The 70067-nt window shown below is 47.2% G+C and overlaps 12 protein-coding genes across 12 annotated transcripts; 4 read left to right on the top strand and 8 right to left on the bottom strand.

Annotated features, from left to right (window-relative positions):
- Window positions 1-18985: 18985 nt before the first annotated feature.
- On the bottom strand, window positions 18986-19808 carry HRG_06497 (reverse transcriptase (RNA-dependent DNA polymerase) domain-containing protein; the record flags this gene model as incomplete). Its single annotated transcript, XM_044864968.1, has 2 exons — window positions 18986-19669; window positions 19761-19808. The coding sequence occupies 2 exons, from the start codon at window positions 19806-19808 to the stop codon at window positions 18986-18988; spliced, it is 732 nt and encodes a 243-aa protein (XP_044719908.1).
- Window positions 19809-26248: 6440 nt separating this feature from the next.
- Window positions 26249-26687, bottom strand: HRG_06496 (NYN domain-containing protein; the record flags this gene model as incomplete). The annotated part of the gene is made up of 2 exons (XM_044864967.1): window positions 26249-26369; window positions 26398-26687. The coding sequence occupies 2 exons, from the start codon at window positions 26685-26687 to the stop codon at window positions 26249-26251; spliced, it is 411 nt and encodes a 136-aa protein (XP_044719907.1).
- A 4330-nt stretch (window positions 26688-31017) lies between these two features.
- HRG_06495 (uncharacterized protein) lies at window positions 31018-31743 on the bottom strand (the record flags this gene model as incomplete). Its single annotated transcript, XM_044864966.1, has 2 exons — window positions 31018-31262; window positions 31308-31743. The coding sequence occupies 2 exons, from the start codon at window positions 31741-31743 to the stop codon at window positions 31018-31020; spliced, it is 681 nt and encodes a 226-aa protein (XP_044719906.1).
- Window positions 31744-35596: 3853 nt separating this feature from the next.
- On the bottom strand, window positions 35597-36949 carry HRG_06494 (GLEYA domain-containing protein; the record flags this gene model as incomplete). Its single annotated transcript, XM_044864965.1, has 3 exons — window positions 35597-36463; window positions 36529-36578; window positions 36667-36949. 3 exons carry the CDS (start codon window positions 36947-36949, stop codon window positions 35597-35599), a joined length of 1200 nt encoding a protein of 399 aa, XP_044719905.1.
- A 1549-nt stretch (window positions 36950-38498) lies between these two features.
- On the bottom strand, window positions 38499-38750 carry HRG_06493 (uncharacterized protein; the record flags this gene model as incomplete). Its single annotated transcript, XM_044864964.1, has 1 exon — window positions 38499-38750. The coding sequence occupies one exon, from the start codon at window positions 38748-38750 to the stop codon at window positions 38499-38501; it is 252 nt and encodes an 83-aa protein (XP_044719904.1).
- A 1357-nt stretch (window positions 38751-40107) lies between these two features.
- Window positions 40108-40350, top strand: HRG_06492 (uncharacterized protein; the record flags this gene model as incomplete). Its single annotated transcript, XM_044864963.1, has 1 exon — window positions 40108-40350. The coding sequence occupies one exon, from the start codon at window positions 40108-40110 to the stop codon at window positions 40348-40350; it is 243 nt and encodes an 80-aa protein (XP_044719903.1).
- Window positions 40351-41046: 696 nt separating this feature from the next.
- On the bottom strand, window positions 41047-43067 carry HRG_06491 (clr5 domain-containing protein; the record flags this gene model as incomplete). The annotated part of the gene is made up of 2 exons (XM_044864962.1): window positions 41047-42799; window positions 42952-43067. The coding sequence occupies 2 exons, from the start codon at window positions 43065-43067 to the stop codon at window positions 41047-41049; spliced, it is 1869 nt and encodes a 622-aa protein (XP_044719902.1).
- A 359-nt stretch (window positions 43068-43426) lies between these two features.
- Window positions 43427-44494, bottom strand: HRG_06490 (glycosyltransferase sugar-binding domain-containing protein; the record flags this gene model as incomplete). Its single annotated transcript, XM_044864961.1, has 1 exon — window positions 43427-44494. The coding sequence occupies one exon, from the start codon at window positions 44492-44494 to the stop codon at window positions 43427-43429; it is 1068 nt and encodes a 355-aa protein (XP_044719901.1).
- A 2273-nt stretch (window positions 44495-46767) lies between these two features.
- On the top strand, window positions 46768-47682 carry HRG_06489 (enoyl-CoA hydratase/isomerase domain-containing protein; the record flags this gene model as incomplete). The annotated part of the gene is made up of 1 exon (XM_044864960.1): window positions 46768-47682. The coding sequence occupies one exon, from the start codon at window positions 46768-46770 to the stop codon at window positions 47680-47682; it is 915 nt and encodes a 304-aa protein (XP_044719900.1).
- A 907-nt stretch (window positions 47683-48589) lies between these two features.
- On the bottom strand, window positions 48590-50014 carry HRG_06488 (uncharacterized protein; the record flags this gene model as incomplete). Its single annotated transcript, XM_044864959.1, has 2 exons — window positions 48590-49668; window positions 49714-50014. The coding sequence occupies 2 exons, from the start codon at window positions 50012-50014 to the stop codon at window positions 48590-48592; spliced, it is 1380 nt and encodes a 459-aa protein (XP_044719899.1).
- A 6062-nt stretch (window positions 50015-56076) lies between these two features.
- Window positions 56077-57594, top strand: HRG_06487 (uncharacterized protein; the record flags this gene model as incomplete). Its single annotated transcript, XM_044864958.1, has 1 exon — window positions 56077-57594. One exon carries the CDS (start codon window positions 56077-56079, stop codon window positions 57592-57594), a length of 1518 nt encoding a protein of 505 aa, XP_044719898.1.
- An 8958-nt stretch (window positions 57595-66552) lies between these two features.
- Window positions 66553-68324, top strand: HRG_06486 (glycosyltransferase like family 2 domain-containing protein; the record flags this gene model as incomplete). Its single annotated transcript, XM_044864957.1, has 4 exons — window positions 66553-66665; window positions 66767-67621; window positions 67677-67971; window positions 68034-68324. 4 exons carry the CDS (start codon window positions 66553-66555, stop codon window positions 68322-68324), a joined length of 1554 nt encoding a protein of 517 aa, XP_044719897.1.
- Between the last annotated feature and the right edge of the window lie 1743 nt (window positions 68325-70067).

Raw genomic sequence — 70067 nt, 5'->3', positions numbered from 1 at the left:
ATAGGTACTAAGCGCGCTATATACTATAAAAGCTAAGGAGAAAGATAGACCGCTAGAGCTAAATAAATAAAGCGAGCTTTAAAGGAAGCTAGTTTAGCTCGTTTATAACTTTAGTATTATAGGCTACTTAGGTCGGTAAGGTATAGTAGTAAGCCTTATAAGGAATTTTTACTAGCCCCTCTTATAATACTATATTTGCCGCTTCCTTTATAACTATAATATCTATAGCTATACTAAGATTTAAAGGGTATAGCTTAAAGGGCTACTTAAGTAGCTTTTAGTACTTAACTAGTTTTATATATATATATAGATAGACTTTATAATAGACCTTCTACCTATAAAAAGTAGTAACCGCTATATATAGGTAATTAAGAACTAGCTTAGTAAATTAATAGTATTAAAGCTAATACTATTTATAAATATAAAGGCTTATATAAAGCGCTTTTTATAATACTAAGCCCGCTTATATAGCTAGCTAACCTTTATTATAAAGGATCGAACTAAACTAGCTACTTTTAATAGTACTTATATTAGCTACTTTAAAGTATATAGCTACTTAGTTCTTAAGGTATATAAGTAAAAAGCGGAATTTTAGGAAATTAAGGAATTACGTAAGACTACGTAATAGAGGGGAAGAAGGAGTATAAGGTAGGATTTTCAACGGAATTTATTAGTAGTGTATTAGTATATAGAAGAGGTGTTTAAGTTAATAATTCTCTCTCTATCTACTAGCGGACATACTGTCTTATATAGATAATTATAGCTAAACGGAAGAACCTTTCGGGACCAGATTTAGGCTGCCGTATAGCCCTAAGACTAGGAAATTCCGTGATACCTTAAGTAAATCTAGAAGTGTCTTGGTTCCTTTAATATTCGTGTTTAAAGGAGGTTAGTCGTGCCGGTATTCTTAAGAGGTCTTAGCTAGCATTCTAAGCTAGCTCTATTCCTTCGATTCCCGATTATATAATAACCGGTAACCCGTTTAATATATAATAATATATAAAATAACGAGCGATTCTTACTCTATAAGATAAGGTTTTATCTATAATTAATATACTACTTATTAGCTTATATAATTAGGAGAGTATATTATAGCTACTTTATTTATAGTAGGAACACCGTTCCTTATAGCCTCCCTTAAAGAGTAGATTTATATACTCTTTACTAATTTATTTATAGTAATATATATATAGGGTAAAAACCTAATATAGGAAAACTATTCTTATACCTTAATAGGATATATAAAAACCTATTCTTTCTTAGGAAAAAAAAAATCCTTAGGTATATACTAATAGAAAAACCTATAGTAGGAAAAATCTATAGTTATAATAATTATTTATAGGATAACCTTATATAAGGTAAAACCTATTATTACTAGGAAAATCTTAATAGATAAAAACCTAGTAAATATTTCTCTAGGAAACCTAAAAAGGAAAAACCTAATAGGGGAAAGATATAGAAAGTATAAGAAATATCTAAAACCCTTTTAATTGCTTAGAACTTATATTAAGGATAGACCGTCTTTAAATTTATAGAGTAATCTAGGTCTTAATTCCTTCGTAAAATATTAGCTATATTATCTTCTAATTTAATATAAAAACTCTAATTTCCCTTCTCTTATACTAGTTCTAGTATAGTAATAGGCTAATCTTATATACTTAGACCTTTTATAAAATTCCGGATTTTCTACTAATTTAATAGTAGTAGTATTATCCGTTAAAATAGGAGGTATAGTATTAGGAATCTTACTAAATAGATCCTTAGTAATATTTTTAAAAAGTATATTTAAATAAATAGCTTCTTTATTTGCCTCCCTAAGGTTAATATACTCTACTTTATAAGTAGAAAGGGCAACGGCTTTCTACTTAGAGTAAGCCTAGCTTATTATATTATTATATATATAAAAATAGTAACTAGAAAAGGATTTTCCGTCCGTTAAATCCGACGCCTAGCTAGAGTCGGTAAAACCCTTTATATATAGATAGGTAAAGGGATATTATAATTATATTTAATCTTTAGGCTAGGGAATTTATTTAAATATTTCTAAATTATATTTAAAGCCCTAAAGTACATTTAGTTAGGCTTAGCCGCGAATCTAGCGTAGGAAATTATAGAATATAAGATATCTAGCCTAGTAAATAAGGCTAAGTATAATAGAGATCCTATTTCTTTCTAAAATTATAATATATCTTCCTTAGAAGGTAATTCCTTTGCTTTTATAAGCTTAAAGCCTATTATAGGTAAATTTAAAGTTCCTAAACCTTCTTTATTAAATTCCTTTAATTTATTTAAGGTATAATTTTCTTAGGATATATATAGCTCTTTATTTTCTCAGTTTATTATAATATTTAGACCTAAGAAGTCTTTTATATCTCCTAAGATAGTAAAATCTAGGAATTTAGATAATTCTTTAAATAATCTTTTTTATTATAGATTTAAAGGCCCTACTATAAGAAAGTCGTTAACGTAAATTACTAAGGCTATACTATAGTCCTTATTTATAAATACTCCTTTATCTATTAAAAGAGGAAGAAATCCGAGATTATTTAGTATAATTTTTAAATAATTATACTAGAGCTTAGGACTTTATTTTAGGCTATATAATGCTTTCTTTAGCTTTGCTTTAATTTGACTGGTTTTATATAGGTCTAGGGATTTAGTTAATTTAATTCCTTTAGCTCTATAAGCTAATCTATATTTTAAATAATATTCTTTAAGAGCGTATTCTTTATAGCCTATAGGAAGATCGATATATACTTCGCTATCTATATCGGTATATACGGTATAGACCTAGCGGCCTCCTATAGCCTCCCTATCCCTAAGGAGGTAGGAAAATTCCTAAGTTTTATATTTAATTAGCTAGATAATTTCCTTAATTATAGTATCTTTCTAAAATACTATTTTAGGGCTATTTATTGCCTATTTATAGGTCTTTAGAATTTTTAGATCCTGATTTTCTATACTAGCTAGAATTAACTCTATAAAATCGCAGTTTAGAAATAAATTAACGTTAGGGTATTCGATATAGTTAGAATCAGACCCTTCCAGCTTCTTAGGTAATTCTACTATTTTGACTAGTAGTAGGAATAGGATCGTTATTTAAAGACTCTTCTTCATAAAGGGCAAGGACTTTTATCTCTAGGTTCTTTAGTAGCTTCCTCTATAGGGATATTGCTTTCTAGCTTATCTTTATTTAGAAAATGCATATAAAATCAAAGGTATTATTACTACTAGAGATTTCTAGATTTTTTATAAATTTATTTTCTAGTATAGTAATATCTCTAGAGATAGTAATCTTTCTCTTAGAAAAATCCTAGATTTTATATGCATTTTCTAAATAGCCTACTATTATTCCCTTAAAAGCTCTATTATCTAGCTTATCTTTAGGGTCTTTATTCTTATAATATATAAGGCTTCGAAGGTCTTAATTTTATTTAAGGTCTCGAAGGGTAGTATTATATTATCCTCTTTCTATAGGACTTTTAAATCCTATCGTAGAATACGGTAATCTATTATATAAATAGGTAGCTATTAAAACAGCTTCTCCCTATAGATATTTAGGAAGCCTAGTAGTAAATAAAAGAGCTCGTACTTTTTCTAATATAGTACGATTTATTCTTTCTATTCTACCGTTAGATTCCGGCGTCCTAGGAGGACTAGAATTAAAGGTAATTCCTTTTTTTTTGCAATAAAGCTTTATTTTATATATAAATTCTTTAGTATTATTAGAAAATGCTTCTCTAATCCTAGTATTTTTAGGGTTATTTTCTACCTTATTTTTAAATTCTAGGAACCTATCTAGAGCTTCTCCCTTTTTTCTAATACTATTTTTCTAAATAAGAATAAGACTTATATAAAGGTTATTTATTAACCTTATTCGTTGCTTTAGCTCTAATATATATTTCGTATTGCCTTATTTTATTTTCCTCTTTTAAAGGCATTTTTATATCCTTATTATATCTTTTTAATATTTCTAAAATAGCCCTACTATTTATATGCCCTAAGCGTAAGTGCTAAGTATAAAAATCTATATCCTTTGCTTTTAAAGATATAATAAGGATCGATTAGCTTTCTAATAAAGGTTCTATAAGAATATAATATAATTTATTTCTAAGAAATCCTTTAGTAAGGACCTTAGCCTTATTATCTAATAAAAGGACTTTATTTCCTCCTATTAAGGCATAGGTATTATTAAAATAAGATTAGGATAGTATATTTACCCCTAATTCGGGTATATAAAAGTAGTCTCGAAGGATATACCTTTTTCTACTATATAAGAACTTAAATACTAAGTCCCCCTTTCCTTTTACTAATATAAAGGAAGCTTTTCCCTAGTAAACTTTAAACTTAATTTCTTTATTATTAATAAGGAAATTCTTATTAGATACTATATGCCTAGTAGCTCCGGTATTATAGATAAAATCAAAGATCTTTTTATTCTTATAACTAGGAAATCCTCCTTTTCTTACCTTTAAGACTAATTCCTTTATTCTAGGAATCGAAGCTTTTAAAGGTCCTAAAAGAGAGTCTTTATTAGCTTCTACTATAGGGGTATTTATAGAGGTTAAAATTACCTCTAAATCCTTAGACGTTTATATAGGGGTCGGGGCCCTAGAGAAGTCTATAAGGTCGATATCTAAGTCTATATTTTCTTCTTATAAAGCTATATTTAAGACCTTATTACTATCTTCCGAATCGGACTTTAGCTTAGTAATTCGAGCCTTCCTTCTTTTATTAGTAGTAGAAATACTACTAGAAGGGGATTTCTTCCTAGAAGAAGAAGAAGATTTTCTCTTCTTAGAAATTCGAGTCCTATTATCCTTTTTTCCTTTATTTAATACCTAATAAGCAGGAGCCTTATTCGGGTATAATTTATAGCAATTTACTATAAAATGCCCTGGTTTTTTGCACTCCTTATAATAAGGAGTATCCGTAGAATTTCTATAGGATTTCTAAGGCTTCTTTCGTATTAAGAAGGCTTTCTCTAAAGATTTGTCTATATCCTCTATTCTTCTAGCTTCGTCTAAAAGACTAGCTATAAGGGTTTTAAGGGTAAACGCTATAGAATTATGCCTAAGGCTCTACGTAATATTTATAATATAGCTTCTAAATTCCTTATTAAGGCAATTAAGAATCTATGCTATAAGAATAACTTCTAGAATTTCTATATTATAGGATTTTAAATCCTTATAGATTTCCTTTACCTTATAAAGGTATTTCTTTAAATTAGAGTCCGAGGGACTAAGATTAAAGAGCTGCTTAATAAGTAGATAATTCGACGAAAAGTTCGACGGATTATTTAGCTTTTTAAGCTTATCCTACGCTTCTTTAGCATTTTTTAGATGCCGAATTTATATTAAGGGACTATCTTTAACTTAAAGGAATATTATAGATAAAGCCTCCGTAGTCTATATATAATTTGCTTGCTCTAGAGCAGCAATAAGCTTTTCTTTTATAAGGATAGCTTCTATCCTCGTAGTCTATAAGGTATAATTTAAATTTCCCTTAAGTCTAGTAAATTCGTATTCTTTCTATCTACCTATTTTATATAAATTCGGTATTTTTTTATTTATAGGGATCGAGAAGTTTAAACGGGAGTTTAAGAGCGTAGGAAGGTAAAAGAAGTTAGGGGGAATTTTAAAAGGAATTTTAATTAAATATTTCGACGAGGAATTTCAAAGGTATAAGTAGTTAATTTCCCGGCTTAAAAGGAGTAAGCCGGGCTTATAACCTCTAAAGGTATATAAGCAAAAAGCGGAATTTTAGGAAATCAAAGAATTATATAAGACTTCGTAATAGAGGGGAAGAAGGAGTATAAGGTAGGATTTTCAACGGAATTTATTAGTAGTATATTAGTGTATAGAAGAGGTGTTAAAGTTAATAATTCTCTCTCTATCTACTAGCGGACATACTATCTTATATAGATAATTATAGCTAAACGGAAGAACCTTTCGGGACTAGATTTAGGCTGCCGTATAGCCCTAAGACTAGGAAATTCCGTGATACCTCGAGTAAATCTAGAAGTGTCTTAGTTCCTCTAATATTCGTGTTTAAAGGAGGTTAGTCGTGCCGGTGTTCTTAAGAGGTCTTAGCTAGCATTCTAAGCTAGCTCTGTTCCTTCGATTCCCGATTATACGATAACCGGCAACCCGTTTAATATATAATAATATATAAAATAACGAGCGATTCTTACTCTATAAGATAAGGTTTTATCTATAATTAATATACTACTTATTAGCTTATATAATCGGGAGAGTATATTATAGCTACTTTATTTATAGTAGGAACACCGTTCCTTATATTAGTATAGCTTATTACTTATAGGCTAATAAGGGACTTAAGAAGGTTAACTAAGAAGTATAAGTATATTTATAGGTAATAGTAGCCTATAAGTAAATAAACTAAGACCGCTAGCTCCTTATAGCCTAGCTTACGTTTAATAGTAAACTATAGGTCTTTATTAAAATAGCCCCCTTCTTTATTATATATAGCTTTAAGCTGCCTTTCTTAATCTTATTTACTATAAATATAGTAGTAAAGTAATATAGTAGTTTATTATTAAGGAGCTATACCTTTATATTTATATAGAAGCTATAGGAAACTATAAAATACTATTAATCTATAATAGCCGCCTTAGTATAGGTTTAAAAATAGTATACTAATAAGACTAAGGCCCTAGTAAATAGGTTTATAGTAAGAGATAAAGTATAGCTTAACCTCTATAACTATAGGTTAGTATAGCTAAAGAAAAGGCTAAACTAGCTATATATAAAGTTTATAATATAAAGGGTTATTAGTCTATAAGTAATAAAGCTTAATAGTCTTTTAATAAAGGTCTATAATAAGATTAACGTTAACTTTTTTTACTAAGCCTCCTTTAACCTACTACCTAAATAAAAAGTAGCGGACGCTTAACCGCTTATTATTAAGGTAAAAAGGGATAAAAGATTTAAGGTTAAAGGGATATAGGCTATATACTTCTTAAGGTATATAAGTAAAAGCGGAATTTTAGGAAATTAAGGAATTATATAAGACTATATAATAAAGGAGAAGAAGGAGTATAAGGTAGGATTTTTAATAGAATTTATTAGTAGTATATTAGTATATAAAAGAGGTATTAAAGTTAATAATTCTATCTTTATTTACTAGTAGATATACTATCTTATATAGATAATTATAGCTAAATAAAAGAACCTTTTAAGACTAGATTTAAGCTGCTATATAGCCCTAAGACTAAGGAATTCCGTAATACCTTAAGTATATCTAGAAGTATCTTAATTCTATTAATATTCGTATTTAAAGGAGGTTAGTTATACCGGTATTCTTAATAGGTTTTAAGAGGTCTAAGCTAGTATTCTAAGCTAGCTCTATTCCTTCGATTCTTAATTATATAGTAACTAGTAACCTATTTAATATATAATAATATATAAAATAACGAGCGATTCTTACTTTATATAATAGGATTTTATCTATAATTAATATACTACTTATTAGCTTATATAATTAAGAGAGTATATTATAGCTGCTTTATTTATAATAAGAAAACACCGTTCCTTATAGCCTCCCTTAAAGAGTAGATTTATATACTCTTTACTAATTTATTTATAGTAGTATATATATAGAGTAAAAACTTAATTTAGTAAAACTATTCTTATACCTTAATAGGATATATAAAAACCTATTCTTTCTTAGGAAAAAAAATCCTTAGGTATATATTAATAGAAAAACCTATAATAAGAAAAATCTATAGTTATAATAATTATTTATAGGATAACCTTATATAAGGTAAAACCTATTATTACTAGGAAAATCTTAATAGATAAAAACCTAGTAAATATTTCTCTAGGAAACCTAAAAGGAAAAACCTAGTAAGGGAAAGATATAGAAAGTATAAGAAATATCTAAAAACCCCTTTTAATTACTTAGGAACTTATATTAAGGATAGACTATCTTTAAATTTATAGAGTAATCTAGGTCTTAATTCTATTATAAAAATATTAGCTATATTATCTTTTAATTTAATATAAAAAACTTTAATTTCCCCTTTTCTTATACTAGTTTTTATTATAACTATAGCTACTAGGCCGCTAACGGTCGACCGCGTTAAGTATATAATATAGTCTAATAGATAAATAGTTAGTATAACTATCTAATAAATATAGGATCGAGGGGATTATAGAGATCTAAGTAATCTAAGATTAATAGGATTACTACGCTTTATACGATCTAACGTTAAGGATTATAGCTAGGCCTATAATCTAAGGATAGTCTTTATAGGTATATATAGCTACCTACTCTTACTCCTTTAAATAGATAGCTCTCTAGCTTTTAATATAGATCTTTATTATAATTCTATCTTTAATTTTAATTACTTAGTTATAGTCTATAGTTTATAACCTCTAACTTATTACTAACGTAATATACTTATAATTACTTAAACTACGCTTTATTATATCTATTAATATAAACCCCTTAATAGGTTTATCCTTTAAGAATAATAATAGTTATTATATATTAAAAGCTCTTATTTAGTATAATACCGCGTTACTTTAAGTAATATTATAACTATTAATATACCTATATAGTAAGCTAGATTAACTAACTCTAGAGCTACTATATCGCCTTAGGATATAATACGCGAGATTATTACCCTTTAATATAAGGTATAGTTACTTAGGAATAAAAGAGGTAATAAATAAGTTAAGGACCTTAAAAAAGTAGTTAAACTAAAATAACTAAGACTATTTAACGGTACTTATAGTACGCTTTAAGACTTTCTTACTTAACTTAAGGCCTACTATTAGTTTTACCTTACTAAACTCTTAGACTTAGTCGAAAAGGTACTTTATATAGGAAATTATTTATCTAGAATAGTACTCGCTTAGTTTAGACCTATTATAAGGGATTTTCTTAATAACTAACTAGTATAATAAGATAATAAGATAGACGAAGTCTTTACTAGTTTCTAAGGATTTAAAGAAGCTATTATAAAGGTATTTAGAATAATTAATAAGGAATAAAAAGCTAAATAAAGACTTTAAGAACTTTAATAAAGGATCTTAGTATTAGATTATACTATAAAGTTCTATTAAGTTACCTTAAAGCTTAATTAGGATAATAAACCCCTTATATTATAATTCTACGATAGGCTTAAAAAAGAAATTAAGGATAAGCTCTATAAGGAAAATCGACCTAATAGCCTCTTAGACTAGATTACTATAGTAGTACGAATTAATAATAGATAGTATATATAATACTAAGAAAAGAAATAAAGAAGAGGAAACTAAAACCCTTTTTATAGGAATAACTTTAACTAACGCGCTAATTATAAAAAAAGCGCGAAACTTTTATTACTTATACCTATATAACTAACCTAGGTAAGATAGACCTAAATATAATATAAAAAAGTAAAAGAAAGTATTTTAACTATAGGAAACTTAGATATTACCTTAAAGAATATAGATAACCTTATAAGGAGAAGAAAACCTACTAGGTACTAGCCTTAGAAGGTAAGAAATACTTAAACGCTATTAATAGATAGGAACTAAAGTATAAACTCCTTAGTTAAACTATATATTATAACGACGAATATATAATATACTTAAGCGATAAGAACGGTACTAGATAGTTCTTAAAGCTACTAAAGAAGACCCTTATAATAATATAATAAAGGGACCTTAAAATATAGAAATAAGTTAAATTTATAGAACTAAAATACCCTTATCTTAAAGGAGTCTTTTAAGACTAGATTAAGAAAAATAGTAAATAATTCTAAGAAGATATATAAAATAAAAATCGATAATAATAATAGGTAGTCTATAAATAATATAATAAAGAAGATATAGATATAGCCCTTATACTTACGAAACTTAGATAATAACTTAAGGAGGAATAATAAAGTATTAACGATATAAGCTTTAAAGAATAAGAAATACTTAAAGAAATAAAAGATAAGAATAAACTTATACTACTACCTTTACTATTAAAGGAAAATACTATAATTAAAAAATACGCTTTATACTTTAAAGAATTTAAAGAAATACTTAAAATTAAAACCTAATAAATACCTTAAATTCTTATAGAAAACTAATAAGCTATATTAATTCGATATTAACTAGTACTACGCGGAGGAGACTATACTATAGCTATCGCTATAGTCGATACCTTTATAGCTCTATAATAAAAATAGTAACTATAAGGAGAATTTAAAGACAATTTATAAATACTACTTACTTATAAGTACTATAAGTATATTTTATAGATATTATATATCTACCTAGATTATATAATATACTTTTAAATAAAGGCACGATATAACGCCTTCTTAGTTAGGTTTAAAGGATAAGTACTTTCGAAACCTTACCTAAGTATAAAACTAAACTATTAGAAAATCGATTAACGCTACCTAAATAACTAAGTTATATTATTAGAACCTAATTATAGTATACTACTTAAATACCGCGATAATTATAGTTTATTAATAAGATATCTTTTAGAGATATATAAAATCTATAAATACGCTAAAATAAAGGAATAGTATAACGCTACGTACTTTAAGGTATCTAAACCCTTAATCTTTTAAAGACTTATATAATAAGTTAAATATAATAAAGAAAATTATAATAAATATATATACTTAAACTATAGACTTTATAAATATAAAAAGGTATAAGTATAGTATAAATAATATAATAGTATACTAAAAGATTATTAGTAATATATATAAAGGCTATAAGCTATATTTAACTAAGGAAAAATCGATATAGAAATACTATATAAAAAATAAAAAGACGCTAAACGAAAACTTAACCTTTAGTATAAAAATAAATAGAATTATAAAGTATAATATATAATTAACTACGAAGTAGTATAATATAAATAATATAGCGTTAAGAAATAAGAAATCTTCGATTAGCTATAAGAAATTAGTTTCTTAAGCCCTAATATAATACTATATAATAAAAATATAAAGAAATAATATTAATAATAAATTAAAGAAGAATACCTAAATAAAACAAATAAAAACTAAATAAAAAATAAGGTATACTATCTATAAAAGGGCTATAGACTAGCACGATATAATAAGATTTAAGGACCCTATATATAGTAATAGTAAGCTATAGCGACTAAATAGTATTAGATATCTAAATCGCGGGATATTATATATATATACTTTTAGACTATAGCGTAATAGGTAATTACGTTTTACCTAAAGTTATTAATCGTTACTAACTTATATAGAGATATAAGATAGATCTATATAAACTTATAAATATAGAAGGAGAGGCCTTTAACTATAATAATAGAATTATTAATATAGAGAATAATTACCTTAATATTAATATCTAAGGCTATAATAAATAAGTTAACTTCGATATTATAAATATTAAAGAATATAACCTTATACTAAGACTTTTATAGCTATAGGAGAGTAACCTATTAATTAACTAGAAAACTAGCTAGCTATATTAAGATAAAGATATAAGTTTTTAAGACTAATAAATTTAAAAGAAAGTAAAATTTTATAATAATTTAGCTACTAAATAAGATAAAAGGGATAACTATTTAAGTAAATTATTATAGGCTTTAGTAATATAAACGAAAATAGTAACTAAACTAGCGGATATAATAAAATCGATTAATAAGACCTATATACTAACTAATATAGCTATATAACCTAGTATTTAATATAAATAGAATAAAGAATATAATATAAAGATCTAAAGAGTTATTACTACTTTAAGGAAAGACCTTAAATAAATTAATAAAGAGCTTAAGTTAAGAGAAACTAGCTCTTAAAAGAAAGAATAAAGCCTATAAGATAGAATAAAGAATATCCCTTAGGAATACTAGAAATATAATAAACTCTTTAAAGAAGAACTTAAGATAGGGTTACTTAAATATAGCTAATAGGACTATAAAATTTATCTTAAGGATAAAATAACGCCGACGTTCTATAAAATCTATAACCTAAATAAAAAGCAACTATAAATACTACGCGACTACCTTAATAAGAATCTATAAAAGGGATATATACGAATATTAATATCTAAAGTAAGCTACCTAGTTATATTTATTTTAAAGAAAAATAGTAAGCTATAACTAGTTACCGACTATAGACGCTTAAACGATATTATAATAAAGGACTAAATACTATTACCGCTTATATTAAAACTATAAGATCGACTATATAGTAAAAAATAGTTTATAGCCCTTAACCTTAAAGGCGCCTATAACTTAATATATATAAAAAAGGGATATAAATAGATAATAGCCTTTAAAATAAAACTTAGACTATTTAAATATCTAGTAATACTATTTAGACTTATAAATATATTAGCTACCTTTTAACAGATAATTAATAATATCTTATATAAATACTTAGATATCTTTATAGTAGTATACTTAGATAATATCTTAATCTTCTTAGATACCTTAGAAGAATATAAGGAATACGTCTATAAGGTACTCCGCGTACTTTAGAATATAAAGTTACTAGTTAAACTAAAGAAAAGTAAGTTCTATATATAGGAAGTAAACTTCTTTAAATATATAATCCTACTAAGAGAGATATAAATATAATAAGATAAAATTAACTTAGTTAAAGAATAGCTAATACTAAAAAACGTTAAGGATATATAAAGTTTCCTAGGATTTATAAATTACTATTAACGATTTATTAAAGATTTTAAAAAGATTATAGTATTACTATATAACTTAATAAAGAAGGAAAAAGAATTTATATAGGACGATAAAGCTAATAAAGCTTTCGATTATATTAAGACTATAATTATATAAGAACTAGTCTTAACTACCTTTAATTTAAAACGATAAATTAAACTTAAAACTAATATATTAGACTTTACTTTAAGAGTATAAATCGGATAAAAAGATAATAAAGGAAGACTATAACTAATTATATTTTACTCGAAAAAGCTATATAGCGTAGAACTTAATTACCTTATCTATAATAAAGAATTCCTTATAATTATTTAAGCTTTTAAGGAATTTCGATACTACCTTTTTAAAAGTAAATATAAAGTTAAGGTCTATATAGACTATAAGAATATCTTATATTTTATAATAATATAATAGTTAAACGAACGATAGATCTAATAAGCTAAATACTTATTAGAATTCGACTATAAGATAATTTATAGAAAAGGAATAAAAAACGGTCGAGCTAATACCCTTAGTCGATAAAGTAACTATAATAGAAGGGCATCTATAGTAAAAGGATAGCTCCTATAAATTAACGAAAATAGGAACTACTAGTAACGATAGCTAAATATAATATTTAAAGTATAACCTAATAACTTAATATACTAAAAGATCCTAAAATAGATAAAAGAATATAAAGTATTAAACGGATATAATATAGGATATTTAGAAGTTCTAATATATAAAAATAAAATCTAGATACTACTAGAATTATAAGATAAAGTTATATAAGATATATACGAATATTTAATATATAGATACTAAGGAATCTAAAGAATAATAAAACGGATTAAACGATAATATAACTTCTTATAGCTTAAAGAAGTAATATAATAAATTATTAAAGAATATAAACTTTATATATAAAGTAAAGCTAAACGATATAAACTATATAGAGAATTATAACTACTACTAGTACTAGAAAAACCATAGGATTTAATAGCTTTTAACTATATTATAAAGCTACTACTATTAAAAGAACCTATAACTAACGTTAAGTACGATAGTATATTCGTTATTACTAATAGACTAACGAAGTATAAGTACTTCTTACTATATAAAGAAGTAAGTAATATAAAAGAGCTAGTATATATATTCCTATAAATAATTATTAGTAATTATAGACTACTAAATAAGATTATCTTTAATAAAGGAAGTATATTTATAGCTAAGTTTTAGTAAGCTCTTATAGTATAATTAAGAACGAAATATAAGCTTAGTATAGCTTATTACTTATAAATAAATAGATAAATAGAACGACTTAACTAAACGCTTAAATAATATTTACGATATTATATTAGCTACGAATAAAACAATTAAGTTAAATAGCTACTAATAGCGTAACTAGCTTATAATAGCTTAGTTATAGAAATAACTAAGCTCTTACTAGTATACGCTAATTATAGATATAACCTAGAAGTATTTAAGGTTATTTAATAAGGACTATAAGTAAAACGAGCGATACTATAAGTAGATTAGCTATACAAATTATATAAAAAAATATAATAAGAACTTTAATTTATTAAAGAACGAATATCTACTTACTATAATCGGAAAAGATTATAAGGACTAATCTTTTAAGAGGGAGATATAGTCTACCTTATATAATAAAATATTAAAATAAAACAACTAAGTAATAAATTAGATTTTGAGAAACTTAGACTATTTAAGGTTAAGAAAACTATTTTAAAAGTTAACTATAAACTTTTACTATTAATAATAATATAGATATACCTAATATTTTATATCTTATTATTAGAACTAGCGCTATAAAACGCTATACTATAGGGAAAAATTAAAGTCGATAATAATTAAGAATATAAAGTAAAATAAATACTAGATATAAGAAAATAAGGTTAGTAATAAGAGTACCTTATTAAGTAGAAGGGATATAGACTAAAAGAAAATACTTAAGAACTACTTAAGTACTTAACCTACTATAGCTCTTTACTTTAATAATTCTATTAAAAGGTTTAAGAGGGATTAAAGGACTAAGATCTATAAACTCCTTACTAATACTAAATAAAGACTAATTCGCCTTATTAAGAACGCCTAATAATTATAAGTTATTTACTACTTAATACTTATACGTATTAAGCGTAGGTAAAACGCTATCCTTAGTATTTACTTCTTAGATACTACGATAAAATAACTTAGAACTCTTTTCCTTTATATAATTCCGAATCTTTTAGATATAAGCTAAACGATTAACGGCGATAGATATTAACGACTAAAGGTTCGTAAGCTATACTTAAAGCTCTAATAAGGCTTCCTTAGCTTCCTCTTCTTTAAAATATAGCCTACGCTACTCTACTAATAATTTAGTTACTAAAAGAAATATATTAGCTACTACGTATAGAAAGAATTAAAAGATACTTATAAAAAGAGGCTATTAAAATACTATTATAATAAGGATAACTACTAGCAATATAATTATTATAGCGCGAAGAATTTTCAGCTATTTAATAATTTATCTTCTTTACCTTAAAGTATTAAGTATATAGTATATTAATAGGATCTTTACTTAAATCAATATATTTAGTAAGAGTAGCGCGCTTAAAGGCTTTTTAGGAACGATTTTTTAGTATACGACTAGATATACTATTAGTAGTATATCCTAAAAAGATAAAGAAATAAGGAACGATATACTTACGTATAACGTAATAAGGATATATTTATATATAGCGGCTAAGGCAGCTATAGTAGGTCTTATAAATAAGACTAAAAGGAGGGGAGATATCGTATTACGACTATAGCTACTAGGCCGCTAACGGTCGACCGCGTTAAGTATATAATATAGTCTAATAGATAAATAGTTAGTATAACTATTTAATAGATATAGGATCGAGGGGACGTAGAGATCTAAGTAATCTAGGATTAACGAGATTACTACGCTCTATATAATCTAACGTTAGGGATTATAGCTAGGCCTATAATCTAAGGATAGTCTTTATAGGTATATATAGCTACCTACTTTTACTCCTTTAGATAAATAGCTCTCTAGCTTTTAATATAGATCTTTATTACGATTCTATCTTTAATTTTAATTACTTAGTTATAGTTATAGTCTATAGTCTATAACCTCTAACTTATTACTAACGTAATATACTTATTATTACTTAGACCACGCCCTATTATATCTATTAATATAAACCCCTTAATAGGTTTATCTCTTAAGAATAATACTAGTCGTTATACTCCTTTATTCCTAAGTAACTATACCTTATATTAAAGGGTAATAATCTTATATATTATATCCTAAAGCGATATAGTAGCTTTAAAGTTAGTTAATCTAGTTTATTATATAAGTATATTAATAGTTATAATATTACTTAGAGTAACGTAGTATTATACTAAATAAGAGCTTTTAATATATAACGACCGGTATTATTCTTAAGGGATAAACCTATTAAGGGGTTTATATTAATAGATATAATAGGGCGTAGTCTAAGTAATAATATATATATTACGTTAGTAATAAGTTAGAGGTTATAGACTATAGACTATAACTAAGTAATTAAAATTAAAGATAGAATCGTAATAAAGATCTATAATATATAAAAGCTATTAAGCTATTTATTTAAAGGAGTAAAAGTAAGTAGCTATATATACCTATAAAGACTATCCTTAGATTATAGGCCTAGCTATAATCCCTAACGTTAAATCGTATAGAGCGTAGTAATCTCGTTAATCCTAGATTACTTAGATCTTTACGATCCCCTCGATCCTATATCTATTAGATAGTCGTGCCGACTATTTATCCGTTAGACCGTATTACGTGCTTAACGCGGTCGACCGTTAGCGGCCTAGTAGCTATAGTCGTAATACCTATAAAGCTCTATTTAACTAAGGATACTACTTTAAGGTATAAAAGGAAGCTATAGGAATTATACTTCCTAAGTAAAATAAGCTAGACTATACTATCCCTAAGGCCTATAGGGTTATAAGTCTACTTAACTACTTAGGAAAGGTCCTTAAAAAGCTATACGCTACCTGTTACGGCCAGGCACATACGAGCCTTGACGGCTATAAAGATGTATTGGCACTATGAACGAAGACTCAAAGCTAAGGAGCAAGAAAGGAAGACTAGACTACACGACCGAGCGGGCCCTTATATAGACACGAGGTCGCGCGTGGGCACGTGATGCTGCTTGGGCACGTGACACTGGTGAGGTTCTGCGCTGGCGGCTCTACGCTGGCGCCCAGGGTCGTGACACTACCCCGTCTAAGGCCTTGATATGCGTATCAAGGTAGTCAGTCGTGGCGGCGGGTTCTTGGTTTCACGGCTTTCTCTGCTGTGTCGTCATCGTCTCGTTCCTCGCAGCCCTCCTTCGCTGCAGCACATTCGATCCAGTATTGCAGGTTGACGGGTGGGCCTGCTGCGTCCGGATGTTCATCGTGGAAAATCTTCAATGCCATTGGTGCGTTACGGAAATTCCTAGCCGGGTACCAGGTCTCATCAGGGTCACATCCCTTCCATAAGACCTGGTATTCCAGTCGTCGACTCCTACCGGTTACTCGAGACTGCTGGACTTGATCAACCTCCACTCCAGGTTCACCGTTGATCTCCTCGGGTGGCGGAGGTGACTGGATCTGCTGGGGCAAGGGTTATCGGCTGCTTTTCGAAGACGGTCGGCGTGGAATAGGTTCTTCATTTTGTACGACTCGGGCAGCTGCAGTGCGTAGCTATGACCGCGTTCTTCCAGGATTACGAACGGACCTGACCATTGGTTATCTAGCCGAGTAGTCGGAGCGTTCGTGGCGAAGCCTTTCCTGCTGAGAAAAACTCGGTCACCGATGGCAAAGTCGGTTGGTCGTCGTTTCCTATTAGCCTGTTCCTTCTGACGTTCTTGAGCGGCGGTGGCAGCATTCCTGGCGTCTTCCTGGGTTTCCTGGGCGGTCTGCACAAGTTCCTAGCTCTGGCGGCGGGTCCGGTGGCAGCGGTCTTGTCAGTCGGGGCAGTGACAGGGGTTCCGGATATCTCGGCCTAGGGCTACTTTTAACGGTGCCATGTCGATGGAAGAGTGCCAAGACGAGTTATGGGCGAAGTCGAGGGCGGGCAGCAGGAACTCCAGTTGTCTTGATGCTTCGTCACGTAGAATCGTAGCTTTTGATCCAGGTATTGATTTGTGACTTCTACACCCCTTGGGTCTGAGGGTGTAGGAGCTTCCATGACGATGCTTCGTTCCCGTGAGCCGGTTAATCTCTGCGAGGAAGGCGAAATAAACTGTCCAGCGTTGTCAGAAATCCATACGAGGGCATACCGAAGAAACGATAGAGGTAGCGGAAGTAGCGGCTAGCTAAGACTTCTGCTGTATCGTTTTCTTTCCTGGGAGCGTGGCGATAATCCGGCTTAGCTTGCAGACGAAGGTCCAAACATAGTCATATCCGTAACGGTCTTTCGGCATATCCTTCCCGTCACATTCGACGTGCTCCCAAACAGAAGTCGGCACGGGCAGTGGATGGAGCAGTCCAGGGTCTTGTCTCGAGGGTTTTGTTGCGGCGGCAGTCGTGGCAGTTCCGAATATAACGACGGATATCCTCCTTCATCCTTGGCCAGTAGAAGTCTCGTTGGAGCAGCTTGATCACCTTGTTCTGTCCGGCGTGAGCGAAGATCTGGGGCTCGTGGGCTTCGCGAATGAGCGCGGTCTGAAGAAACGTCTGCTTGTCTGAGGTCTGGGCTGGTACGATCAGGTGTGTTCCATGGGTGCCGAGGTCTTGGAGGAGGTTCTCTTGGCGGATCAACGAAACGAGTTCGGCTCCTTCGGGACCGAGTTCGGGTCTAGTTCTGGGCGGTCTTGATCGGGCGTCTGCTGTATCCCTCGGTCTTCTGGGGTCTGTAGGGCACTCGTGGCCCTCAGAACTAATGGTCTAGTAGGCTTAGGTTCGGGACTAAAGTTCTGAGGGCAGGTTGCCGGCGGCCGTAGGGTCTAGAGAGTCGGTCGCGAAGCCTAGCCTTTCCGGAGGATCAGGGTCACCGTGCGTTCCTCGGCCCGGGCCTTTACGGTAGGGAGCTCCGCTGTCTTCCTGGAGAGGGCATCGGCGACTACGTTCAGTCGACCGGGGCGGTAGAGAAACGGATGTCGAACTGGGCGAGAAAGTCGGACCATCTGATCTAGGCGCTTCGTAGAGAAATGGACTAAGGCTTCGTGATCGGTGATCACATCGAACTTCTGGCCTAAGAGCTCTGGGTAGAAGTGCTCTAGACTCTGTACGACGGCGAGGAGCTCTCGATCTTGGATTGGGTAGGCTCGCTCGGCCGGGGTCATGGTCTTAGAGAAGAATCAACGGGCTTCCAGGTCTGATCAGGCTGTTCCTGCCATAGAACACCAGCTGTGGCATTCCGGGAGGCATCGGTCTCCAGTCGGGTCGGCAGTTCTGGTCTAAAGAAGGCGAGGACCGGGGCTTCGATAGCCAGGCGCTTGAGTTGATCAAATGCTTCGCGTTGCTCCGGGCCCATCACAAAGGCAACATCCTTCTTAAGCAACCGGTTCAAGGGTTCTGCCACTCCGGAGGCGTGGTAGCAGAAAACACGGATGAAGTTGCATAGGCCAACGAATGATCGGATCGCGGTGCGGTCTCGGAGGTCTTCAAACTTCCAGTCTTGTATCGATCGAACTTTCCGAGGGTCGACACTAAGGCCCACACCGGCTTCAAGCAGAACGCCGAGGTAGTCAACCTTGGTCACGTTAAATCTAGACTTCTTGATGTCTCCCTGGAGGTTGGCCTGATGGAGTCGCCAGATCACTTCTTGACAGTCTTTCCAGTGGTCTTCTTCTTTATCCGAGTAGATCAGGACGTCATCTGCGTAGGCGCTGGCGCACCGGTCGAGGAGATCGTGAAGCTGCGCGTTGATAAACTGCTGGAACCAGGCGGGACCTACCTTCAGACCGAACGGGAGGACTTTCCAGCGGAAAGTTCCGAAACGGGTGCGAAAGGCGGTCAAATACTCGAGTCAGGGTCCATGCGGAGACGGTGGAAGGCCTGGATCACATCGATCTTCGTAAAGCGTTGAGCTTCACGGCAACCGAAAGCAGTACCTTCGAGGACGGAGCGGGCGTGATGCGACTTTTAAGATGATCGTTCATCCAACGGTAGTCGATGCAGAAGCGGCGGGCGGTCGTGTTCGGTTTCGGAGCGAAGAGGACGGATGCGGCGTGCGGACTCGGATCGGGCTCGATGAAGTCTATCTCCGGAGGTGATCGACAGTCTCTTTCTCTAGAGGCAGATACTTAACGGGCGTGCGGTACGATGGGGTCCTGTCGGCGAAAGAGGCTTCTCAAGCTCTAGGACTACATCGTGACCGGGTCGGCTCGAAGGTAGGGTGTGGGCCTCTTTCTTCGAGAAGAATCCCTCTAGATGGGTGAGCTGGGGCGGTAGACGACTACGGACACAAGCAACATGCTCAGGGTCTTCTCCTGAGGAACGGAATGCTTTGTCCCTGGTAGGTCTTCTGATCCGGGGAGACTTTAGCAATGGTTCGAGCACTAGGGACGGTCTGGTCAAGGCCGGAGCTTGGCTCGAGCTGGACTGGATCCCGGGGCATCAACGGTTCGAGTTCGTTCCACTGTTCGAATCTCTCGTGAGACTCTACTTGGCAGACCAGAGCGTTAATCAGGGCTTGATCTTCGGAGGCTTGGACCGAGGCGACGGAGACGAAGTCGGTAGCAGGGGCGGTCGTGAGCTGAAAACGGACAGACTTCTTGGCAGACGGAGACTTGGACTGAAACGACGGAGACGGAGTCGGTAACGGGTCAGGACAGAGGCCGGAGGAGCTTGATCAGAGCGGCGCCAGTTCTTGTGGAGGATCCGGTAGCGTTTCTCCTCTTTCTCGAGCAGGCGGTTCCGCCTCTCAGCGTCGGCCTGGATCTTAGGGTCGATCCGACCCGAGCGGGGCTTGACGAGAGCTGGATCGTCGGGAGAACTTGGCGAGGCAGGAAGATCATCTGGCCAGATGATCTGTCGGGCGGCGCAGTCAAGCAGGAGGCGCTTCTCCCGCATCCAGAAAAGACCGATAAAGATATCATGGCCACACTCAGCTATATCAAATGTCTCGTTTGCGAACGAACGGCCATCGATGACGAAAGTGGCGACCAGCTGTTTCTGGATATAGCCGGCTGGCTTTCCACGGAAGTCTTGGAGGAATCCGACTCGGAGCTCCTTAATCTGGGCTCCGAGTCTTTGGGCGGCGGACTGGGCGAAGGTTGGGCTAACCAGCAAACGGGTTTCGGCTCCGGTATCACAGAGGGAGCGGGCAGGTAGGCTCACACCATCCACTTGGACTTGACTTGGCTGAGTGAATGACTTGCTAGACCTACTCGCTATCTGTGACACCTTAGGGACCATCAAGGAGACTTGTGATGGTCCTATTCGTTTCGAATCTTGATCAGAGTCGTTGGCAGGGACAGGGACGAAGGCGACACGGGAGACAGCATGGGTGCGGTCGGGACACTCGCGAGAGAGGTGCCCTGTTTTTCCACAAATAAAGCAGGTGCCATTATCCCAATGGGCCCTTTTCTCATCGTCGGTCAAGGCTCTGCCAGCATCACGCGAGGTGATAGGGGTCGAGCCGGTCTTGTTCGGAGTCTTGGCGGTAGTCGGAGCAGTCTTAGTCGGCGCGCGGCGAGATCGGTCGGAAGAGCGGGAGTCCTGTGTCTGCCTCATACTCCTCTTCTGGCAGTGGACAGCGTCCTTAATGAACCCACAGAAAACCTCGTAGGTCACGGACTCGTCACGGGTCTTGGTCAAGAGGCTGTTATCTAGGTTGGCCGGGATGTGCTGCCACAAGGTATGCTTCATCTGGTCCTCGGCACACGACCGGTCGCAGTTAAGTAGTCAAATTCCGCAAGAAAGTCCACAATGTCGGTCTTCCCATTCACGGTAAACTGGAGGCGTTGCAGGCGGTCAAGAGCCTCGGAAAGCTCATTCGGATTGCCATAGGCGGACTCAAGGGCTTGGATCATCTCTGCCACTCCAGAGAAGGGTCGAGTGTCAGAGGAGAAGCGGGTTTCAAGTGCTCGGCGGGCTTTTCCCTCGAGCAGGTTATACAGACAGACCATCCGGCTGTTCTCAGTCCGGAAGGTTCGTACGTCTTCGTCAAATTTGTTCTTTATGCTCAGGATGAAGGAATGGAACTCGTCCTTCTTCCTGAGAACGTCGCGAGACCTTGATGCGCGATTTGGCGGCGTCGCTGTACTCGGGGTTCTTGCCCTCTGGGAAGGGGCAAAAACAGGCCAGGCAGCTTTGCCTGTTGGTCGGAAGGCCGGGCCATTTGGGCCGGCAAAAGCAGTCGAGGGCTCCCGGTGCTGTCGATTTGATTCAACAGACGGAGAGCGTTCATTTAGACGGGCCGTTAAGGCCGCAATCTGTCCCCTCATCTCGCGGATGAGAGCGTCTTGGGGCTCAGGGCAGCCATGGCTGCTATTTCGGATTCAGTGGCTTGGCCAGCAAGCCGGGCAGAACGGCGAGGCTGATCAGAGGGCAGGGCTTCCTCGGATATCATAGTCTCGAGGTCAGAGTCTAGGGTCGGAAATGATACCACGCGGAATCACGGTCAGATGCCTGCACGAGCAGGGACGGTCGGAGGTCAGACGGGACGAATCCCTTGGTCGGAACGGTTGGTCGGACGACTACACACGCGTAGTCTTGGTCGGAACGGACGTGATCTCAGCCTTGAGGATCACTTGGTCGGTGGTCAGTCTTGGTCGGAACGGTCAGAACGGATGCGCTGGATTTACGTCAGGCGCGTGTGACGTGAAAGCTCGGTGCCTATTTGCTTAATCGCTGGCAAGCGATCTTATTGAGCTTTGAGTAGTGTTACGGCCAGGCACATACGAGCCTTGACGGCTATAAAGATGTATTGGCACTATGAACGAAGACTCAAAGCTAAGGAGCAAGAAAGGAAGACTAGACTACACGACCGAGCGGGCCCTTATATAGACACGAGGTCGCGCGTGGGCACGTGATGCTGCTTGGGCACGTGACACTGGTGAGGTTCTGCGCTGGCGGCTCTACGCTGGCGCCCAGGGTCGTGACACTACCTAGCTAAGCTATTTAGCTAATATGGCCGGGCTTCTAAGCCCTATATAGCTAGGGGGACGAAAATAGCGGTTAGCTATAGATATAGCCTTCCTCCTTCTATATTATATCTAAAAGAAGCGGGAGTTTAATAAGAAGACTATTACTAGTACCCTCTTATTAAATATAAAGGGCGCCTTTAATTTCGTATTAAAGGAATAGCTTATAAGGGTCTTAAGGGAATTAAACCTCCCTAAGGCCCTTATAAGCTAGGTAGACTACTTCCTTACTAAAAGGAAGATCTAGCTAGCCTTCGAGGGGTAAGTCTAGCCCCTTATAGACCTAGTAATAAGAGTACCTTAAGGGTCCCTTATTAGCCCTATTTTATTCCTCTTATACGTAAGGGGGATACTAGCGGCTAAGGGATACTAGCTATCTTATATAGATAACTTTAGTATTTCTATAATATTAACCTCGGCTAAGAAGAACGTTTAGTAGCTAGAAGTAATAGCTATTAACCTATTCGAATAAGCTAAAGACTAAGGGGTCTACTTCGACCTATTAAAGATAGAACTTATTTACTTTAGTAGGTAATAGCAGCCTATTTTAAAGGGTATAATAGTAAGAGGCTTATTTTTTAAGGTAAAGCCCTTAGTATAGTAGCTAGGGGTCTTCTTTAATTCTAAGCTCTTATTTAAATAATATATTAAGAAGAAGGTAGTCTCTATATAAGCTACCTTTAAAGGACTATCCCGCCTAACCTCTACGTAAAAAGGCTTATTATTTAGAGCCTTTAAATAGCTCTACTAAGCTTACGTAACCTCTATAATAGACTATAGGGCCTAACTCTAGTATAGGGGGCCTAAGACCCTTAAGAGCCTTATAAAGCCTTTCTAAAGGCTATAAAACTAAGCTCTTTTAAAGGTCTTAAGAGCCTTTAAAGGATCCCCGATTAAGGGTTTAGAAGCTAAAGCGGCCCTACCGCTACTAAAAGTACGATTTAAAAGGGTATACCTTTCTTATACCTTTTAGACCCTATACTTCTTACCTAGTTACCCTATAAGGTAAGCTTACGACCTAGCTATATAAGATAACCTCGCTAACTTAAGCTCTAACCTAAGGGCCTTAAGCTATATTAGGCTATATATATAGCTCTTCCGCCTCCTTAAAGGCCTAGTAGCTATTATAGGACTTAATTATAACTTAGAAAGAAGGAAAGCTAGCTAGGAGTCCTTATAAGCCCTAGAGCCTAAGGCCTTTATTATAGTAATAAAAGCCCTTAAGCCCTTAGCTAAGAAGTAATACTAACGCCTCTTAGCTAGCCTAGCTAGCTTAAAAGACTTTAGGTTATAGCCCTTAGCCTTTTATACTAATAGCTTTAAGGGGTGCCTTAAGGGGTCCCTTATAAAGACTAACGCTTACTCCTTTTATAAAATAGGCCTAGAAAATAGGCCTATTAAAGCGTACTATAAGAACCTAGGGCCCTTAATCGAAGTAGCTAATATAGAGCTATTCGCGATACTAAGGGTCCTAGAAGACCTAGCTAAGAGGCCTCGGCCCTTAAAGCTTAGCCCTCTTAACCCCCTTATAGATACCTATATCTTTATAAATAGCTAAGCCGCTATAAAGAAGGTTATAGGTTTCTTAGACTAAGCTATATATATTAAAAGGCTCCTATCTAGCTTAGAAGCCTTTTATAACGTATAGCTATACTAGTACCCTAGCTACCTAGGGATCTTTAGTAATAAGCTAGCCGACTAGCTAGCTAAAAGAAGCTTAAGGGCCCTTACCTAAGGGACCCCCTTAGTCTCTATTAGCTACTTATAAAGAAAGGTCTAGTAAGCTACTAAGGACTATTAAAAGGGACTCTAGGCTACTAAGGCGGCTAAAGGCCCTAGGGCTAAGGGCCTAGGTAAGCACTATATATCTATTTAAAAGACCCCGCTTGCCTTAGCCAGAAAGGACCTTATAAGGAGGCCTAGGCCGACCCTCTCGGCCTTTTACTAGCTCCTCTTTAGGGCTAGCTTCTTATTTTCCTTCCTAAAAAGGACTAATAAGGTAGACCGAGACGACTGCCGCTACGGCTAAGGAAGGCATACGGCTAGGCACCTTATTCTAAGGTGCCCGAACTATAGGAGGGAAAGAGAGGTCCTTTACCGGACCTTTAAGACATAGAAGGGGGCCCTTAGCCTACCTATTCTTTATAGCTCTAAGGAAGGAAGGGAAGCCCTTCTAACCTTCTTAGCTAAAATAGAGATAGGGACAGCTAAGTAGCTCGAAAAGGAGTAACCTAGGGGTCCTAGGGCCCTTAGGGGGGGAAATCACCGCGCGGGAGGAACCAGACTAACCTTTCCTTTATTATTTACCTTTATAGCTACCCTTTCCCTAATTGGTTGTAAGCCCCCGGGCTCTATAGCTAGCTAGGACTGCTAATAGGGGCCTAGGCCCCTACTAGCCTCGCCATGGCCCTAGAGGCTGCATGCGAGTAATGATATAAAAAAAAACGACACCAAGATCGAGTGCATATACGGTATGTCGCGTAACTGACACTTTCTCGCGACCGTTAGCCCAGTCTTGCCCCGCATCGTCTGCCGTAGCTAACAAGACAAGTCGCGCCTTCTCGTAACCCGTCAGTCAGATAATGACTCTCTACACCTGTTCGAGGCGACAATCACAAGCGAGTTCCTTCAGATGCTGGAGCGTCCCCGCCTCGCTGCGGTACCGACCCAAGGACCCACTATCAAGCACCGAACTATTCGTTTCAGCCCGGAGTGGACTTTCAGGCAGCGACTTATGTCGGAAGTCCTAGATACGGATCCAAGGCCAAATTGCGGTGACTCGGACATTGGCGAAAGCATGAATTCGCCACTGCGCAATGGGAAACGACGGCGAGACCCCGAAGATGGAAGAACACGTGCTATGAGGCGCAAGACGTAGAGGCGCTGATGCGCCTGTTGTTCTATTGTACGGAGCTGCCTTCTGCATTAATCCACCTATAAGACTTCTTGGTTTGTGCACACGGCTCGCGGAATTCTACAGAATACCCAGATAAGGTCCATTCATGATCGACCTTGCCTGTCACGGGGAGACCAGGCAGGCAACAGGGTCCTGCCTAGAAGGCAACAGCAGTAGCTGGAGTATGATATGGCCATCCCTCCTCCAGTGAGAAGTGACGGGCGGCCAGAGATCAACAATTGCATGAATCGCTTCCCGTTCTTCACTCTATTTCGTCGTGTTTGTGCTCCTTACGTTGCCGTAGCATACATATATATATTGGGACTCGTCAAGGCTTCTCTCGCACGTATATAGATGCTTTCCCGTCTCCAAGGCTACCATGAGCGATCCTGAACTGGTCAGTGGCGAGGATTAAATCGCTGAGCTTCTTATGCTGGTAAGTGCGAGAATCGAAATCTGAGTGCCTTTTCATCAGAATTTCTCCAACGTTTGCAAGGTGGGCCCATCCGTCATCATGCGAACTCGCCTCCACTGCCGCTCTCAGCCAGGCCCTGACCTAATCGGGGACATCGCTTTGTCCTTCTGAAGCTGGACGATTCGTAACCCCATCAGTATGGCTTATAGGGCCGTCCTTCGGTGCAATGTTGTCAACGTAGATGAATTTGTCGCAAGCGTGTCTTGCGTTCGCCGCAGCGATAGACCAACAGGCCACTCTCGCGGATCCGCGAGGCCAGTCGAGTGAAATCGCTGTCACTCGACACGATGCAGGAGCCGTCGAATCGACCGGAGTAGAGCAGGTCCATGGTGTCAATCACCATGGCGGAGTCTGTTGCATTCTTGCCATGCGTACACGCAAACTGCTGAATTGGCTGAATTGAGTTCTCGAGTAGGTGAAATTTCCATCCCGTCGGGGTCATGCCCGTCCAGTCACCATACGCCCTTTTCACAAAGGCGGTGCCGTATTTTTCAATTTCTGCCAGCACTGGTCTAGTCATGCTGGGTTGAGCATTATCCGCATCGATTAGAACGGCTATCTTAACCGTTTGCGAGTTACAGACCATGGCAACTGGTTCTCCACGACCGTGTATAACGATGTGAGTATGTTGTATGCCTGTGAGTGGTGAGTTAAGGCGTACTTGAATAATGTGTGCTGAGAGGTGAGTAACCCTAAGGCGTATCTGCGCTTTGCCGGCACTCGCATTCGAAGAATCTGTTCAATCCGAGTGTGCCGCTACTACACATCATCGCCCAAAGCGTCAATCCTACTGTGTCAAGCCTGTGGGGAATAAGATTTCTACATGGCGCTGGAATATACCTCACCACCCACGATGCGCCGGACGTAGACCCTGCGTCCTGATACAGGGAAACAGCAGCCGTGGAGCCAGGAGCATTAAAGTTGGAACCTACGGGCGGCCACGTCGTCGCCGTGCAGAGGGTCTGTCTTTACAATGCCAACACAGCGACAACACAAAAATGCCCTGTCTGTTACCTGGCGGATGTTGCCAAACGAGACCGCCGGGGCGAAGCTGCTAGGAGAATCAAGTGGCGCACGAACCGAGGGTAAGTCTCAAATCTTTATAGATCGCCCTTGTCGTGTCAGGCGAAGCGTCCAACTCAATCGACGTAGGTTACGTCCAAGGTTTAGAAGCGACCGCGTTTGCGGCGAGGCGATGGTCCATGGTGCAGTTATATAGTGTGACGTGCGGTCCGTTTCTTTTCATCTTCTGTCATACATCACGCATACCGCTTTATCGTCGGTTATCGCCGTGGTCTCGAAATACTCGCGGCTCGTTGCGGTTATTGGATATCACCGTTCTCGGCAGCGGCATCATGGCTGAGGAACACGAATGTCCACAAGCCACACTACTGTGGTGGGACCATCAAGACTTGGAGGTTCGATGTCCCGGGTGCCACGACACACATACACATCAACACCACCGCCTCTCTAACAAGGCAATGACTATGCGCGCCGAACCACTTTGCTACGGACGCCGCCTTACGGACGCCGTGTGGCTGATCTATTCGTTAGCTATATTATATCTTAAACGGACGGATATAGGTTCTCTCGTATTTATTGCATAGAACTATTATACTCTACGAGGAATAACTACTAACGTAGCTCTAACCGGTAAAATAGGTTCTTAATTACTTAGGTAGCTATAGAACTAGGATTAAATAAATTAAGTTATATACTAATAATAAATCCTTAGGAGAAAATACTAAATCTTAATCTCTTAGTATATACTTAACTTATACTAGTAAATATTTTATATATATATACGGATATTAATATTAGCTTTATATATAACTTAATAGTAAGTTATATAGCTTTATTAAGTTAAGCGGGCTATAACTATTAAGTTATTATATATTAAGGGCTAGCGTATACTTAGCGTAGTAATATAAGGCTAAATAATTATTTATTTAAAGCTAAGGAGAAAGGAGGAAAACTCGATTTTATTTACGCTAATTATTTATCTTCCTTAGTCCTTAGCTTAACCTATATTTAAGTACTATTTAGTATAAGTTTAAGTTAAGCTTTACTTATATATAGGTCTACTTTAGCTTAACTTTAGTATAGTTACTATAGTATAACCTTAGCCCTTTATAAGTATAGCCTATAATACTACCCCTGCCTTCTCTTTTTTATTAGTAGTACTTTTTTTCCTTTCTTACTACCTTTTTATTATTACCCTTCTTTATTTCTTAAGCGTATATAGCCGCGTCCTTTTACTTTAAGCCTACCCTATCTTTTTATATTATATACTTATTCCGCCTTATTCTACCCTCTTTTATATATATACCCCTGTACCTTACTAACTATATATATGCCCTACTATATATAAATACCTTTCTTTTTCCTCTTTCTTTTTTCCTTTCTTTTTCCTCCTTTAAGCTTTACTTTCTTTATATATACACTCTTACTTTACTTAATTTTTATCTTTACGCCGCGCTATATTATAACTACTATAGGCCCTTATACGCTTACTAGCTTTTCTACTTTATATAGCGGTACTTCTTATAGAGTAAGTAGAGGGATAGATATAAGTATAGTCTATAAGAAGAAGGTTAATAATTTATAAAAGAAAAAAGGAAGAAAAGTATAGGCTTAGCTTATATAAGTATAGAAGCTACTTATATATAAACTTAGCCTAGACCTTAGTCTAGGCCTATATAAGGTAAAAGCCCTTATATTATACCCTTACTTAGCTTTTAAAGGGGCGCGACTTTAAATAATACTTAATACCGCGCTTAGGAGGATAAAACCCTCGCGCGAACTATATACGCCTAGTCGCGGAAAAAACATTAGTAAATAATATATATCTCGCGCAGAGAGATATAAGAAGTATATATAAAATATATAAAGGTAAAATTAAAAGTAAGGGCTCGGATAGGTAGGGCAGAGATATTTAATTCTTATAAGGGCAGTAATTTAAGTAAGGGAGTAATTATTATATTACCTTAATTATCTTTCTTTCCTCTATCTAACGCCCTTCTTTATACTTATCTAGTATCTTAATTAATAAAGAAGATCCTACTTAAAGAAGCTATTAATATCCTCTTAACTACTAAGCTTTTTACTAGTTTTTCCCTTTTATTTTAGCTATTACCGGTATATCTATCTTATCTCTTACTACCTTTATAGGAAGCTATCGCTACTTTTACTTCCCCTTATGCCCCTACCCTCCTCTTTGCACCTCTTTTTAGCTCCTTCTTTTAAACCGGTTTTTTAGCTTCCGAGGTCCCTCTTACTAAGGGATATCTCCGAGAACTACGAAATCAGGCCATACTTTGCGATAAAAGTAATTACTTTACTTTTACTTAGTAAAAAAACATAATAAATATTTATTTCTTAATTGCCTAGTTTATAGATACTATAGAGAAGACGCGTAGGGTAAAGTTACGTGCGATAAATATATAGGGATACCTAGTCCATTTCCCCGGGGATTCTGCTAGATAACTTTTAACTGGGCCCTCGCCTCTAGTCGGTTAGGTCATCTAATGCGCTAGATTAATACCAGACGGTCAATGCTGGCCGAATGTTAGTTCTGCACCGCGAGACTTGGGCGTAATAGAAGCCTTAAAAACATAGACCAACCATTACCACCAACCATTACCACCAACCGTCGTCTTGTTTATTAAACAAAGGTCCTTTGCTTGCTGTTTATGGCTGCCAGGCCACCTGGCAAGGCTGCTTCCGTAGGGAGGTCGCGGACGATGAACTATGGGGAGGGAGCCGGCTGATTCCGCGATTCAGCTCCTTGGGGGCGTGATGCTCGGCATTTATTGGCTAACAACTAGTTGGCGGAACGCGAACCTCTGGAGACTCTTTCTCCATCTGTGGGGCGCAATTGTACTCACGTGGCGGGGAATACGATTGCATTACGATTGCGGCTAGATAGTTAGCCTCTTGGCTCCTTCATGCAACGTGCGTTATCTGCGCTCGACTTAGATGCAGATGACGTTGGTTCTGTAAAGCCAAGTTCCGATTCCGGCAGGTCTCGTGACTTCGCACCTCTATATGGAGAGAAAGGGACCTAAGGCCTGCGCACTTCGCTTGCTTCTTCTAAATTTCTGATAGCAACATGTCAGGATAAACATATCGCGTGACATTGACATTTGACATGGCTGCTGTCTTGAACGGGAGGGAGAGATCGGTCGTCGAGCGGAAGGCGCTGCTTGCAGGTGCCGATTCGAGATTCGTTCTAAAGGTGGTTATTGGGCCGGAGGACTCAGTCATAGCAACAATCGATATTGTCTTTGATGACAGAAGGTAGTCTTTTGTTGTAAATAGCGCTTCTACATGTTTTGTTTCCTAAGAGAGGATAGATTTTCTGTGTGTCCAACGCTCCTCCTCCCTCAATCTCTATTAGCCCCTCAGGGAGAGAAAGTGCTAAAAAGCCGACCGATCTGTCCAAAGAAAATAAGAGATGCCATGCATATGACGGTTATAAAGAGTCTATCGGCCTTAACCACTGCCCAAGTCAAGGGGACGAAGGTCCCGGTTATATACACAAAAACGGTGTCCATGTGGGTCGGGACACCTCCTTGACTGGGGGGGAATGTCGTTTGACATGATCGACGATATGACCGAGAAACGAACCGACCGCGCTGCAGCTCGCCGAGTGTGCCTACAAGCAATGCATATCATATAGCGAGATTGTCTAAAGGTTATAGCGTGTCCGATAAATAGATAAAATTTATTTCAACGAACGATATGTAAAGTGAATACACATATATACGAGCCGCGTGCCTAATCGTCGCATGAGGGCATGTTTAAAACATCTTGTCCAAGCCCTTTAGATGCTGTGCCTACATACGCAATTATCGCTTCTGGCTTTGTGCCACTAAAACTCCCTTTTCGTTCTTAACTTGGATATCAGGAACCCTCCTAGCAGTAACGGTCTCAGAGATGCCCGACTCGGACTTGAAGGTAATTGTATAGTCCGCATTGATGACGATGGTGGTCAGCTTGTCCGCATCTTCCGACCGAAGAATGTGTTGTTTAAATCCGACTGTCGTTTCTGAATCAAATAGCCGGTCCGTCGTGGCTTTCGCGACAGCTGCCGCTGCGACCGAGGCGGCGACACTCGTTACGGGGCCGGCGAGCATACCCAACACCCCAGCGGTAGCGCCAAAGAGACTGATGGTGGTGACCGTTCCTATTGACTCAAGGAAATCGACCACGTCCCGAAAGTTGTTGGGGTTCGTCATGTAATTGATCGTTATGTCGTCGTTGTAGAAGCTGAGAAGCCACCAGTCCCGGCCAGTGGTGAAAGGGCCGGTATTATATTCCACCGTGGTTCTGTTGTCAGGGTCCGGGCTCTTTCCTTGCTCAATAAGCGGCCACTCGGCCCTGCTCTTATAGACGCTGCTGTATTTGTGAATGAGCGAGACGGACTTGATTTTCTCGGGCGCGTTGTTTTGAATCGTGACACTGGCTGTACGCTTTACCGTTCCCCAGTCTATTCTTCGTTCCAGCGACGAGGGCACCGCAGCGGTGATCTCGACGAGTGCGAGGAGCGCATACAGGAAGTTCTTGGTCTGCATTTTGCGTCTGAGCCGGAGCGGGAAAGGGGCCAGAGGTGGGAAAGATAAAACGAGTGATGAAATGGGGTTGGTCCGAAGGTGATGCCGGTTGTAACGATAGTATGGTTGATATCTTTGTTCACGAGCTGCTCCAGCCGAACCTGGAAGGGGCAACGATCTCAGTCTTTATACTTTTTCTACCTGACTTGACGAGGCATAACTTTGCAGCGAGCAACCTGAAATCCAGTCTCCGAATGCCCATGCCCTGTCATGCGGCACATGCCCGCCGTCTCTGCCAAGCTGGGGTAAACATAATGGCGTCATTTTCTCTTCTTCCCCCTGCCGGTTGTCAGCCAGCTGCTCAGCTCCAGAGATAGACACCAACCGCCCTTGGCCCTGCTGGAATTCTGTGTGGGGATTGCATGAACCCGACTTAGGCTTGCTCCTCTCGCACCGTTGTCGGGAAGATCCCTGTTCGTCGCCGGGGCCCTTGGGAAGCTCAGGTAAGAAATGAGAAGCCCAGCCAGCGCCGCTTTCTTCGTGGGTGCGTTTCTGGGCCGTGGCCCGATGCTTGACTCCAAACACAGAGAGATTCGCAGAGACGGGAAGGACGGCAGATACTGCCCTGGGGCCCTGGCAGTTCGGCCGAACATCTCGTGTTTGCTTCCACCTGACCAACCGGGGTCCATTTTCCTTATGAAACGGACAGTCCCCCCACATGGTACTAGAATGCGAGCTAGCGAGCGGTATCGTGGAGCTAATGGTCGCGCCTTATATCTAATTTCTCGTCCAGTTAGTTGGCTCGTCTTGACTAATGCGTGAATGGGGAACATGGGCGGCAATATTCAGTCTAACACTGGCGCCAAGTGGGTATTTACTGGTGCGGTATCAGGGGAATCCAACCGTCCCGGCTGTCTGTCTGCCCTGCCTGAGATTCTTCATCGTACTCTCATTACGCTCATCCACTCAGTCTCGAGACCAGATTGACGCCAAGCTGCGGGAACTCCTCGTCCACGGCATCACCTCTCGCTTACATGCAACTCCTGACTGGCTGGGCCTGTGACTTTCGGCCATCAAATGCTTTCAAGATGACCGCTTGCTATCTTGCTGTCCACGCGCCTGACTCGGTTACCTGCCCCCACGTGTTGAGGGTTAGGATGTGATGTCCATCAAGGTCCAGGCACGAATATGTCCACGTATATCGTGGGGTCAATAGCGGAGCCTCCATTCCCTTTTATTTGCAATGGGATCCACGTTTCCCCCCACCGTAAGGCGACACATTCTGTGTTGTGGCTAGTCCCGGCCACTGTTTTCCTCATGTGGTCCTGCACCGAATAGCTATAATAACACCGCCTCACATGCCGACCCCTGATACGATCCTTTGTATGAGACAATAGCTCTTATCTCTGGTCCGGGGGTGGAGCACTGGGAGAACTGGCCACTGGGCGATTGATCCCTTCATTTCACCGGCAAATTCCGGCCAACTCACTAGCTTCTTGACTTGGACTCTCGACAACATGGGGTGTAGGACAGGTTCACGCTGTATATTGCATGTATATGCACCAATTCGGATATACGCCTCTCAGGCGACAGAATGAGCTTCATAAGCACAATCGCCTGTAAGTCCGAACCCCTAGATACCTCTTTCTGCATATCGACTACGAGGGTAAGTACCTCACGTTTGTCGCATATCAGCACGCAATACGAGGTACGGGAACATCGGGCTTGACACAGTGAATAAATACGGGTTGCATCGTCGTATGCGTGCATGATAACGCCCCAGGATAAAGCTTCCCATTTTCGTTGACTATCTTACATCACATGTCCCATCCTCATCTTGGGCCACTTTTTTTGTTTGTCCCAAGTCCCAACGCCGCAGCACCCGCACTTACGAAACGGCCCGTAACCCTACCTCTCCTCCCTATAGCGTTAATATTATCAGACGAGTAATACTATTCATACATACATATATATCTCTACTTATATATATTCCCTATCTTGAAATACGTACTTACGCCAGCCCGCCCCGCCTATTTATACCGCCCTCGCCTAGCAAGGCAAGTAGCGATACCGCCGAAATGCCTACACTCGCACCTACGCCGCCCGCACCCGCGCTTGCGCCACCCATATATACATGCAATGCACCTTCGGCTATATAACGCACTTTTAGCTATACAACGCATATATCTAAATTCACCTAAATCACGCATTTCTAATTCTTAAGCTCGAAATTATAGCAACTAGGCCCGCTAATTAATCTAGCCTTTCTAGCCCTTATATCTATATAGATAGCGGCGCCTACTTATTAGCTTGCTACTTAACGACCCGTTTCCTAAGACGAAGCTATAGGCGCGCCTAATAATATTGCCCTTATAGCCGCGCTACCCCTACTCCGTCCTCCTCTTAATATTCTTTCTCTTATATTGTCTAAAGCTAACGATCTCTCGTATAATATTATAAAAGACCTTAGACTATAGCTAAGTTTATTAATCTTATTATATAAGAGGTATAGTTAATTAATAAAGCTATTACTTTGTTAATTCTATTTCTTTTTACTATATTAACTATATAGTAGTGTCGCGTATACTATATGCGTTAATTGACGCTGTCGCTTATATCTGACAGGCGGCTACATCTTTTTCGTGATAAGTAGGGGGGATCTAGTAGCGCGACTACTACTTTTACCCTTGTAAGCTAAGACCCTTATATATATATAATTTATAAAGGTAAAATTAATAGTAAGAGGTAAGATAGGTATAGTAAAGTTATTTAAATCTTTTAAAAGGCAATTCTTATAGTAAGGAATTAAGTATTATAATATTTAATTCCTTTCTTTTTCCTTTATCTAATGCCTCTTTTTATATCCTTTTAATATCTTAATTAATAAAGATAATCCTCTTTAGCTTAGTATTTAATATCTATTTATAGACCGAGCTTTTTACTATTTTTCCTCTTTACTTTAGCTATTATTAGTATATCTCTTTATAAAAAGCTACTACTACTTTTACTTTCCCTCTCTCTCCTACCCTTTTTTATACCTCCTATTAGCTCTTTCTTTCTTCTTTTATACTAGTTATTTTAGCTTCTTAGATCTCTCTTATAAAGAGATATCTCTAATAACTATAAAGTTAAGCTATACTTTATAATAATACTAATAGTATAATTAAAATATAATAATAATAGTATAATAGTATAATAGTAGTAATATAATAATATATTAATAATAGTATAATACTAATAATATATTAATAAAATAATAAAAGTATAATAATACTATATTAATACTATATTAATACTATATTAATAAGTAAGTATTATAGTTTTTATCGTTTAAAACGCTTAGAAACGTATATTATATACTTAATTGGACTAATAATAGGCTATAAATATAAAAAAATTAGGTTAGGCTTATACTTATATATACTTATAAGCGTATACCTTTTATCTTTTAAAGTAGTACTAATACCCTTACTATATCTAAAGATATTAAATATTATAATTAACTTATAAGATACTAAGAAAGTTACTTAATAGATCTAAGTAACTATAAGTAGCTAGATTAGTAAGGAAACCTATTTTCCCTTAAATTATATAGAGATAGATGGTTATACTTATAGACTCCCTCTTTTAAGTAAGATAGTATAATTTATACTCTCTTTTCTTAATATAAAGATATAATAACTAGCAATAGATACCTTACTAATTCTCCGCTCTCTTTACCTAACTAGATTATTAGCGTTTAGTAATACCTTAGATACTATTAAGCTATACTTATAAACGGATATAAGATAAAAAGTACTAGATTATAGCAGTCTATAAGGCTATTCTAAGCTATAGAGCTCGAGTAAAGATATCTAGTTAATTAAAAACCCTACTAGAAGTTAAACGGCGGGGCCCTAGATTCGGCACCGCAACCGAAAACGAACTGATCATCGATCAAGGGCTTTTCTCGGGAGACGACCTGGACACCATCCGGATCGTTGACGAGGAAGGAGAATCCATTGCCGCCCTGAGCGTTGGCCCACATCAACCTGAAAGGAATGTAATCCCCGGCCCTCTGGACAGTGTAGGTAAAGGGAGTCGAGGGGGCGTTCCAATTGCCATGCACCTCCATATTAGTGTTTGTAAATCCATACTTGGCCTTGTCACCGAACCAGGCAAGAACCGCTTCATCCACGTACAGGGGAGTAAACGTGTACTTGCCTGCCTTTTTGGGATGGAAGTAGCCAATATGCAGGATAACACTGTATTCCCGAGTGGGAACCTCGCTTCCATAGACCGTGCGAGAGTTACGATAGGAAGGGTCGCCTTGGTCCAAGCCGAAAATCTTCGTTGTGCCTTTAATAAAAGGCGTCTGGCCCTGAAGGAAAGTTTGAATATCAAAAGACGTATACCAGCTTGAGCTAGGAATCTTGTTGTAGGGAACGCCGCCAGGTTGAGTCGTATCAACCCGTCTGCCCTGATAGAAGGCCCACTGCAACCCAGGCTGGCAGGTTTCCTTGGGACAGGGACCATTTTTGCAGCATTTATCCTCTATGCGAATGCATTCTCCATGGCAGTCCTCCATGCCCTTGGGACAGCATTTTGCTCCAACTTTGACGCACTCTCCATAGCAGTCCTCCATGCCCTTGGGACAGCATTTTGCTCCAGCTTTGACGCACTCTCCATAGCAGTCCTCCATGCCCTTGGGACAGAATTTTGCTCCAGCTTTGACGCACTCTCCATGGCAGTCCTTCATGCCCTTGTGACAGCATTTTGCTCCAGCTTTGACGCATTTTCCGTGACATCCCTTCTCGCCCCTGGGACAGCATTTTGCTCCACCTGCGATGCATTTTCCGTGACATCCCTTCTCGCCCCTGGGACAGCATTTTGCTTCAGCTTTGATGCATTTTCCCTGGCATTCCTTCTTGCTTCGAGTGCAGCATGTGGATTTCCATGAGATACACTTGGCGCCGCATTTCCTCTGATCAGGAGGGCATGGGTTGTCAGTGGGCTCCGGCCCGCCCCCAGTAATGGTGGGGTTGTACTCGGGAGGCGTCTCATTCTCCTTATAGTCCGATGCGGCGATCTGTTCCCCACGAGCATAGTTCCTGCCCTGCTCGTTTGCAGAGTTTTCAAGAGTCTCCGAGAAATCGAGTCGATATCTCTGCGCAGCAGAAGGTTCAAGATCATCAACGGCAAGCCCGTTCCTAAAGAGCAAGGTGGCGGCAAGAATAGAGATCCTCATCTCGAATGAGTAATTCGGCGATACGAAGAAGGCAAATATGAGATCTGATTAGAGAAGACAGTGGCGTTGCTTTTGTTACCTAATAGAAAAGTCCAGTTTTGATGGTTGGCGGACCTCGGTACTTATAGTTATCAGTTGGATCCCTTCTTGCCGTGTCGTCCAAATACAAGTGATCGTGTTTCTTAGCCATATGCGGGGATGATGACTGGTTTCCTGGAATGGCGCCGTTACTGCCGGTATGGGGAACCAGTCCAGAACCTAAGCTGCCTTGAGATCTACACAGAAATTTAGTAGACTATTTTGCGACCATATATGTCTTTGAATACCCCTAAAATAGCAGAAAATAAAAAATCCATCTTATGTCCTGAGCAAGTCGATCGGACACCCCCCGTCGGAATTTTCCTAGCTTAAAATAGGGTGTTAGATTCTACCGATTCTCTAGACGGATTTCAAACTATTTCCGGAGTGGTTCTCCGTGGCTACTAAGCCGATCGATGTCTTGAATTATGTATCAAAACCTATGCTCCTCCTATCGACAAGTAGACAGTAGGAAAGCTCGAACTATTATCCATTTTGCCGGTCTATAACAGGACAAACTATACAGCAAGCGATATAACTTTAAATTGCTAACGGGCTGTCACATACCATTGCGTCTAGTTTCACAGAGCGGTTTTTGACCCAAAGGAGCCAAGTATGTTAGGGAGCTAGGTACCTTTAGGAATGGGGTGCAAAAGGAATAGGGTCCCTTAAAGACACAGACGTTCCGAACGGCAGGGCGGTTATTAGTACATATTATTATTATTATAGTAAGCATAAAAAGTGATTCCAGATAGTTTTAAATTATAAATTAGCATACTTAAACGTCTGGCCAAGTAAGAGAGAAATCCTCCTTAGAACGAAATCCGACTATAGGGGTTCAACCCTATGCAAATGAAGCGTGATGTGGCGTGATGTGACACATAATTTATAATATGGGCATTTCAGAGTGACTATTAAGGTAATTCTACTTTGCGGCTAATGACTAAGACAGTATAACAACTCATTAGAAGAGAGGGTTTAGAAAGATTCTGGACCACGTAGAAATTTGCTACGGGACAAAATAGTAATACTCTAAATAAGTTGTACTGAGTAGCACAATGGTTCAGCCCGTCCAACAATTCCCCTTTCCAATACCCAAAGACCTCAGAATACGAGCACAGCACGCACGGCCCGAACAAACGGCGGGCCGCGCCGCTACGCTCCCGGAACCCCACGCCGACCCCCGGGCGCAGCATGGTCCCCCGGCCACGTCCACTGACAGCGTGAAATGCCGTAAGACGTAAGACTGGGGGTAGTTCATTTGAAGACATGATCCGGCCATGGAATAACGTGCTAATTCTCCTCGGCCCGTGTCGGACCCCCATATCGGACCAGTCCGAATATCTGGGGCGCTCCTGTAATAATCCTCAAATGTCATACCAGCAAGCTCCTTGTCGATCGCCCCAAACACGGCATGACAGCGTGCCGCTGCGAGCAAGCAGGCCGAACTAACAGGTCTCGAGCACAAGCGTCACGAGGCGGTCATGCTCGGGGCTGTCCGCAGGAGAATCTTTGCCGCATGAATCAGCTCGTCCCATGCGTTGCGAAGCTTCTCCCTCATCTCGGCGGCGCCGTCAAAGTACTGGTGCCCGATGCGCATCAGGTCCTCGCGGAGGTTCTCGCGCATCCCGGACACATTTGCAGCATCGTGGTTGAACTCCTCGCGCTTTTCCTCGCGGCTCAGGTTGGGCACCGCACACAAGCTATCAGCACATGCGGCCATGGTTAAACTCGAGAAATCGTGGCTACTTGGACACGCATGATGCGACGTTGGGGCCAGCAGCTCGGAGACCGGGGGGTTTGGAAGTTGAATAGGTCAAAGTGTTGGATATTACGCAACAGGGCTGGACTTGCAGGCCGGAAACAGGTCAAGCATCACAGAGGCTCTGCCTCGAACCACAACTCCGGCGATCAATGTACGTATTATGTTGACGCGTAGTCGTAAGCCTGAGCCCTTCCTGTTTCTTGACACGGCTGCTCGTGGGTGGCCATGAACCGATCATACCACAGCTCGGCTCGCCGGCACGGGTTGGACTTGGATTGAAGGTCTGAGGTCTGACCCAGCGTGACAATAGACGACCCAACTGTCGACACTGCTACATCAGATATCAGAGATGTCGTATCATTGGCTTGGGATTGATTCAAAACGTGGTTCACCGAGGCAGTGCTCCCGCCTTGGGGTTGGACGAGGAAAGCCAGGTACAGGATGATGAGCTTGAGCCAGGACCTCCTCGCTAAGACGGCATATGTGCGTTGGCCTGAGAAAGCTGGAGTGGAGCGGACATGAGGGCATCGCCAACGACTATCCATCGTGGATCGAGTATACAAGTCTCAACTACCAGGCATTTCCATCTAGATCCAGACCTTCATCCTGCATAGAAGCACATGGCACATCTAAATACTGCCCGCTCTTGTCGAGACATCAGCCCCTTGACTTGTCAGCCCACAGATGCAAGGTCCGAAGCCTCGCAGCTTTTAGATGAAACCCCAAACAAGCCAAGCCCTATGCGTATTTAGACTCCATCACCCTGCAGCCGCCGCCACCCGCAGAGCCGCGTTTCCACAGCCGCAAGCCACCAAGGTAACAGCGCATTTAGGGCCGAGTCACACTGGCCGAGTCTCTACACTGAGCGTATATGCTCCTTTTGCCCCGGGCCAAAACATAGCCCGGAAGGAGCGGGCAGGGAGGTGAAATCGCTGACATGAAGCCGGGCCGATGAAACCCTCCCCCATCTGTTCCCCAACGCCCCCGTCCCGTCCATGTGTAGGCGCCGATGAAGGAGCCCAATCGGAGACGTTGCAACTGGCTGATCATGGTAGGAGGGGGCGGCACGAGGGCACTGGGCAGCTTCGCCACCATGTACAGTATTCTTGTTATTTTAGAATGTCTGTTCTCATGAAGCGTCACTGCTGTATCATGCCTTGAGAGACAGCTTAAGCCGCGATGCTGATATATAAAGTTCGTCTTGTTTAGCTGACTTACCGGGCATCCCATCCCCTCTTGGCCCTGCATCACTTACTTCCCCTCTTAAACCATCAACTGTTTTATCGACTCTTCACCTTCACCTGTCGCTTTCAAAATGAGGTTTATTACCAACCTTCTCCTTGCCGGCGTCCTCGCGTCCCCGATCCTTTCCACCGCCATCCCTGACATGGGCGAGGCCGTGGACCTTGTTGATCGAGACGTCTCTTCCGCCGAGGGCGATGGCAACAATCTCTTCGCCAGGAAGGTGAGGCTTCCCTGCCGGGTTCACGTGCCCAGGGGCTCCAAGGTCACCCAGTGTGCCGAGACGTGCTCACAAGACTCCCTCGGCCCTTCATAGGCATGCTCGGGCACGTGCAGCTCGAATGGATGCCATTGCTCTCGCCCGGTCCGGGCCTGCGGCTGCAGCAATGTTGGTGGCGCCTGTACCTGTCCTTGAGAGGATAAGATGATATATGCCGTCACTGGTCGGCGTTTTGGTTGAGGAGCTTGGGGTCTATCTATGGTTATACCCAAGCATATATCTCACAGCCTGTCGTTTACTTGATGTTGTAGATGGGTTCGATTAGGTCACTCGTTCTTATACATGTAGCTCGATCAAGTCAATTCCGCGGCTGTCTTTGCTTCATGTGCAGCAAGTGGGCTGCGTGAGTTGGCAGAATAACACTACGCTCCATGTCAATTGCAATTAAGTCGGCAGTGTATACTTTCTCGTCGCCGTCGGCGGTGGCCCAAGGGGATCCAGGGCCAAGCCCGTGTCCAGTTATCTGCCAGGAACAGGAGCCGATCCCGCCATACCTTCAATTCCTCGGGACTCCAGACGACTACGGTAAATGCAATTCTAATACAGCATCGACCCCGAAAGATCATTATTTCCATTGGTATAAGCCCCGAAACTCGAAATAACTCCGCGATATAGACGTACTGTCTACCCGCCCGTCCTGCGGAAATCCAGCGGCCTGCCCAGCCACCATGCCTGCGAAAAATGAAACAGAAAACAAGTCGCCGTCGAATATCCCGGCACTTTTTCTACTCTTCAGGACGTCTTCCACACCAGCTGCACACTAAACGTGGGTGCCGCGCCCTGCAGATGCGCCAGGTAGGCGCTCAGCTCCTGGTCCTCCCCGATCTGCAGCGGCAGCTCGCGCCCCTTGCCATCCTTGAGGATGCCCTCGACGCGCACGCAAATGGTGCCAGGAAACCTCTCGACGGCCGTGTCCCGGAGCTCTTCTACCGAGTGGGTGTCCAGCGTCGCTATCCATAAGCCTGCACTCGCCATGAAGCTCGACGACGGGTGCAGGCGGAAGTACACCGCACACGCAGAAGAGACGGGCTCAATGTGCGAAAAGACGGACGCGGGTGACGCGGTGGAAGCGTACTGGGGATGGACGTATGGCTCGTCGATGAAGTCTGGTGGTGCGTGGGCCCCGAGAAGAAGTGAAGACTCCATTTGCGATTCCATTCCCATGGCCACCGACAGGGAGGACTCGAGGACCGGGGCCTGGGGCAGGGTCTCTCGGGGGGTTGCAAGGCTCAACGCTTGTGGCCGCTCTGGGACATCCAACGGGGTGCTCTCGGAGCTGCTTGCAGGGCTGAAGGCCACCTGCGAGGTGTGCGACACTTCCGACATGTCGTCAAAGGCGTTGCTGCCCACGTCGTCTCCCAGATCTGCCTCAAGCCCCTCGGCTGGCGAGCCTTGACGCTCCATCGTCTTATCACTACCCGTTGCCCGCTCACCGTACGATGAGACGTCTGCACCGAGAGACGGCTGCTGGGTGCTTCGCTGCTCCACGCGCCCCTTGCCATCGCGGATCCTCTTCATGACGTCTCTGGCGACAACCTCCAAAGCTCGAACCTTGTTGCGCGAGTCTGGGTCGCCGTTCACGCCCTCCATGATTCGCTGGACCAGAATCGACCTGTCGCTCCATCTCCGCTTCAGGTCTTCCCACTGCTGCGGACTCGCCTCTGACTTGCACTTTAATGACGACTCCGACAGCATGCGGTGAAGGTCGGCGCGCATGTCGCGCGATTCCTCGGGATTAACGCCCAGCGCGTTTTTAGCTTCGGCCAGCGTCATGCGCGTCTCCAAATTGCGCATCCTTTTGGTAACGTCGGTGCAGATCACATCGAGAGCCAGCTTACCCGGCTCGGGATGGTCCCTGGCCGTCCACAGGGCCGTCTGGAGCTGGGGTAGGTCCCGCACCAGGCGCGCCTTGACTGTCTCCCATCCCTCGGCGCCAGCGAGCGTCTTCTTAGACACGCCCTCTTGGTGACATATAAGCCGAAAGGTGCTGCGAAGGGTGCGGTACGTGGCGGGGTCCAGGCCGAGGATGTGGCGAGCTTGGTCGAGCGTCGTTTCGGACGGGAACCGGGCATTCAAGCCGGCTCGGTCGTCGGACGCGGCTCTGCGCCGTCGCCGTCGCCGGTTCCGCTTGCCGTGGTCGGACTCATTGGGGAACGATTCGGGCTCGTTTCGGACAGCGTGTGTCGAGTCCTGGCTCTGAGGCTCTTGTTCCACAGTGCCTCCGCTGCCTTCGGGCTCCCAGCTCCTGAACCTTTCTCCGTTTGGCGCCCGCAGCAGCCACCTGTTCCGCGTCCTGAGGCGCATCAGCTCTCTGGCCTTGATGTTGAAGCCATCCTCCTCGTTCAATACCCGCAACATGTCCCGCTGGGCGAGGTTCTTCTCCCAGAGCTCCTTGACCCGACTGACTAGCCGGTCATTGGCGTGCGCCGGCCGCTGCTTCGGGGGAAAGTTCCAGCGTCTAAACTGCGCCTGGAAGGCCCTCTTGCTGTTGTCGGCGTAAGTCGACGGACGTGCCCTTGTGCGACGGCTTGAGACGGGGAGCGCGAGGGAAGCATTTATGGCGTCAAGAATGCGCGCGTTACGAGAGACGGAGCTCGCTTCGAGTCGTGCGCCTTGAACAGGCACTCAGTCACTCACCTCGGGGCGAAGCCGTGGACGCTCTTCAGATGCGCCCTGATGTCCTCGAGGGGCCTGCCCTCGTCGATGTAGAGCCGGTAACATGTCTGCTGGTGGCGGTCCCAGTCGTAGACCATGATACGGGCGAGAGCAGGGTTGACATGTGGTCATTGGCAGGACGTGGAGCGCGGACCATAGCGGTGGAGACGCATCATGGCCAAATGGAGATGGAAGAGTCCAACCAAGGAAGAGAGACGATGGTTGATGATTGGGAGTATTATTAGTCAGCGCAGGGCGCGGTCTTTAGCCGAGACGACAATGCTTTGCTTTGCCTGCATGCGACGAATTCCATCGCCGCTCCACCCCTTCTCCTCTTACTGTACGCCGTACTTACGTCTGATTCCAGTCTACAATCGTCCTTGTTAGGGTTTCGGGCCACAGACGGCTTCAAATCTCCTCCCTTAGACAGAGGGTTTTCTTCGGCTGCTTTCGCTCATCAGATCCGCGACTCGACGTCGACAAATCGCCGCACCAGCATGTTGAACCTCGTGTCTTCGGTCTTGATGCGCTCGGGCGTCAGGTGTCGGACAAACCTGGCAGCCGGGTGGTTCCAGGCATGATTAATGAGCTGCTCGCCGAAGAGGGAGCCGTTGTTGCGCGCAATGGCAGCGGCAACTGTCGCGCTCTCTGCCGGGCTCAACGGCGCGTGCATCCACTCGATGTGCTGCCTCGGCCACAGGGGCCAGAAAAAGGCAGCAGGCGACAGTTGGCAGACTTCCTCGGCGTGTCTGTCGGCAAGCCTGGCCGGCAGGACGACGGAGTGGTAGTTCCAGAGGCGGGGGTTGAAGCCGTCGTACATTCGGTACCAGCGCTCGAGAAAAGGGGCTCCTCGTTTGGCCAGTATCACGGCATTCGTCATGCCCCTGCGGTTGCCGCCCTCGTGGGCGAGGACCACGTCGCGCCGCCCGCTCAGCAGACGGTCGAGGGGGCGTAGGATGATGGCGTCGGTGTCGAGGTAGATGCCGCCATGGGCCCGGAGGATCTGCAGCCGCAGCACATCAGCCTTGTGGGCGGGATCCCAGTCGGACGGCGCAAGGCGGGCAAATTCATCGAGAAAGCCCGGCTCGTGGCGCACGAGGGTGACGAGCTTCCGCACGCCGCTCCACCAGGGACCCTCGTCGCTCAGATGAAGGTAGTGCAGGCGGATCTCGCCATCCGGGCCTAGGTTTGCCGCCGCGGCGCGCACGGCCAGCCACAGTACCAAGGTGGCGGGATTTGGCCTGTCCACGCCCGTGATGAAGTGGGCAACCCTGGGGATGCTGGAAGGCATGTTGGGCGCGTTGATGCGGACCGCGGTGCCGTCGAGGCAGGCCTGCTCGTCGGGCGTGGGCTTGAAGTCATAACGTGTAAGACCGGTGACGTAAAAAAAGGCCGGCCGGACCAGCTCGAGGCCTGTTTCGCGCAGCCCGCGATGGAGACCGAGTAGGGCAGCGACGATGAGGCTGGCTGCTACGACAAGACAGAGGTGGAAGCTGGCCCGGCGCCGCCAGTTGGGGATGAACATGCTTCTCCTCGACTCAGTACTGGATCGTCTCGACCGCCCAACGAGCGGGAGACGGCAGATCGTGCCTACAAGTCCATACACGGCACTCTGTGGAGAGCTTTATATAGGCCAGGCGTTTTGTTTCCCCCCAAGCATACGCAAGCCGGCCAAACCGCATTCGACCAGAGTGGAGCTTGAAGCTGCGGCTCATTGCACGCGTAGGGCATAGATGGCAGCAGATATTATTAGCCTTTTTGGTGCTTATATGCACATGTGCTGCGGATCGGTCTCCCTGCCGGCCAGACCGTTCAAGGCAGGTTTATCCCGCAGGGGCCCCGAAACTAAAAGACGTAAGATGGAACTGGGGCCTAGTCTGCCGCGAGAAATGCACCGCGAGAACATGGGCAACTCTGTTTAGCCAATTGAGCTTCGGTCGGCTCACGACGACCTTGTCTGCCGCTTCGTGCTGGGTTGGTCCAGCAACTCGCGCACGTCTCTGCTGCGCTTGTGCAGGTTGATTCGCATCGTGAGTGAAAGGACGTCGCCGGTCCTTTATTACCGCCCGGAAGACGTCAAGTCGATGCGGATTGGGGGCGGAAGGGGGAAACACGACAGTCAGACGACAGTGGCTGAGTGAGGTCTGGCTGAGGCACAGTGACTGTAGGTCAACAAGCCCGAAGCAATGCGTGTCCAACCAACCCTCGCCTCCTGCCGCCACTTCCTGAGAATTTCCAAACTGTCCTCTGCTCGGCGGAAACTGCGTCGGGGGCCCCCTTGGCCGGGCCCAGCTCTAAGCTCATCGACACTGACAACGTCGGCGAGGGGGGCAGAGCACGATTCTCGCGTCATGAGCAGGCATGAGCATCGAACATTGCGGAGGCTCAGCGGTGAGCTATCCAAGACGCCTCATGCTCAGGCGAGGCTGCCAATGTCACCATGGAAACCACGTTTAGGAAACAGCTGAGTGCAATTGCATGACTGGTGCGTGCTGTGAAGGCAGGTCCGTCAAACAGCCATATATCCCAACAATCAAGCTGACATGCAGCACCTCAGACGCGCAGACTCATGCAAATGTCTCTTGGACATGCCAGGGGACCCTGCTTTTTCCGACTCCCAGTCCATCAACCCCCTAACCCCGATGATCCAACAGACAGCAACCCCATCACTGGGCGGCCGAGCATCTCGGGGCATGTCGCAAGCATTGAGACCGGAAGGTGTCGTCAAGGGATGATGGTCCAAGTCCAAAGTGCAATGGACGTAAGGCGCACGAATCTCTCCAAAGTCAGGCCGGCGTCATGAAGAGGGCTCAATGGACCTGCTCAAATCGACAGGAAACAGGGCGTCAACCTTCCCCGTCGGATTGTCAAAGATGGTTCTTCAGGCTCAAGTCAAACCCAAAGATTCTCTCTAAAATCTTGATGGTCTGATAGGCGTTTTAGCATGGATCGCCACTGCCGCGAGCCCGTGCATGTTGCGCCATGGATCAACTCGGAGGTAACCTGGGACGACTTGTCAGCAAAGCCTGGCACGGAGTAAAGGTCAAGAATTGCCCGTACATGGACCGTCAGATTGCCTCGAGGCCCTTGCTACGTCCACGACCTCGGCGCAGCACATGGCTCTCAAGTCGGACCAAGCCATCGAGCCCCCCCAACACCCGCTTTGACGCTCGCCTCGGTTGTTCAAGCAGAGCACAGCTCTGCCATGTCCGTGGATGTAGTTCTGGTATGGCGTGGTGTTGCTGCTGCTGCTGCTGCTGCTGCTCTTCTGGCTCAGAGGGGCCGAGCTCTTCGACTTCGACTAAGTTATCAAGGTTGACGTAGACGTCGTCCTGTGCCGAATGGCCGGCGTCGGTATAGACTTTTCCGTCACCGATCAATCATCATCAAAGAGAGGTTTGCAAACAAAAGAGGTGATTGCATGACTGGTGCGTGTTGCGTGTCCTCAGGTCTTGGTCTTGCTAGTGAGGCATGGGGGCCAAAACAGCCCCGTGATGAAATATGGCGAGGGGGAGAAGAGGAGCGATGTTCTGGCAAGCCAAGAGAGCGAATTTAATATTGGGTGCACCCTGGGCGTCAGCACTGGCCCTGCCCAGGTGCCACTGGCAGCCCGCCAGGGACAGCCCGTCCAGGCTCGACGGTCCCCGCAATTTCAGTGGACCTCGGCCCAAGTCGGGGCCTGCGTAAAGTCCGTCGTCCGTTGCACGACGAACCACCACTCCTCCCTCCACCACGAACGGCCTCACGCTGCGCAAATCAACCCCCCCCTTCCCTTCCCGACCAAGCCGAGTTGCAACCATGTCCCCCTCAACCCTCCCGGACAGCTACACCACCCTCTCCCTCCCCGCCCTCCGCTTCGCCCACCACCCGCCCTCGTCCGCCTCCGTCACGCCCGTCATCGTCGTCTCGCTGCACCGCCCCGCCGCCCGCAATGCCTTTACCGACACCATGGCAAACTCCCTCGTCGCCGCCTTCAACATGCTGTCCGACGACCCGCGCGTCCGCGCCGTCGTCCTCGCCTCGTCGGACCCGGCCAGCAAGACGTTTTGCGTCGGCATGGACTTCAACGACGCCGGCGACGCGCCCCTCGTCGAAAAGGCCGAGCTTCATCGCGATCAGGGCGGCCGCGTCGCCCTCGCCATGTACTCGTGCGCCAAGCCCGTCGTCGCCGCCGTCAATGGCTCCGCCGTCGGCGTCGGCATCACCATGACGCTGCCCGCCAACGTCCGCATCGCCAGCCGCGGCGCAAAGGTCGGCTTCGTCTTTGGCCGCAGGGGCTTCTGCATGGAGGCCTGCAGCAGCTTCTTCCTCCCGCGCCTCGTCGGCGCCAGCAAGGCCTTGCACCTCGTCTCCACCGCCGCCGTCTACCCGGCAGAGCACAAGCTCTTCAGCGACCTCTTCAGCGACGTCGTCGCCCCGGACCAGGTCCTGCCCACCGCCCTCGCCATCGCCGACGACATGGCTGCCAACGTCAGCCCCGTCGCCTCCCGCCTGATGAAGGACATGATCTATCGCGCCCCCGCCACCCCCGAGGACGCCCACCTCTTGGAGAGCAGGCTGTTCCATGCCCTCATCCTGGGCGACGACGCCCAAGAGGGGCGCGCGAGCTTCCTGCAAAAGAGGCGGCCGGATTTCAAGGCAACCATGGACGACGCCCCCGCGTGGTATCCGTGGTGGAGTCCAGTAGATGTCAGGGTCAAGCCCAAAATTTGACGGCCTGCCGCCTGTCTATGTGAGGGAGCTGATTTCCATCTTCCAAGTGATAATAATCTGCTGCTGGGCGGCACACAGTCTCTGCTTTTCTTGCTTGTACGTGTAATTTGTCAATTCGCAATCAGACTCCGGACTGGAGCCACAAGGGGCCCGCCCAGCCCGAAACGCTGTCGTGTCCCTGACCTTGGAACGCCTGGATAAACTGCCCACCGGCCAGCCCCGACCTTACTCCAGCCATGTATGCAAGCCGTCAGGCCTCGAACCTAAGGATAAACGCTCACTCATCCAAGCACCAAATCGAGACGACGCTCCTGCCCTTCAAAATTCACCTTCCCTCCTTCCGCTCGTGCTCGCCGGTCGAGCAGAGACCCTGAGCAACGACTGATATTGCTCGGTTGAGGCCCCTTCAAGCCATGCAGTCATGAGACAAGCGAAACAAAACAAGGCCGGGATATGCAAAATGGCCCCTCCTACTTTCCCTTCCATGACGCCATGCAAACAAGACAAAAGAAAGACAAAGGAAATATGGTCACCACGCATCTTCTCGACGATGTCAATAACCAATGTTTTGTCGATGACGTGGTGCTTGCGGTTGCGATAGACGTGGAGCTGGTGGCAAAGCTGCCATCATCCCGTCTTCTGCAACTACTAATCACCCAGGCTCTCCTGAGTGGTTCAAGGCTCTGCATCGTTTCTGCAGGCCGACACGGAAGGCTTCCAAACTCGGTCTGCTCGCGCAAAGGCCCTCGCCGAGTCTCGAGGCTAGGAATGACCTCATCGAGCCGTACATGTGATATCGTCGGGCAGGTGTCGCAAAAATATAACAAGCGTCAGCGCTTGCCGCCGCCACGAGGCCCCCCGCACCATTCGAGGCCGTAGAATCAGCTTCCTGGCTCGCCGACTTCTCCTAGCGCCGTCCGAGCTTGAGCAGCCGAGTCCTCAACCAGAGCATGAAGGCGGTCCAGACACCGACGGTCCTGTGCTTGGCTGTCTTGGTGCGCTTGGATGACTTGAATTCGACGTTGTCCGCCCTAGCCCGAGGAGCCTGCCCCAAGGAAGGGCTGTCGTCTGCGCGGCCGGAGCAGGCAGACTTTTCGTCGGCCTCGACGAGACCGAGCCCAATGCCGCCGGCAACCACCCTCCGGCGCGGGCCGCTGGAGGTGGGTCGGCCGGATAGGCTGGCCTGGCTCGTCCTGTGCAGTCGGGCTTGCTCGCGCTCCAACTTCTGGGCCTCCTTGCTGCAGGCGCGTTCTCGTTTGCGAACCTGCTCACGGGCGTACCTTTCCTCCTTGGCGCGCTCCTTGGCCTCGAACTTGCGACGGGCCTCGCGCACATGGTCTTGGCGGCTGACTGCGTCGAGCTCACTCCGGGAGCGAAGTCGGAAGCCGGCCATGTCGAGAGAGGAGCGAATGGGGGACATTGGCCCGGTCGACGAGGAACAGGATGGCGCAGCGGTGGTGGACTGGGGAGAGGAGATGGCGGTTGCCGGCGGCGCAGTCGTCGACAGTGGTGAGTCGACGAGGGAGGCCCCGGCGCTGAGCTGCAGCTCGGAGCGGCTTTGGTTGGCGGAGCTGGAGGCGAGACGCTGGACGGAGCCCGAGAGCGAACGGCTGGCAACGACGTGCAGGGCGTGGATGCCGTCCGACAGGGAGCTGGCGGGTTGGCTGGCAAGCGAGGAGCGGCGAGGCTGCTGCTGGAGGTGATGGGCAGGCGGCCGGGCGGCCGAGGTCGAGACGGAGTGAAAGGAGGCGTTTGGATCAAAGTCGCCGTCGTCTTCGGTGATGGTAGGCGAGCAGTCGCGGGCGACGACGTCGAGCGAGGCGCGCGAGTGAGCGTACGAGAGCGACGTCTGGGGGGTCTGCTGGAAGGGATGGATAAAGGAGCCGCCGTTGCGCCCACCGCCGCTGTTGGTGGTGGCAATGGAAGCATGAGAAGCGGCGCTGGCAGAGCGGGCGTGCGAGAAGTTATGAGGCCGGCCACCTCCTGCTGGAACCCCTCCCGCGGCCCCTCCCGCGGTCCCTGCTACTGCACCTCCAAAGTCAGATGGAGACAGCGAGAAGCTCACGTCGCGCGGCGACCTAGCGGAGCTCGGGGAGGCGTAGCATGTGTAGTGGGGGGAGACGGGAGGAGTGTCGTAAGAGCCATGGTGAAGGCGCTCGAGCGAGGGCTGGTCATCCCAACCGCGGTCGAGGTCGAGCGACTCGCGGTCCGAGTGTGAGTGCAGCTTCTTGAGGAGGGGCTTGACGACGATGCGGCCTCGTGGCTTGGTGAGCTTGGCACTGCCTCCACCACGCTGGCCCAAGGTGGTCGGCCGCAGCTGCAGCGAGGCCATGGCCGTGAGCGGGATCCGAAGGGCGCGTCACGGCCGCCGTTTGCTGTCTGTCGATGCGTCGTTTTCGGGGGTGGATGCTGCTGGAGACGGTGAGGGTGACGGAGGCGTCGCTGGCGTCGTCGAAGGTAGGATACTGAGGGATGCAGATTCATGGACTGCGAGTAGGTACGCTGGAGAGCAGGTCGGATAGTGGGTGGCCGGGCAGCCAAGTTTGCTGCGTCTGACGAGACTCGGTGTAGATGGGGCAATGGCTCAAAGCATGACGGGTTCTCGCCTCTCCGTCTCTTGCTTCGCTTCTCTCTTGGCGCCTCTCCTCTCAAAGTCGTACCGAGGGTGACGGGAGACGAGGCATATGGAGGGGGGGAGGTGCTGCAGCGCCAGAGGGCGCAGCACAACAAACAATCCAAAGTAACCCTACCCAGGCAGGGGAAGGCCGCCGCTGTCGATGGGAGACCAATGGCGGGCGGGTATTGTATGCAGGAGGATGAGGAGGATGAGGAGGATAGATGCGGCGGCGACGACCAAGAGCTGGGGGTCGACAGGGCGCGAAATCAATGGAGGGAAAAAGAGGACCAGCAAGGGGGAAATTGAGAAGCGAGAAGAAATGACTGAATGGATGAATGAGGGCCGGATGAGGGGCGGCGGACCAGGGGAGGCGGGATGAGGACGAACGAAGGACCCTGGCCGGTTACGACGGGAGTCTGTGTGTACCTACCCGTGTTATGAATGCATGCATACATGGCAAAGTCCATGTACGAGAAGCGGCTACTCGAGATGGGCGTCCAGAGGTGGAAGAAGAGCAAGAGGCGAGCAAGAGGTGATTTGGCGGTCCTGGGGAGGTGGGGGGAGGTACCGGTACGGCCGCCTGGAGAGGGGCAGGGCGGGTCGCTGAGCGCGGGTGGACGAATGCGTTTGCCTGGGGCTGCTGTACGCACTGTACTTTGCGTGTGTGCTGTGGCTGAGGTGGCTTGGGGGGTGACGGCACAAGCGGTCTAATAAAAGCGGTCGGCCGACTTAACCAAAACACCGAAGAAATTGTCCACTGGCAGCTGAAGAGGGAGGGGGCCTTGGGATGAGCTAATACCTAAGCAGGCACTTACAGTACGCACTAACAAGAGGCACTAGTAGAGTACCTCAGGTGGCTGACGCATTGTACTCGATGTACAGTACCTCTATATCCGTACTCCGCACCAACCCACATAACCCTATTTTACCCTCTGCATCAGGCAGGCCAAGCAGCTGAGCTTTTTTACATCAGCACCAGCATCAGCAGACGGGAAACTCTCCGCCATTTGTCAGACATGCACGACAGCTGGGCTCCTTTGTACTGTACCTGCGCCCCCGTGATTCGTAACTCGTTGGCTCATCCGCGCCCCCCCTCTCCTCCCCTTTTGACCTCAAATCGCCGTCAAGTTCGCCTCACCTCACGCGTTGGCTGCATAATGGTGCACGTGGCCCTACTTTTGCGGGGAGAGGGAAGAAAGACAAGCTTATGTAGCTACTGTACCTGACCCGAACAGACGAGGCTAGCATGTACAGGGACTTGGGAGATGTTGGGTGCCCCCAAGACCTCCTATGCCGAGGCCAAAGACGGTGACTTGTGTCTGTTATCGGCCAGCCTGCACGGAGCACCCAAGACTGCATTCGCTAGTCATGTACGAGAGCATCCTCGGCCTGTCGCTGCGACCTTTCAACCTCAGCGGGCCGAGGGCCGCGCTCGGAAACGGGGTGCCCGAAGACGTCTTTTTACGCGCCGTTCTCGTGGCCAAGTACTGTACCCCGACCCAGTATTCATTCTCTCGGCCAGACCTGGCCTTGGTCGACGGAGGTGAGAGGCTTCTCCAGCAGACGAGGACCGCTTCTGGAAATGTCCTCGTCGACTCCGCCACAGCCGGCCACCATCCGAGGCGTTATGTTCTCATCCTTCGTGCCAACGGGCGATGAGAGAGGCCTCGCAATTGTACAGTACACACGTTCGTTGCCTCTGCCGTTGCCGCGGCGAAGCGCAAGCCAACAAGCCCAACAAAGGCAGACGGGCCTTGTGTCGTCGATGCAGTCTTCTCCCGTGGAGCGTCAATTGTTGACGGTACTGGCTGCCTGCAACGGCTCATGGCCTCTTCTGCCATGGCTTCCATGTCCACGTATCCGTATTCACACCTTTTCCGCCTCTCCTTTGCCCAGGATAAGCATCTCCAGTCTCGTCACCACGGGCCAAAAGCCTTCGTCGAGCGCTGTCTTGCTGCCGCGGCATGCACCTGCAGACAGATGTATGTCGTGCAATTGTGTCGTCTTTGTCGTCGAACCAACCTCGTCGGCTTCAAACAAAGTCGATCCGCCACCTCGTACTACATACAGTACTGTACACACCTACACCCACTAACAGCACAGTGTGGGTGTGTGCGGGGTTTTCTTGTTTCTTTCCCCCCCCTCTCGACGAGATCTACAGGGCAACCGTTCCCCATGTGCCTTTCTTCAACTCGTGCCGGCGGCTCCTTCTAGGGCTGCCGCTAAGACTGGAAGACGGAAGCTGCCTCTTGGCTCTGACGTCAGGACTCTCTTCTCCACCGTCGATCAAGTCGGCAGGGAACTTCGGCCGTTGATCCTGGAAATCCCCAGAGCCAGCCTGTTTCATCGACAATCGACGGCCGGAGCTGACCCCGCCCCTCGTGGCACCTCCTGCTCCTCGTTGGCGAACTCTCCGGCTGCAGCCTCTTATCGGGCCGGTACAGCCGGGCGACGAGCACCGCCACAGAAAAAACATTTTCTGCGCCGGTTGACGACGAAGCCGAAGAAGAAAACACGGACAGAGCATGAAAATAAGAATTAGGAAAGAAGAAAAATTGAAACAAGCCGGTCCAAAACCGGAAAATCAGGAAAATTGACGAAACGGACCCTTCTCTGCCTGCCTCCGCACCATCATGAGAGGGGGCTCATCGCGGCGAGGAAGAGGCTGAGCAACGCGCACTACACACCACCTTTGGAATATCATGGCAGAGGGATTGGGAAATGGATGACATATAGTGTACAAGAGGCAAGGAAGCCTGCGCAGCAAGACGCGTCGTCGTCGTCGTCGTCGTCGTCGTCGTCACCATCACCATCACCATCACCATCATCATCATCGTCGTCATCATCATCATCGTCATCAGCATCGCTTAGGCGCGCGTCTTCCTCGCCCTCGACCGCAAAGACTCCTCCTTCTCCCCCTACTTGTTGGAAGAAAAGCATCTCGGAGCGCACACAATGCGCCTCGAAAACAAACGACTTCTCTGTCTCGTCGCACCGCCCACTCGGGTCCTTTCCCCCCTTTGCACAACCGAGTCTCGCTCAGTGCCCTCCGGACAGCCGTGTTCCGACTGACCACAATTTGCCTCTCCCACTAGCCATCGGTTGAACCACCCGTCTCATGCACCATGTTGTGACCGTTTTGCCTTTTCGCTTCTCGTTTGTCCCCCCGACCCCCCGACCAAGACAAACAAATTCCCCGCCCCCCTCGTCTCAGCCGCTCCCGGCAACCCACCCTTCTCGTGCTCCCGGCCCAGAATCTCGACGCTGACGGCTGATTGGATCTAGTCAATTCGCGATTCGCCCAATCAATCGGTCTCTCTCACCCCTTGCCCCGTGTGCTGATGCGGTCGCGTCTGGCTGATGCTGACGCCGTCTGCATGGACGTTGCGTGCACAACAAATCATCAGCTTTGACAGAGAAAGGACCCAGCGGAGTACTGGTTGTTAGACTATTACTATCTGCTCCCAACAGACCAACGATGGCCCGGTCCTGTCTCACCCCCGCTCGGGGTGCAGCAAGAAACAAAAAGGCCCAAGACAAGCGAGAACAATGTCCCCTGTGGCGCCGCCACGATCAGAGACACATCCATTGCAGACTCGTCTAAATCAAGAACCCCGAGTGTCTCTTCTCCTCCGTCATTACATGCGTTACATGGAAACCTCGGTTGGTCGCCTTACTCATTTGTTGGCGTTCAAAAACCGTCTCCGGCATATCAAAGCTCACGATGCTGCACACTTCCAAGGATATCTCGAGAAAAGAAGGTAGATTTATACCTCTCTCAGGGGCACCTCCCCAGCACGCCGTTCCCAGTCAAAAGCTACTTCACAGGCTCGTTTATCTGATTATCACAAAGGGAGCGGGCCGGGGACCATAAGAACCTAAGATTCAGGTCTGGTCTGGCTGGCTGAGTAGAAGCACCCCATCGCCAAGGGGAGTGCAGTACTTTTCGGTTCTTTCCTTTCTCGGCTCTGTTTTGCCCGGATCGGCTTCCAGAGCAAATCTATGTGCACAGAGCTGTTACAGAAACTTTCAAAATACGAAACTCTCATCACCCCAACTGATGCATGGAGGTAGCCAATGTATGTCAACGTAAGTAAAGGGGGCATAGAAGAGAAGGAAGAATTTCAACGTCAATTAGTAAAGGCAAACATGTTCGAAGAAAGCCAGTACAAGAAACTAACATAGCAGAAGCACCTTTTATATATAGTCTACTACGAAATATTCGACACTAGACTTGCGGTTATAACATGCTTTTATATACAGATTCAACCTCCATGGCTTGTGTGTCAGACCCACTGCCTGGTGCCACCCTTTAGGACATCATCAGATTCGCCATATCTATCGCCTACACTTTGCCTGTACGTGATATCTTCACCCAAGATAGCAACGGGAAGGTCTCCATCCCTGTCATCCAGCGGATCCGTCGCCTTTGATCGTGGACGCGTGTTTAGTTAGATCCATGCAAGATAGAGTGAAACACACCGGCGGGTCCATGTCCACCAGCCTGATGGCCTTGTCGTGTCGGGCCTTGGCAGGGCTGGCGAATTGATACTTATGACATGCCCAATCAGATGGTATTGACTCATGTCATCAAAGCCGAGATCCAGGTTTTGGGATATCTTGGGTCGCCACTAGCCATCTCCATCGTCCACTAGCCATCTCCATCGTCCACTTAGCAAGCAACCCGCCAAAATTAGACACATGAATTTTGAACAGAGATCCTTGTTACACAAGTCGTTCCAAGTCATCGCCCCTTCTATGAATCTATACGCGCCCCATTCGCCCTCTTCATCGGCACACCCAAGCTTAGCATGGCATGTCATCACCATACGATGGGCCCTCAACCCAAGAGGGCGTCATTGTTTCCTATATAGCGTTCCCTTGTTGAGGTGCGTCTCATCTATTTTTTGTATACACATCGGCTTCCCGGAAAGATGCCAGAACTGCCCACTTATATGAGCATGAATGAACTTCCGAGGGGCACTCTTCCAGTTTCGTAACCTGGCGGAGGGCTCCATTGTTCTGTATATAGCATTTCTTGTTGGGCTGAGTCCGATCTGCGATTTGCCCTGCCGCCCCATATCCACGCCGGCTTCTCGGATCGACGCCGAAGCCGCTCACTTCCATGAGCATGGATTTGCAGGGGCCACTCTTCTAGTATCGCAACCTGACTGTCTTCTCCGGTCACCGTAGCTTCTCCGCGGGTCTCAGGTCGTCTCGGAACAGCGGCGACGCCATGACTCTGCCTGCCCTCTGTCCATGCTACGGCACCACAGCTCACAGGCTTCAGTGGGCGCCGGCGTGGGACCTTGGCACCGCAACCATGTACTGACACCGGCCATCCCAAGGTCTGCTGTTTCGTTCTGGGATCTTCCCTCTTTGGGCTCTTGCGCACATGAGACGGTGCCAGCTACCTTGTCAGCTAGCTGTGCATGAGTATCATCATACGACACGTCGCCGAGTTGGCGGCTGGCATGAAAACTGACTGGTAAGGCTCTGGAGCTTGGAAATTAAGGATGAGTCTCGTCGTCAGCTCAAGTACATGTGCTCTGAGTCGTTGACGACCGCCATAGCTATATTATTGTTATTTTTGAAATTACACGAGTAACGTCAAGGAGATAAGAGCTATATAATGGCCGCATCTGCCCGTCTAGCCAGATGTGTTGCATCACTATCGCTTTGAGTTTCTTTAGCATCACTCTCTCTGAAGCCCTTCTCTCTTTTCGAGATCAAATAGATCATACCACTCTTTTCTTCGTCCTACTGCCAACGCCATCATGAAGTACTCCCTCGTGCTCGTTGCTGCTGTCGCGGCTCTTGAATCTTTCGGGCTTGCCGCTCCCGCCGGTGTGGACGCCGGGGTTGACGCCTTGGTTGTCTCCGGCCCAGGCAGAGAGGCGTCGACCAACGTCGGCGCCGAAACCAAGGCCGGTCCCCAAGGAGCGGAGGGCGAGGCCCGAGGCTCCCTCGTTGGTGATGCTGGCGTTATTCAGCTGCAGCTGCAGCTCAGCTCGCAGGATGTGTCTCAGGAGGTCGCCAAGGCCGGCCTTCCAGAGAACGTCAAAACCCAGCTCTCTCAGGTAGCTGAACAGAGCGGCCCGGTCAATACGGAACAGGACCTCGCCAACGTCGTTGGTGCCCTCAGCAAGGCCGCCGCTGACGCCACCAACGGCGACAACGCGACTCAGGCCCCTGTGGTCTTGGCATCGATCAAGGGAGTCATTCACAACGCCATGGGCGAAAGCACTGCCTCCAATGTTGTCATCGGTGCCGCCGTTGTCGCTGCCACTGTCGGAGAAGAGCTCGATGTTGTCATCAAGATCACCATGGATACCATCAAAGCTCTTCAAGAAGCCGCCAAGAGTGCCTCCCCACCTTCCGGCGATGTTTCCACTGCCGCTGGAAACGCGGATGGGCTGAACGCTGCTGAAGTTAGCTCTTCCGCCAAGCAGAACTGCAACTCTGATACATGTCGCACTGCCATCAAGTCCGTCATCGATTTGTTGAGCCAGGGCAGCAGCCACGATGTCGCCGCCACATTTCTCGTGGCCGTTGAAGCCTTGGGCAATTACAAGTCTGTCAACGTCAGGGTCGAGACTGACTTCGCCGAGAAGGTTGTTCCCAGCCTCAAGGAACTCGGCCCTGACGCGGATGGCCAGGCGGCTGCAACCAAGATTGGTCAAATCGTCCAGAACCTGCAACTGGACAACACACTGCCATCCGAGACTGCCAAGCAGGTCACGGACGAGGCCAACAAGGCTGCGCAGGACCTTGCGAAGCTCCCCACTGCCAAGGAAGCTTCCGCCGAGGCCACAAGCGCGTCGTCCCCCGGCGAAAAGGTCTGCGCCGACGCGGCTAAGAAGATCTTCGACAAGTGCCTACAAGATCTTCCCAAGGACCAGCGCCTCGACCGCGAGGGCTGCGCCAACCAGGAGCGCAAAGCCAAGGAGGAGTGTCTCACCCCCAAGGCCACAAGCGCGTCGTCCCTCGAGGAAAAGGTCTGTACCGACGCGGCTAAAAAAATATTCGACAAGTGCCTGGATGACCTTCCCGAGGACCAGCGCCTCGACCGCGAGGGTTGCGCCAACCAGGAGCGCAAAGCCAAGGAGGAGTGTCTCGCGGGCGCGCCGGAGCAGACCCTGAAGGCCCCGAAGGTTCCCACCAAGAACAACTGCCGCGCCAAGGGCTTCAAGGCCTTTAGTCGTTGCAAGAAGGAGAAGCCCACTGATTTTGAGGCCTGCAGCGAAGAGGGCCGTAAGGCCGAGAAAGAGTGTGGTGCTTCTAAGAAGCAGTAGCAGTGGAGGCAGGGCGCTTGGTGACTTACACCCGCTGTACATAGCTACCGCTCCCTAGAATATATAAGTACTCAAAGTTAGCGATTCGCTCGTACAAAGCAGACCGACTGACCATGCGGCGATTAAGCCTCAAGAGGGGTCGAGCATTCTATGTGGAAATCGCCTGGGCTTGGTTCTCCCGTGCTCCATCCGGCGGAGCTGGCTGCGTCTGTTACATATGAGTCGTCAGCCTCCACACAGTGTTTTCTTGGCCGCAAAGATTCACAGTGAAAGCTCTTTGAAAATGTGAGGTGTCCTGCTGAGTTCGTGCAATAGTTCCAGGGCTTCTCCACAAGAGAGACCCCGATCGGTCGAGTTGCGTAGGGTGGATCCCATGCTCTGCCACAACGACGACGGCGATATGGTGGACGCACCCACCAGTTTCGCATGGTTGCGAGGGCTCCGCGTGCTCACCATGCATGGCCTGCCGCCGTCTATGCAGCCGATGTGGGGGCCAGCGAAACGAAACGAAACGAAACGCCCGGCCGGGGAGGTATTTGGTGGTGGGTAGGCGCGAGTACAATAAAGGGCTCCTCATGTGGCTTGGAAGTCGACGACGTATGAAGTCTGCTTCTCAGGTTCCCGCGTTTGCTGGCCTCATCTTTCCGTCAACTGCAACGGAGCAAGTCGGCTGAGACGCCACATCTCACATGTGCATATTGATCGGTCGGCGAGCCATTGCCGGCAATTGGCTAAGCATGGGAGAGACTACAGTAGCAGTCAGCTAGCTCTGTCTCAGATGCTTCCTAGTTGCTAGCCATGTCTTGTCCGCAACCACGAAAAGAGGCACATCTCCAACAGCGCCTCTTGGGGGCCGCTGCTGTTGCCGATGGGACGAGGGGCATGGCGCCAGACGACAACTGAGGCCAAGGGAAAAAAAGTGACGATGCGTGCTGCGCGATCTGAGACAAGCATCACCCAATGTCAGCAGAGGGTTTATGGCAGATGCGGGATGCAGGCAGGCGCGCCAGAGACGAGCCTTGCGCGAGCGGCTGAAGCACGGCGTACCCCTGCTAGGCCCATCCATCCGCTGATGAGACATTTCGACTCGGCCAACAGACGGCTGGGTGAATGCTGCTGTCCAGACGAGCAAAGGGGGGGTTGAAGGTGATGGTGACATGGGGGTGAAGCATTTCCATTCCGGAGTATTAGTCACGCAGTGCTGTGCTGATTACTAACGGGCCACCTCGGTCATGGAACTCAGATGCGGCTGGCCTCGGGGAAACACCAAACTATACAGATGGAAGCATTTGCTTGCCGTTGGCCTTGGTTTCAAAACAGAGCAAAGAGTCTAGCTGCCATCCTCTCGGGTGCTCAGAGCCCCCTGCCCATCAGGCAGAGATGGGGCGGAGGCCTAAGCCTGCTGAGGTAATACGTGCCACTTGCGCCTGATTTTTCCTTTGTCTAACAACAACACCTTGATCCTCCAGTCAAAGATGGATGCAGATTTGCAACCACACCAGAAGAGCGACGTCGCACGCATCATCGCCACGACTTTGCACTCGCTCTCATGTGATCCAATCCCAGTCCGCAAGACTCACTTTTCCAGCCACGGTCTGCCAACCAAGCCCCATGCATGGAACAGATATGCCTCTACCTCGACCCCTGATCCTGCTTCTGCCTAAGCCAAGCCGCTTGCTCGCTCGTCTCGGGCATATGGGAATATGGCGCCGTCGTCAAAGCTCTAGGGCTTCGTGCCGCCACCCGAACTGGCTTAGCATCCCGCTTGGCCATCCCTGCCTGAACTGTACCAGCCGCTGTGCAGGAACAAGTGTGCCTCTGCGACTCGTTGCCTATTCCTCTCCGCGGCGACTCGATGCCGCTTCCGCTGCGTTGACTCGGTCGATGCCCTCCCCATGACAGCACCGTCTCCCAATCGGCTACACTTCTGCCCGTGCTCCTTTCCGTCCCAAGTCAGTATGGGATGCGGTACTTGACTAACCAATAACGGCAAGCAATGGGCCCCTTGCCGGCGCTCGCCACGACACGAGGACCGAGGACCCTTGCTCGAGACTCACGCCATCTACTTTGTTTTGCCCTTTCTCGGCCTCGATGCTCATCAAGTCGAGAATGTCTTGAGCATGTGCGGTCGAGGCATCGCTCGGCAACATCTCACTCTATGACCGGCGAGACATAGTGTACTCCAATCATGTTATGCACTGAAGCCAAGCGGCTCCGGGCGGCAAGCCAAGACGGCCGTATCCCGTTCAAGAAACCAGTACTCACTGAAGGCGACGGTACCTGCCGGATGGCGAAGTCAAGGTCGAGTCTTGCAAGAAGCGAGAGATGTCTCCATTTCCTGGGACTCAAGGAGCGACAAGAAGCACTTTTCTCGCTCTTCTCGACGTTGTCGCCAACGGAGTATCATGCCTGATCTTTCTACCTACTATAAAGGTAACTTGCCAGTCATCATGTAGTGTTCGGAGACCTACGAAATGCCTGCCGTGAATTTGGGCGTGGAGCCGGAACCAGTGCGTTGGGGGCGCATTGGGATACACCAGATGACTTGGGCCGCGTCGGTTTCGCGAAGGACTCCAATGAAGTTGCTACTATGCAGTCTTCGAGGAGCTCCAGAACAAAATCCATGGAAGCACCCATGACGGACCAAGACGCAAGTCATTACCGCATCTTGGTAGGGTCCATGGTCAATTATGTCGTCGTCGCAGCCGGCTCTCATTGACACGCCGCTTAACTTTGAAAGCATCCTTCCGCCGCTGCCTTGCCGCGACAGCCCTTGGAGATTGCTCATATATCCCGTGCCCCCTCTCCAGCCAACTTCAAGTCGTCCTTTATATGACAACAGCTCAGAGCAGCGCGAAAAAGGTGACGCTCGGTGCTCATTGACTTTTCCGGCATTGGAACCCGGTTCTGGGCCATGTCCCCGAGCAAGGCTGTGTTATTGGCATATCTTGCTGGAGAGAGGGTCGAGGGTCGACGTGGGGAATCGCGGACCTTGAGATGTGCGCGCAGCGGCTCTGAATGCCTCGGTGCGCCGTGAGTCGTTCATGGGGACTGCAACCGGTACAACATTGCCATTGGCCTTGGAAACACGGCCTTTGAGAAGAGCAGCATCGGTGCGGACGAGGATGCCATGGAGAAGGAGACGTCAACGAGGCGCAACTTACTGAAGAGACTGGGGGCGGAGGCCCGGCCGTACTGATTGGACGACGACGACGAATTGCATCCCAAGACTTGAAAATGAATGAAGACCAATATCGAGTTGTATCGAGGCCTGTGAGTAGGCGGCTGGTGTGCACACGCACGTACCCTGCTAGGCCCGTCCTGGTGTTGAGACATATCCACGGTCTGGCAGCCAGTAGAAGCAGAAGCAGCACGTCGCGACGGACGATCCATCAATGCCAGGCTGCCGGCTGGCCCGCCCGATGCCCTTGTCTTTAGGGGGAAGGGGGAAGGGGGAAGGGTGTCAGCGTCTCACGAATGCGCTCGGGGCATGGGAATGTGGGCTCTTTGCGAGCACGTTTTGACGCTCCACGGGAGGGCCCATAGCGGGCCGCTGGGACGACGATGACAGGGTTATGGCGAGTCGATAGCCGAGGTGGGGGGCAGGATGGATGACGGATATTCGGGCGCGCGCCTCTCTCCGTCTCGCTGTCTCTTATCACTTCCCTTTTGCACGGGGGAAGTTGACGATCGAGATGAAGGGCTTGCGATGGCGCTGCTGACGCGGCAAAGGGTGAACAGGACAGGTTGAATGATGCCCTTGCGACTGGGAACCGGGTCGAGATTCCACGAGGACTGAGTCCTTGCATGTCCATACAAAAGCAAGCACCAAGACAGACAGCTGCGCCTCGATTTGCCTGCAGAGACGGCACTTTCCACCCACCCGAGCAACATTGCCCCGAGGCACGTCGTGCGCCAAAAGGAAGCGTGGCCGAGACGCCGTGTCAGACAGAAAACGTCTTGCATAGGAAAGGGCATCGTCATGTCTGTGGGAGTCGGGTGCTGTAATTACGTACATACTGTACACTACTTGGCACGTAGACACACAATCTACTACTAAGTACCTACCAGTACCTAGGTGTCTAACTAATTACCTACCTACCTAGGTACCTTACCTACCAGGTAGGGAGTATGCGGAGACTGGTGGTGCATGGCCATATGTACAGTACAGTACAGCATGTGCATGCATCTCCCCCCGTCGTCCACCGAGTTCCGTCTCCTCTTGCTGGGGGCTTGGCAGCATGTAAGTTACTGTATTGTACTGTATTGTAGCTCGATGCAACATGCATCACGGACGAGCAGTCATCCTTGGTCTTGCAACGCGGCAGAGCCACGGCGAAAAAAGCTCCGACGTCCGGATCTGTTCGTATCCCGCTGCAGGTATGGCACATGCTCATATTGGCCTGATGAGTAGATGGGGAAAAGCCTGCATTAGCTGGCCGCAGTCGGCTATGCTTTGCGCCTGGTCCGAGACGCTATCAGAAACGCGTTTCTCTCTCCACAGGCAAAGACCCTTATACCGCCTACTGTGGTTGTATGCGGGAGATCAGTCAGTCGCCAGTCGTACGACGAGGCCCATGGATGGACGGATTCTCGACCGGGCCCCATCCCACTCCTCCTCCATTTCCCCTCTCCTCCTCAGCGGGCGCCCGCCGCAGCGCAAATCGAGGGCCGGCGCGTCAATGGCGCAAGTCTTGTTCGTGCCGTACCTACTCCATAGTATGTATGTACATGCGCCGTGCGCCCGCCGCCGAGTCTTTGCCCGACTGGCCTCCAAACCGTACATACACCATACCCACACCCCCCGCCAGACTCTCAGCGGGGCGTCGCCGTCACACATGCATCTCAACTGGGCATGGAGTTCTGGGGACAGGCAGATGCACTGCAACTCCGACCAGCCAGCCAGCACGCACCGTCAGCCCACACGATCTGCCCGCCCGCGCCGCCGATTGCAAGCGATCCCCAGGGCAATCTCGGAAAAAGAGGCCTCGAGACCACTAACCAGGGTCCCGTCTCTCTCTCCCCCCACACTAGCCGTTTGAATCGGATACGGCAGGTCGTTTGTTCAGCGTGGCGCACATGCTGAAATGCAAGTCGTCGTACCTACCAGCCCCTAGATGCTGCCACTGGATCCGGTGTATGTCGACTCCACACGTGCCTCATGGCTGCTTTGCACCGTGTCGTGCGTGTACATGAGTAGATGAGGTGTGCGCCAGGTAATACTGCAACGTCCGAAGTGCGTCGGCTCTTGCTTCTCGTCTGGTCCAAGCATCCGTCGATTTAGGATATCTTGTCTTGGCGCCCCCTGCCATCACGCATCAATCCACAAGTCTTGCTTTCGCCTTGGAGCCCAAAAGGTTCACAGTCAAGACCAAGAAGGGGGCGCCGGCGACGAGGAGGGGGACCGCGATGATGCATGGCCGTCGTAGGCCAGTACCTGCATGCCAATGGAAACACTTTTTCCCTGCCTCTGGTTGGACAATTCGAGCCCGCCTCTTTTCTCTTGTCTCACCAGCTGCTCCGTTGCGTGCAGGGAGCCGTAGGGGTCCGCGTGTGTCACAGGCCCCCCCCCCCCGGTCAGAGATATCGTGAGGCGTCATCTTTCTTGTTTTGTTGCCCAGGAAAACCACGGCTTTGTTCATCGGCCACGGCCCGGCAGCTTGCCGAGCGGAGGGACGAGAGAGGCTCGACGAGGACACTCGTCGACGTGCCCAGTGCTCCCTCTTGGCAACACGGCCAACAAGTCTGGGGTCAGGCGAGCATCACGATACATGATAGGCCGTCGTCGACATGACGTCGATGGGAAATGCCCAGAATCGAGTGGGCACCGAGCTCAGCGAGCGCCCTTATCGGCCCATGCCCGCCCAACTTGACCTGGATGCAGCCGCCAGGGCGAAAGAGCAGCTGGCGACGCTGGAGGCAAATCCCGAGGAGCATTGCGATGGTGGTGCTTTGGCCGGCAAACGGCGGGCGATGGACGAGAGTAGACGCCGGCTCGAGGACAAAGACATGGGCCAGGACCGCAGGCAGAAGCGCGCGACACAAATGGCCAGCCAAGTGGTGAGGTGGGGGAGGTCAGAATAACCTAGCCTTTCTGCATGGAGATGCAACAAAGAGACGCTCACATGCCAGCCGGGGGCCTCTCTGTCTCCGCACCAGCCTTTGGGGTGCCACCACCACCATCATGGCCGATCGAACACGATGAGGAGGGGGGGGTGGAGGAGGGGAGGTCGGGGTCAGCCAGGGGGGAAGCATGTACATTGCAGTATGTATGTAAGAGAGCGCCGAAGCGAAAAAATGACCAAAACACTGGAGAGAGACGACGGCTATGCCAGTGGTTTGCGGCCATGTGTGGAGGAAGCGAGAGATGGAGGATTGGATGTGACGGAGCAAAAAGACCTGAGGGGGCACGTATACGGGATTGCCCGCTGTGGGCGCTGGTAGCCTAGAGGTCGATGCTAAGTACTGTAGGTATTTGCTTAGGGCCAAGAAGACCACTGGCAGCTCAACAGTACCAGTTTGATGTCCATTGCTGCATGTACAGTACGTCAGTCTCTCTTTTTTTAGAAAAAAAAAGGAACATTGCCTCTACCGCCTCTCGACTCCAGGGTGACGCACCTTGCGGAGTATACATCCGTACTCGGACGGACTTTAGACGGACGTGAAGCTGTCCGTCCACGGCTGCCCAGGCAGGTATAGTAAGTAATTATATAGTACCATATATGTACATGGATGCGGTTCACTTGGGAGTGCCTACGAGTCGGGGTAGAAGAGTACCTAAGTACCCTACCTACGGTAGTTGAGAGAGTCCCCTACCTAGTACCTTAGTAACACAGAGGCAGCGGAGAGACAAGGCACGCCTCGGCTCTCTCCCTTGTCTTGCAAGTCTTGAATCAACAATGGCATTGGGACGGCACTGTTGCCGGTACGTGTCGCGGCAGTTTCAAGGTTTCATGCCGTTTTGCTCTAGAGTCGCTTCCATGCCACGCACGCCCACGATCTGCCAGCATGCAACAAGGCAGAGCAGGCAGGGCCTCTGCGTGGGAACAGGCTCACATGCATTGCCTTGGACTATAGGCGCCACGGTGGTGATATTACGTGTAGAGGGAGCGTAGGTAGACGTGTGTGGGCCATGGGATGGTGCCCTCGAGGAACCGCCCACCAAAAGGTCTTGCACAGACCGAGAGAAAACAATTGTCCGTGTCTGATGCCCGAATATTCCCGTCCTGGACGAGTCCTTTTCAGCAAGGAACCTCCTCCGCTAACAACGCATGCCCGTAAATGACTGTCTCCTCCCCGCGCCATCGAAGTGGATCCCGCTAAAGCATTGAATCTCAGCTGGCCACACCCCCTCGCCCACTAGCACACCCCCTCCTGTAGCCCCGTCGCTGCAGTCTCTCTCGTTTGTTTTATCTTGCTCATCGATCCATCTTTCTATCTTTCTCCACCAAGCCTTGATTGATATGCTGATAATTATTCTATCGAGGTACGGTTAATTATGGATGGATACGAGCTGGCATGGCAAGGTTCGCAGAGCCAAAGCTCTGTCTGTCTGTCTGTCTGTCTGTCTGTCTGTCTATCTGTCTATCTGTCTGTCTGTCTGTCTGTCTGTCTGTCTGTCTGTCTGTCTGTCTGTCTGTCTGTCTGTCTGTCTGTCTGTCTGTCTGTCTTTCTGTCTGCCCCACGGCTTGCTTGTCTGCCATTGTCCAGCCCGAGACGACAGCAGCGTTGACCGACGACAGCAGCGCTTGGTGGCCGTGGATTACGACCAAGGCCGCCGGCTATACAGTACATGTCCTCCTCTGTCTGCTGCATGTTGGCGAGTCGTCGTCGGTGTAGCAGCCCAAAGGATCCAATTTCCTGCTCTCCAGAGCCTTGCATGTAGGTACCCCCCCCCCCCCCTTTTGGGTGGACGACGCAGTGGGGGCAGGTACCTCGCCGTTGGTCAATCACGCACATGCATCCGTCTTCACTGGACCCTCGCCGTCGTCGTCTTTGCACCTCTCGTCTCCTCCCAGCAGACAGACGACGCCTGCTCCCATTATCGACGGACCCTACCTATACCTACCGACCTGTATGCATGACATGCCCCATCCAATGGATGACGGATGGGACGGCCAGACAGCCAGCCGACATGTCCCCTCGGCATGCACACGCTTCCTCACCCTCACTCATTCTTACCACCCACACGCCGCACCGCGCATACACACATTCACACACATACACACATACACACACGCACGCTCGCTCATATATGCCCTTTATACGTACCTACATGCATACTGTACGTCTTGTACCTCTCGTCCTTCAACCTACCTTACCCGACCTCGCTCTGCCGTCGTGTATATATCCCCAGACCCCGTCGTCCCCCGTCCTCTCTGCTCCTCGGTCGTGAGTCATGGAAGACAGCGCAGTATCGCGCCGTCCTGGGTTTGGGGATCTGTCCACTCCTCGAGACCTTCGTTCGCCTCTTTGAACGACTGCACTCCCCATTCTTCCCGCGCCTGCTCCCTCCTCCTCCCGGCCTTGGACACGCTTCGAGTCTGCGCTGCATCGGGTTTCGGGTTTTCTGGCGTCGGTGGGATTGCTGCTGCTAATTCGGGGCACCCGCGAGCAGCATCGGGCGTTGTTATGTGGCCTTCCCTTTCATACCTACGTCTACGTGCATCGCGGACGCGTCTAGGCTCCGGGCCTGCTCGCCTCTCTATTAAACCGCATACCTGCCCGCCTTTTCTTTCCTTTCCCTGCGTCGCCCACTCTTCACAAAGACTGTGCCTTGCGCGTGAGGGGGGTTGCTAAGGGAAGGCGTATTGGACGGAACGCCGCCTTTGCCAGAAGGCCGAGGGCGCAGTTCTTGCCCGAGTAACACTGCTTGTGCCTCGTCCCCCATCGTGGACCGTCTCGCTTCGCCGTAACCGAGGGCCACGCAAGAGGGACGTCGCGGCCGAGAGGGCCTCCATGGACCATGCCGCCGACCGACTGGCTGCCATCGCCGGCCGCCTGCTTGTCGGCTTGGCGCGCGACTTCCGCCCCTCGCCCGCCTTCTGGGCCTACGTCTTCTTGGGCTTGTGGTGGGTTCGCAAAGGCATTTGCTGTCGCTGCCTCCGCCCCCTCTCCCCCAAAAAACAGACGGCCGCGCCTGGGCGGGTGTGCTAACACGCTGGGCCGCCAGGCTGCACCGATATCTTCGCCTGCTCGTCCACTGCGTCGCCCATTGGGCCTACCGGTCCAAACCCGTCCCGGACAAGCCCTCGTTTACCCACGACGACGTGACGGTTGTCATCCCGACCATCCACAACGTCTTTGAGGAGCTCGAGCCCTCGCTGCGCAGCATCCTCGCCTGCCAGCCCGCCGAGCTGATACTCGTCACGACGCACGACAAGCGCAGGGCCCTCGAGCGCCTGGCCCGCTCGCTCGGCCACGACAACATCCGCGTCCTCGACACCCCCATCGCCAACAAGCGCCTCCAGGTCTGCGAGGCCCTGCCCAATGTCAAGACGGCCATCACCGTCATGGCCGACGACGACGTGACGTGGCCCTCGACCATGCTGCCCTGGATCCTCGCCCCCTTTGAAGATCCCGCCATGGGCGGCGTCGGCACCTGCCAGAGGGTCAAGCGGGAGCGATCGGGCCCCTGGTCCACGCGCGCCTGGAACTGGCTCGGCGCCGCCTACATTGAGCGCCGCAATTTTGAGATATCCGCCACCCACAACCTCGACGGCGGCACCTCGTGCATGTCGGGCCGCACCGGCGCCTACCGATCCGAGATTCTCTCGAGCCACGACTTTCTCTACGGCTTCAAAAACGAAAAGTGGCGGCGGTGGATCCTCAACGCCGACGACGACAACTTTGTCACCCGCTGGCTCGTCAGCCACCAGTGGAAGACGTGGATCCAGTACAGCCGCGAGTGCGAACTCGAGACGACGCTCGAAAACGGCCACAAGTTCCTCTACCAGTGCTCGCGCTGGGCCCGCAGCAACTGGCGGAGCAACTGGACCAGCCTCGTCCGAGACCGCCACGTGTGGAGGTAGGCCCCCCCCTGCTGTCGGCTCGGGAGAGCACTGCTGAACATGGCCGTCCAGACAGCAGCCCTGGTGCACGTACGCGCTGCACATTGCCACCTTTACCTCGCTCGCCTTCGCCATCGACCCCCTGCTGCTTGCCTCGTGCTGGTGGGCCACGGCCGACTGGGACATGGACCAGCGCCGATGGGCCTTTTGGGCCCAGTTTATCTTCATGTTTGTCTTCACAAAGGTGGTCAAGCTCATGGGGCTCTTCCTGCGCAACCCGGCCGACGTCGTCTTCCTGCCCGTCTCCATTGCCTTTGGCTACTTCCACGGCCTCGTCAAGCTGTATGCGCTCTGCACCCTCAACATGGTATGCCGCCGATGAAGCAAGGCGAGAAGCCACGTCCCGAGCCCGCTGACCACCCATTGCAGACGTCGTGGGGCAGCCGGGCCGATGGTGATGCCAATGACGAGCAGCGACTCACCCCAGCTCCCCAGCCGTCTGGCGTCTTGGATATCCCGCCGGGCAAGGATATTCCCCGCTACAGCGACCGTCAAAGGGCACGGCAGGCTTGCGGCCGGATCGACAGGGAAGCGGCATGGGAGAAGTACGGACATGTCGCCTACGATTCCAGCACTTGCCGCGTATCCATCTGCAAGCCGGAGCCAGTGCTCCCCAAGCTCCTGACCGGGGCGACCAGCCAACTGGTTGAGGCTTCGTGACTGTTGACTGCAGCTCAGCGGGTGGCGGAAAAACGGGGCCTGCGCCCGTTTCCCCATGTCTTTGCATTTATTTCCCTTTGTCTCTACCCTTTTTTTTCCCTTGGCCATTTTCTGGCTTCATCACATCGGGACGGGAGCAGAGGAGCAACAGGACTCTGCCTCGTGTAATACATTGGGCGAGCGTTTTGCTTTTTCACCATGGCCTGCTCTGCGCTGCATTTATTCCTTGTTTCTCTTTTTTACCCTTTTCCCACCTCGGTCTAATCTGGCATGCACCATGATTGACGATGTACGGCTTACATGGGAACCGGCCCGGTCTGGCCAAGTGCGCTTTGTTCTTTAGAGGGGCGGCAAAAGTGAACTTTGGGATGGCATCGCGTGTACGGAAAAGAGATTGGCGGCGGCATGGAAAGGTCGGTAAGCGTTGGGAACTTGACTAATGTTTACGCCTCGGGGGCTGAGGGAGGGCTGCTGGCTGCTCGCGCCACGCATGTGCCAGTAAGGCTGTCCGGGGCCCAGGATCAGGACAGGGGGCTGAGGGGCGCAGGTTCCGCTCGGCGGAGTGCGGCAGCCAAGACTGGCTCACCGCGTCCCTCAAGGCTCAAGGAGCGTGCGGTGGAGGCGCGGCCAAGGCGCATGGGGCTTTTGAGTGTTTCGAGGGGCAAGGGTTGCCGGTAGAGTGGAACGGGCCTCGACGACTACGCAAGAGAGACAGAGGCGAGAGCGGGAGATGAGTCTCGGAGCCCGGAGCCTGGGCTTACTTGTCACTCCATGTATTTTTGAACAGGCTGGACCAAGGCCAAGGTAATCATAGCAGCGAGAAGGCCGCCATTGGGGGTCGGATCAGGCTACCGGGACATGCCTACATACACGCATAGCGAATAGGTGGCTGTGATATTGCCCGAGAGGGCCAATGGACGGCGCGGTGCAGCTGCAGATCTCGATGCGGCGTGCGAGTTGCACGACGGCCGCTAGGCCGTTGGACGGCAGACACCCTGCTGCCTACCTTACCTACTGCCTACATTCTGACAGTACGTACAGTATATGTGCGGGCACGTTGGCGAGGGAGATGAGGGTGCTGATGGTTGACGATTATGCACCTCCATACATATAGCCGAGGCATGTACGGACAGACATGCATACCGAGTAGGTACCGAGGGCGTCGTCTTACATGGCATGCGGACTCTCGCCGGATCACGCCTCGGTTTCTACCCGGTAGAAAAAGGGCGCGGATGGCATCTCGGGAGGACAAGACTTGTCAGGGCTGGATGGGAGACGGTGGCAGAGACGGCAATGGCTAATTGGACGCGGGATTACGTTGACCAAGGACCAAAGAGAGAAAGGAGAAAGGAAGTCAAGTCTGGGAGGGTACAAAAGGGTGCCTATATAGGTAGGGTAGGTAGGTAGGTAATTAGCCACTGTAATTACTGAACATGACAGATCTGGGACGTCTGCGGGGCCTCGTGGCACCGCTGCCTGAGGTGCGTGGCCACCCATCCCGTCTGCAGTTGTGCACCAACGTGCCTTGTGTAATACAGATGGAGAAGAGGGTTGGTTATTTTCGGTCTACTCTTGTACGGCACGAGCACAAGGTGGGCATGGACGATGGATATATATGTGGTGAGTGTTGAGCGCATGTGTGTGCGTGTGTGTTTACGGAATATGCATCCCGAATTGCGCACGATTACATGTAAATATATATATATATATATATATACACACACACATATATATATACACACA

The sequence above is a fragment of the Hirsutella rhossiliensis genome (assembly GCF_020360975.1).
Source record: "Hirsutella rhossiliensis strain HR02 chromosome Unknown scaffold00006, whole genome shotgun sequence".
NCBI lineage: Eukaryota > Fungi > Ascomycota > Sordariomycetes > Hypocreales > Ophiocordycipitaceae > Hirsutella > Hirsutella rhossiliensis.
Note: the sequence above shows the minus strand (reverse complement) of the source record. Positions and strands in the feature narration are given on the sequence as shown.